The 70,511-nt window shown below is 52.7% G+C and overlaps 5 protein-coding genes across 9 annotated transcripts in view; 4 read left to right on the top strand and 1 right to left on the bottom strand.

Moving 5' to 3' along the window:
• Positions 1–2,121: 2,121 nt before the first annotated feature.
• LOC105945675 (uncharacterized PE-PGRS family protein PE_PGRS20-like) lies at positions 2,122–3,427 on the bottom strand. The gene is made up of 2 exons (XM_012954296.2): positions 2,929–3,427; positions 2,122–2,849 (listed from the first exon to the last, which is right to left on the bottom strand). Exons 1-2 carry the CDS (start codon positions 3,425–3,427, stop codon positions 2,122–2,124), a joined length of 1,227 nt encoding a protein of 408 aa, XP_012809750.2.
• A 6,632-nt stretch (positions 3,428–10,059) lies between these two features.
• Positions 10,060–17,833, top strand: s100a11 (S100 calcium binding protein A11). Its single transcript, NM_001016706.2, is given in 5 exon segments — positions 10,060–10,099; positions 15,362–15,520; positions 15,760–15,921; positions 16,618–16,776; positions 17,579–17,833. Coding segments are annotated over 5 exon segments (654 nt in total). The 5' UTR covers positions 10,060–10,096; the 3' UTR covers positions 17,750–17,833.
• A 4,737-nt stretch (positions 17,834–22,570) lies between these two features.
• On the top strand, positions 22,571–42,045 carry s100a10 (S100 calcium binding protein A10). Of its 3 annotated transcripts, none has more exons than XM_031890420.1 (3): positions 22,571–22,820; positions 31,350–31,510; positions 41,635–42,045. In XM_031890420.1, exons 1-3 carry the CDS (start codon positions 22,604–22,606, stop codon positions 41,785–41,787), a joined length of 531 nt encoding a protein of 176 aa, XP_031746280.1. In that variant the 5' UTR covers positions 22,571–22,603; the 3' UTR covers positions 41,788–42,045. The 3 variants fall into 3 exon arrangements, with proteins under 3 accessions (XP_031746280.1, XP_031746281.1, NP_001011436.1); XM_031890421.1 differs by lacking the exon at positions 41,635–42,045 and adding an exon at positions 32,061–32,301; NM_001011436.1 differs by lacking the exons at positions 22,571–22,820; positions 41,635–42,045 and adding an exon at positions 32,061–32,301 and having other exon boundaries at positions 31,353–31,510.
• A 7,235-nt stretch (positions 42,046–49,280) lies between these two features.
• LOC101735170 (acyl-coenzyme A thioesterase THEM4) lies at positions 49,281–58,898 on the top strand. Of its 3 annotated transcripts, none has more exons than XM_031891092.1 (7): positions 49,281–49,307; positions 55,452–55,549; positions 56,758–56,920; positions 57,028–57,181; positions 57,432–57,542; positions 57,674–57,798; positions 58,051–58,898. In XM_031891092.1, the coding sequence occupies exons 2-7, from the start codon at positions 55,460–55,462 to the stop codon at positions 58,074–58,076; spliced, it is 669 nt and encodes a 222-aa protein (XP_031746952.1). In that variant the 5' UTR covers positions 49,281–49,307; positions 55,452–55,459; the 3' UTR covers positions 58,077–58,898. The 3 variants fall into 3 exon arrangements, with proteins under 3 accessions (XP_031746952.1, XP_031746953.1, XP_031746951.1); XM_031891093.1 differs by lacking the exon at positions 49,281–49,307 and adding an exon at positions 52,784–52,918; XM_031891091.1 differs by lacking the exon at positions 49,281–49,307 and adding an exon at positions 53,218–53,353.
• Positions 58,899–64,054: 5,156 nt separating this feature from the next.
• Positions 64,055–70,511, top strand: part of LOC116406643 (C2 calcium-dependent domain-containing protein 4C-like) — a 7,344-nt gene continuing 887 nt past the window's right edge. Inside the window, exons 1-3 of the mRNA XM_031891090.1 lie at positions 64,055–64,531; positions 68,919–68,985; positions 70,218–70,511. The exon at positions 70,218–70,511 is cut by the window's right edge and continues 887 nt beyond it. Of these exons, the coding sequence (XP_031746950.1) occupies positions 70,270–70,511 (242 nt within the window). The 5' untranslated portion in view covers positions 64,055–64,531; positions 68,919–68,985; positions 70,218–70,269. The remainder of the gene's footprint in view (positions 64,532–68,918; positions 68,986–70,217) is intronic.

The following is a 70,511-nucleotide window of genomic DNA, read 5'->3' as shown; positions in this document are numbered from 1 at the left end:
GGGGAGGAGACGGAGGATGCTTGGGGGGTGGGAGCTGGAGGATGCTAGGAAGGACTCTGGGGGGGAGCTGAAGGTTTCTGGTGGGAGCTGGGGGGGGAGCCGGAGGATGCTTGGGGGGTGGGAGATGGAGTATGCTGGGAAGGACTCTGGGGGGGGAGCTGGAGGACCGGGGAGGGGGGTAACTGGAAAATGCTGGGGGGCCCTGACTACCAATGTCTGTGTGTCCTTTGTATTGATGAGAAGGGCCATTGGGGGGCAGGGCGTGGGAGGAGGGGGGCCCAGAAAATTTTGTTGTGAGGGGCCCCGTGATTTCTGATGGCGGCCCTGCACACAGATAACCTATGTGATTGGCTGGGGGATATGCATTGCTGTCAAGATAAACAGGCAAATGTATGTGAAGGAGAGGGAGCAACACAGGAGTGGGGGGGGGGGGGGCAGACAGGCCTACTCATCCCATAACTGGTTAAAAATCAACCAGATGATGATTGGGCAGGTTTTATAATCCATTCGGGTTGAGGGGTGCATTGGCTCGTTGATGGGCCCTTGTCCCAATAGCCTGTATTCAATTTGTTTGTCTCCCCCCCCCCGTGAGTAAAATGTACTGCGCTCAGTGGCCCCCTGTCCCCAGAGTGAGTGCAGAGCTACTTACTGTAGGGTATAGGGGTGTGTTGGTACCTACTGTCGTGCCAAATGCTACACAGTCCCTATTAGTTTCCAATAGGGATGCACCAAATCCACTATTTTGGGATTCAGACGAACCCCGAATCCTTTGTGAAAGATTGGGCTGTACAGTGTTGGGATTGGCCCCCAGGGGCCCGCCAGAAAGCCTTAGGGATCCCCAATAGTGATGGGCGAAATGTTTCGCCAGGCATGGATTCGCTGCGAATTTCCGTGTTTCGCCATTGGCGGATTGTTTTGCGAAACAGATGAAAAATTCACCGCACGTCCAAAATAATAGCCGTGCGACAAAATAATAGCCACGGGTGACAAAATAATAGCCACGGGTGACAAAATAATAGCCACGGGTGAACAAAGAATGGTCGTGTGCGACAAAATAATAGCCATGCGACGAAATAATAGCCACGGGCGACAAAATAATAGCCACGGGCGACAAAAGAATAGCCGTGTGACAAAAGAATAGCCGCGGGCGACAAAAGAATAGCCGTGCGACAAAATAATAGCCACGGGTGACAAAATAATAGCCACGGGTGACAAAATAATAGCCACGGGTGACAAAATAATAGCCACGGGTGACAAAATAATAGCCACGGGTGACAAAATAATAGCCACTGGCGACAAAATAATAGCCATGGGCGACAAAAGAATAGCCATGGGCGACAAAAGAATAGCCATGGCCTTTCCCTAACCCTTACTGCAAATGCACATCAGCTACAGGGAATAGAGCGGGGACTCCCCGTTACTGTACTACAACTCCCAGCACCCCCAGCCGGCCTTTCCCTAACCCTTACTGCAAATGCACATCAGCTACAGGGAATAGAGCGGGGACTCCCAGTTACTGTACTACAACTCCCAGCATCCCCAGCCGGCCTTTCCCTAACCCTTACTGCAAATGCACATCAACTACAGGGAATAGAGCGGGGACTCCTCGTTACTGTACTACAACTCCCAGCACCCCCAGCCGGCCTTTCCCCAACCCTTACTGCAAATGCACATCAGCTACAGGGAATAGAGCGGGGACTCCCCGTTACTGTACTACAACTCCCAGCACCCCCAGCCGGCCTTTCCCTAACCCTTACTGCAAATGGCTGGAACAGTAGTTGGAGTATATAATCAGATTGGAACGTTGGCCAGTCCTGTCTGTGACTTCTAGCCCCTCCCATATCCCCATTATCCTAATCGTTAATGCTATTTACGCTGCATCTACATTTAGTGCAGGCATTTGTGTATCTAAGATAAAGCCTACTGGCTACAGCACGCACCGCCCCCTACTGGCTACTCAGCATATTTCGGTTATGACTCTCAGCATTAGGAGCATCAGCGCCCTCTGCTGGTTATGGGGTGGAACTCAGCTCTGTATAGGGGAGAGGCAGCAGAGGGCTGAGCAGTCACACCCTGTGGGGGTTTTACGCCAATTAACACCCTTGGGTATAGCCCTTCCTATTACTGGTTCATATGATTGAAGTAATTTGCATTGTTTTCATGATTGGGTCTGCCTGGGGCCTCTCCATTACCCGGGATCTCTCCATTAACTGGGGCCTCTCCATTACCCGGGATCTCTCCATTACCCGGGATCACTCCATTACCCGGGATCACTCCATTACCCGGGATCTCTCCATTACCCGGGATCACTCCATTACCCGGGATCTCTCCATTACCCGGGATCACTCCATTACCCGGGATCTCTCCATTAACTGGGGCCTCTCCATTACCCGGGATCTCTCCATTACCCGGGATCTCTCCATTACCCAGGATCTCTCCATTACCCGGGGCCTCTCCATTACCCGGGGCCTCTCCATTACCCGGGATCACTCCATTACCCGGGATCACTCCATTACCCGGGATCTCTCCATTACCCGGGATCTCTCCATTACCCGGGATCTCTCCATTACCCAGGATCTCTCCATTACCCGGGGCCTCTCCATTACCCAGGATCACTCCATTACCCGGGATCTCTCCATTACCCGGGATCTCTCCATTACCCAGGATCACTCCATTACCCGGGATCTCTCCATTACCCGGGGCCTCTCCATTACCCAGGATCACTCCATTACCCGGGATCTCTCCATTACCCGGGATCTCTCCATTACCCAGGATCACTCCATTACCCGGGATCTCTCCATTACCCGGGATCTCTCCATTACCCAGGATCTCTCCATTACCCGGGGCCTCTCCATTACCCGGGATCACTCCATTACCCGGGATCTCTCCATTACCCGATCTCTCCATTACCCGGGATCACTCCATTACCCGGGATCTCTCCATTACCCGGGATCACTCCGTTACCCGGGATCTCTCCGTTACCCGGGATCACTCCGTTACCCGGGATCACTCCGTTACCCGGGATCTCTCCGTTACCCGGGATCTCTCCGTTACCCGGGATCTCTCCGTTACCCGGGATCTCTCCGTTACCCGGGATCACTCCGTTACCCGGGATCTCTCCGTTACCCGGGATCTCTCCGTTACCCGGGATCACTCCGTTACCCGGGATCTCTCCGTTACCCGGGATCACTCCATTACCCGGGATCACTCCATTACCCGGGATCTCTCCATTACCCGGGATCTCTCCATTACCCGGGATCACTCCATTACCCGGGACCCCTCCATTAACTGGGGCCTCTCCATTACCCGGGATCTCTCCATTACCCGGGACCCCTCCATTAACTGGGGCCTCTCCATTACCCGGGATCACTCCATTACCCGGGATCACTCCATTAACTGGGGCCAGTCCATTACCATAGTTACCCATACAGAGATATTGCCTGAATTGTGCAGAAGTCACAGTTGCCCCAGGGCATCAGGCGGCCGAGCTAGTTCTACAGCAGCCAAACCTGTCAGGGAAACATAAGCCTTTGTCTCGGGTGAAAGAGCCTGAATTATTCTATTTGCCCCGACAGCCTCCCCTCCCAGCGCCGGGCAACAGAACTGCCCCGACTCACCTGTAATTATGTAACATTCTGCCCCTGACATGGAATGCTGGGAGTTCCCCACCCATAGAAACAAAGTGACAATGAGGGCCACACCCTCCCCTCTGTAACAGCCAATAGAATTCAGTTTGAGCCCCTGGGCTTCAGCCTTAGTGACTCATGGGTAAGGTAGCAGGGGGGGCATTTAACAAAAGGCAAGTTCATTTTATGTTTATTTTGTATATTTATATACATGGGAAATATAGAGGGGAGAGAAGAGGGAGGATGGGGGGGTCACTCCATTACCTGGGCTAATCCATTAAGGCAAAACAGTTGGGGGGGGGTGAGAGAGAGAGAAGGGCGGGGGGAAGACACCCTCTCTGTACTTCCTGCTCCTGGGCTGCTCTCTTTCCCATGGTCAGGCAGGAACCTCCCCCTGGGTAAGTGAATCTAATCTCCCCCCAGTACTTACCCAGGTACAGAGCTCTGATTCTCTGTACTTCCTGCTCCTGGGCTGCTCTCTTTCCCATGGTCAGGCAGGAACCTCCCCCTGGGTAAGTGAATCCAATCTCCCCCCAGTACTTACCCAGGTACAGAGCTCTGATTCTCTGTACTTCCTGCTCCTGGGCTGCTCTCTTTCCCATGGTCAGGCAGGAACCCCCCCTGGGTAAGTGAATCCAATCTCCCCCCAGTACTTACCCAGGTACAGAGCTCTGATTCTCTGTACTTCCTGCTCCTGGGCTGCTCTCTTTCCCATGGTCAGGCAGGAACCCCCCCCTGGGTAAGTGAATCCAATCTCCCCCCAGTACTTACCCAGGTACAGAGCTCTGATTCTCTGTACTTCCTGCTCCTGGGCTGCTCTCTTTCCCATGGTCAGGCAGGAACCTCCCCCTGGGTAAGTGAATCCAATCTCCCCCCAGTACTTACCCAGGTACAGAGCTCTGATTCTCTGTACTTCCTGCTCCTGGGCTGCTCTCTTTCCCATGGTCAGGCAGGAACCCCCCCTGGGTAAGTGAATCCAATCTCCCCCCAGTACTTACCCAGGTACAGAGCTCTGATTCTCTGTACTTCCTGCTCCTGGGCTGCTCTCTTTCCCATGGTCAGGCAGGAACCTCCCCCTGGGTAAGTGAATCCAATCTCCCCCCAGTACTTACCCAGGTACAGAGCTCTGATTCTCTGTACTTCCTGCTCCTGGGCTGCTCTCTTTCCCATGGTCAGGCAGGAACCTCCCCCTGGGTAAGTGAATCCAATCTCCCCCCAGTACTTACCCAGGTACAGAGCTCTGATTCTCTGTACTTCCTGCTCCTGGGCTGCTCTCTTTCCCATGGTCAGGCAGGAACCTCCCCCTGGGTAAGTGAATCCAATCTCCCCCCAGTACTTACCCAGGTACAGAGCTCTGATTCTCTGTACTTCCTGCTCCTGGGCTGCTCTCTTTCCCATGGTCAGGCAGGAACCTCCCCCTGGGTAAGTGAATCCAATCTCCCCCCAGTACTTACCCAGGTACAGAGCTCTGATTCTCTGTACTTCCTGCTCCTGGGCTGCTCTCTTTCCCATGGTCAGGCAGGAACCTCCCCCTGGGTAAGTGAATCCAATCTCCCCCCAGTACTTACCCAGGTACAGAGCTCTGATTCTCTGTACTTCCTGCTCCTGGGCTGCTCTCTTTCCCATGGTCAGGCAGGAACCTCCCCCTGGGTAAGTGAATCCAATCTCCCCCCAGTACTTACCCAGGTACAGAGCTCTGATTCTCTGTACTTCCTGCTCCTGGGCTGCTCTCTTTCCCATGGTCAGGCAGGAACCTCCCCCTGGGTAAGTGAATCCAATCTCCCCCCAGTACTTACCCAGGTACAGAGCTCTGATTCTCTGTACTTCCTGCTCCTGGGCTGCTCTCTTTCCCATGGTCAGGCAGGAACCTCCCCCTGGGTAAGTGAATCCAATCTCCCCCCAGTACTTACCCAGGTACAGAGCTCTGATTCTCTGTACTTCCTGCTCCTGGGCTGCTCTCTTTCCCATGGTCAGGCAGGAACCTCCCCCTGGGTAAGTGAATCCAATCTCCCCCCAGTACTTACCCAGGTACAGAGCTCTGATTCTCTGTACTTCCTGCTCCTGGGCTGCTCTCTTTCCCATGGTCAGGCAGGAACCTCTCCCTGGGTAAGTGAATCCAATCTCCCCCCAGTACTTACCCAGGTACAGAGCTCTGATTCTCTGTACTTCCTGCTCCTGGGCTGCTCTCTTTCCCATGGTCAGGCAGGAACCCCCCCCTGGGTAAGTGAATCCAATCTCCCCCCAGTACTTACCCAGGTACGGAGCTCTGATTCTCTGTACTTCCTGCTCCTGGGCTGCTCTCTTTCCCATGGTCAGGCAGGAACCTCCCCCTGGGTAAGTGAATCCAATCTCCCCCCAGTACTTACCCAGGTACAGAGCTCTGATTCTCTGTACTTCCTGCTCCTGGGCTGCTCTCTTTCCCATGGTCAGGCAGGAACCCCCCCCCCTGGGTAAGTGAATCCAATCTCCCCCCAGTACTTACCCAGGTACAGAGCTCTGATTCTCTGTACTTCCTGCTCCTGGGCTGCTCTCTTTCCCATGGTCAGACAGGAACCTCCCCCTGGGTAAGTGAATCCAATCTCCCCCCAGTACTTACCCAGGTACAGAGCTCTGATTCTCTGTACTTCCTGCTCCTGGGCTGCTCTCTTTCCCATGGTCAGGCAGGAACCTCCCCCTGGGTAAATGAATCCAATCTCCCCCCAGTACTTACCCAGGTACAGAGCTCTGATTCTCTGTACTTCCTGCTCCTGGGCTGCTCCCTTTCCTGTGCACAGGAAGTAGAGACCGTCACATGGGTACCAGGAAATACACTTCACCGTGCACAGGAAGTAGTGACAGTCACATGAGTACCAGGAAATACACTGCCCCGTGCACAGGAAGTAGTGACAGTCACATGGGTACCAGGAAATACACTCCCCATACACAGGAAGTAGAGACACATGGGTACCAGGAAATACACTCCCCATGCACATGAAGTAGAGACAGATGGGTACCAGGAAATACACTCCCCCATACACAGGAAGTAGAGACAGATGGGTACCAGGAAATACACTCCCCCATACACAGGAAGTAGAAACACATGGGTACCAGGAAATACACTCCCCCATACACAGGAAGTAGAGACAGATGGGTACCAGGAAATACATTCCCCATGCACAGGAAGTAGAAACACATGGGTACCAGGAAATACACTCCCCCATACACAGGAAGTAGAGACACATGAGTACCAGGAAATACACTCCCCCATGTACAGGAAGTAAAGACACACGGGTACCAGGAAATACACTCCCCCATACACAGGAAATAGAGACACACGAGTACCAGGAAATACACTCCCCCATGTACAGGAAGTAGAGACACACGAGTACCAGGAAATACACTCCCCCATACACAGGAAGTAGAGACTCATGGGTACCAGGAAATACACTCCCCCATACACAGGAAGTAGAGACTCATGGGTACCTGGAAATACACTCCCCCATACACAGGAAGTAGAGACTCATGGGTACCAAGAAATACACTCCCCCATACACAGGAAGTAGAGACTCATGGGTACCAAGAAATACACTCCCCCATACACAGGAAGTAGAGACTCATGGGTACCAGGAAATACACTCCCCCATACACAGGAAGTAGAGACTCATGGGTACCTGGAAATACACTCCCCCATACACAGGAAGTAGAGACTCATGGGTACCAGGAAATACACTCCCCCATACACAGGAAGTAGAGACTCATGGGTACCTGGAAATACACTCCCCCATACACAGGAAGTAGAGACTCATGGGTACCAGGAAATACACTCCCCCATACACAGGAAGTAGAGACTCATGGGTACCAAGAAATACACTCCCCCATACACAGGAAGTAGAGACTCATGGGTACCAAGAAATACACTCCCCCATACACAGGAAGTAGAGTCACACGGGTACCAGGAAATACACTCCCCATGCACAGGAAGTAGAAACACTTGGGTACCAGGAAATACACTCCCCCATACACAGGAAGTAGAGTCACACGGGTACCAGGAAATACACTCCCCATACACAGGAAGTAGAGACACATGGGTACCAGGAAATACACTCCCCATGCACAGGAAGTAGAAACACATGGGTACCAGGAAATACACTCCCCCATGCACAGGAAGTAGAAACACATGGGTACCAGGAAATACACTCCCCCATACACAGGAAGTAGAGACACACGGGTACCAGGAAATACACTCCCCATGCACAGGAAGTAGAAACACATGGGTACCAGGAAATACACTCCCCCATACACAGGAAGTAGAGACACACGGGTACCAGGAAATACACTCCCCATGCACAGGAAGTAGAGACTCATGGGTACCAGGAAATACACTCCCCCATACACAGGAAGTAGAGACACACGGGTACCAGGAAATACACTCCCCATGCACAGGAAGTAGAAACACTTGGGTACCAGAAAACACAGAATATAAAAGCCCAGCTGACAGTCGCAGGACTCAGTGTGTAACTAACGGTTAATAACAAGGCAACGCCCCCCCCTCCCCGTGACTCATTCCCCCCCACTTCCCCTCACAGTTATGCCTCACTATCAGCCCACTCTGCTTCCCTTTTAGTGGTTAAAGGGAAACTACACCCAGGAAGTAGAGACTCATGGGTACCAAGAAATACACTCCCCCATACACAGGAAGTAGAGACTCATGGGTACCAAGAAATACACTCCCCCATACACAGGAAGTAGAGTCACACGGGTACCAGGAAATACACTCCCCATGCACAGGAAGTAGAAACACTTGGGTACCAGGAAATACACTCCCCCATACACAGGAAGTAGAGTCACACGGGTACCAGGAAATACACTCCCCATACACAGGAAGTAGAGACACATGGGTACCAGGAAATACACTCCCCATGCACAGGAAGTAGAAACACATGGGTACCAGGAAATACACTCCCCCATGCACAGGAAGTAGAAACACATGGGTACCAGGAAATACACTCCCCCATACACAGGAAGTAGAGACACACGGGTACCAGGAAATACACTCCCCATGCACAGGAAGTAGAGACTCATGGGTACCAGGAAATACACTCCCCCATACACAGGAAGTAGAGACACACGGGTACCAGGAAATACACTCCCCATGCACAGGAAGTAGAGACTCATGGGTACCAGGAAATACACTCCCCCATACACAGGAAGTAGAGACACACGGGTACCAGGAAATACACTCCCCATGCACAGGAAGTAGAAACACTTGGGTACCAGAAAACACAGAATATAAAAGCCCAGCTGACAGTCGCAGGACTCAGTGTGTAACTAACGGTTAATAACAAGGCAACGCCCCCCCCTCCCCGTGACTCATTTCCCCCCCCTTCCCCTCACAGTCATGCCTCACTATCAGCCCACTCTGCTTCCCTTTTAGTGGTTAAAGGGAAACTACACCCCAGGTGGCAGCTCTGCCCTATGTATCCCTGTTGGGTGGCGCTGCCATACTGCCCCTCTGCCCAGCAAACCCCAAAACACTGGCGGCAGCCATGGAGGTCTGGCACCCACTGTAATACCCACAGGCCTGATGAGCTGCTGAAGCCTGATTGGCTCATCCCCAGGGGGGCAAACTCACCTTAGCCTTTCAGTCACTTTCACCTGGGGGCAATTACCCTGGAATCTGTAGGTTTTACCTGGGGGGCAGTTTCTAAATATATGTAATGGAGCCACTCCCTGCTGTACATTATGGCTGAGCCCCCCCCCCAGGCACAGATTAACTCCATTGGCGCCACACCCAGGCAGGCTCAGCATCCCCAGAGTAACACGCTGCAGGCTGCACTGATTTCCCTATAGCCATGCATTAAGCTTTCATTTAAATACATTCATTATAAAGGGATGAGGTGGCAACAGGAGCTTGGGGGGGCCCCAGTTCTAAGGCTCCCCCCCCCTTAGGCTTTGTTTCTACCCCAGGGGCATATGCCATTGCAACATATGTGTAAATACAGTGGGCTGCATGGCTGTATAGAAAGCAGTGCTGCCTGCAGCGAGCACCTAATAGAACTATACGCTTTGTGTCCTTGATATATATATATGTTTATAAACAGGGGGGGCAAATCAGTTTAAAATTACCCCCCCCAGCAAAGGTGCAGTTGGTTGGGGCGCTGCAGACTGCAACGGTGACAGAACAGCCACGCTGAATGTACCAACCTGCACAGCCATTGGATTTGGATTTAATGTGTGTAGGGCTAGGTGTAATAGGGGGTCGGTTAAAGCCCCCCTGAGCCCAGTTGCCCCCAGGGGCCAGTAACAGAGTTGCAGTGAGTTTAGCAGAGAAGCGGTTACAGGGAGGAATGCAGCGTTAGGGAGGGGTGCTGGCTGCTCTCCTCCCCGGGTGCGGCTCTGCCCTCCTATAATTTCATCCCTTCCAGCTCTGCACAGAGTCGCCTGTCTCTCTGCTCCAGCACCCAGCACCCAGCCCTCCAGCACCCAGCACCATGGTGAGTCCCTCCTGCCCTCTCTAAAGGGTAACTAAGCATGGGGTACAAGCAGAATACCCCCCAACCCCACCTGTATAACCAGTGCAGCCCAGCAACCTGCATTTATTAGAAACTTCCAATCATTATATACGTATTAATCAGCCTGGGGGCCCCAAGCACTGCCGTGGGCTGGGTGGGAGTTGCAGTTCAGTAACATGGGGGTATAAGATATAGACTATAGATAGATATAGACTATAGGTTCCGGTGCAGGCTGCAACTCATTCCCCAGGGGCCACATCCCTCACAGACAGCCGGGGGGCAGCACTGAAACAGAATGGGAGCTGCCATGGTGCTTCCCTGACAGCTGTATATACAATACCAACTGTAACGGAACAGCGCCCTGGTACGGCAACGTCATTGGGTAAAATGCTCCCTACCACCTCTGCTGGGCGGCCGCTCCCCATACCCAGGGATGTTTATATAGCTTTCTGGATCTATTGTAACACCCTTATCGTTGGGGCCCTATCAGCCCCCGGGGAGATTGTGATTGCGAGGGTTAAAAAGAGGGTGGGGCTCTTGTTTGATTTGATTCAATACAAATAACTGTGGGGGCCATGTTGGAAATGAGCTGCTGTTCCTCTCTGGTGGTTCAGGGGTTAAAGGCTCACCTTGCCAGGCAGTGAAGGGGTTAAGCAGGTAGCTGGGGCTCATCCTACAAAGTTGCCCTTTTAGTGACTGCGTCACGGGGATTGGGCAGTGTCTCGGGGGGGGGCAATAATGTGTAAGGGGGGGACCCCAAAACTTTATATTAGGGCCCCTTAGCTCCTCCCCTTCTCATCATGTACTTGGCCAAAGAGCTTACAATCTAAGTGATCACTGGTGTTGCTTTTTCCCATATCTGTAGCCCCCAGATTGCCCCCCCCCACATACCCACCCCCTGGCACTGCCCACTCAGGGTGCAATAAGCGTAGGGAAGCACTGGGGCAGCCGGGCAAGTGTGTGCGTGTCTGGGCATGTGAGTGCCCGAGGCGGCCAACAGTGACTCACAGGCAGGAAGTGCGGGCAGGGGGGTGGGGGGGTTAAACAGGAACTGCCTGACACTGCTTGTAGGGAATGGTTAAACTACACCTCCCAGCATGCTCCGCTAACCCCATTACAGATGATGGAGGAGCAGCCGATAAGCAGAAGGCTCTCCCAGGGCAGTCATTAATGGCAGTACGGGGGCTGTCCCTCTCCAGCCTGGTATTTACAGTGCTGCCTGATTGCCGTGTACACTGACCCTAGCAACCAGAATAGGATGTGGGAATAGCTGGTGAGCCTGGCAAGGGCAGGAATGGAGACCAGAACAGAGAGGCACCAAGGAGCCCAAACCATGGGCTGTATTTACCCTTCTATTACCCCCCCCTGGGGCAACACCGTCGGCTTCTCCTCTCCCCAGTACTAGGCATTAAAGGGGTCAGACAGGGGGCTGTTATTGGCACAAAGTAGCGCAGAAAGGCAACGGGGCTGCCCTAAAGGCATTAGCCCTGCATTAGCCATATAGGCCAGTATTAGCCCTATAGGCCCTGCATTAGCCATATAGACCTGTTTTAGCCCTAAAGGCCCTGCATTAGCCATATAGGCCTGCATTAGCCATATAGGCCTGTATTAGCCCTAAAGGCCCTGCATTAGCCATATAGGCCAGCATTAGCCCTATAGGCCCTGCATTAGCCATATAGGCCGGTATTAGCCCTAATGGCCCTGCATTAGCCATATAGGCCGGTATTAGCCCTATAGGCCCTGCATTAGCCATATAGGCCGGTATTAGCCCTATAGGCCCTGCATTAGCCATATAGGCCTGTATTAGCCCTATAGGCCCTGTATTACCCTGCCCATTAGCCCTATAGGCCCTGTATTACCCTGCCCATTAGCCCTATAGGCCCTGTATTACCCTGCCCATTAGCCCTATAGGCCCTGCATTAGCCCCTATCCTGCTCAGTAAATCTGCCTGCCGTGTCACTGGCCCAGGGCAACCTGCCCCACATATGGGAATTATCTCTGATCCCGGGGAAGTCACTTCTGTATTGGCCCCTAAATCTTTCTAATCCGCTGGCTCAGTGTGAGACTGGGAGGGGCACATTCCCTGTTGCTAGCCAACATGGCAACTCCCGTGTCAGACCTTCCTACGTCCTGCCTGCAGGGGCATTTATACATATTCACTGTATTACCCACTGGCCCAACTCACCTGCCCACGTAAATATATTTCAGGCTCCCTACACCCTCACAAGCCTATGACATTTGGGAGAGCTCTGTATAAACAAGTCCCTCCCTCCCCCTAGTTGCTGCCTTTGCTTAACTGGACAGACTAGCCTATATAACTGCTCCCAAAGTTGCTCCAAATAAACGATGCCCCAAAGTCATTTGATGCTGCTCGGGTTTACTTTGCCTTTAATGCCCGTGATTCAGTAGAAGGAATGCTGGTGTTTGTTACAGTCACGCCGTGCACATGAGGTAGTGGGAACGGGTTCCGCCTGTCTGCTGAGGTGCCCATAGCATTCCTATTGTTTCTATAGCGTCAGAGTTTGGCCCAACCTGGCGCATTCCTGGGCCAATCAACTCCACCCCAAAGAGCAGGGCATTCTGGGAAAATGTCAAGATTCTCCCATACGTGCGTCACCTCCCCTCTTGTCTGATATATATGGGGGGGGGCCACTGGTTCCCATGGCTACCTTGCATTGCTGGGGTACTTGGGTACCATTCTGCCCGGGGCACTATCTGCATGGGGTCTGTATGTTACCCCTGTGTGTGTGTGTTGGGGGGGTACTTGGGTACCATTCTGCCCCGGGCACTATCTGCATGGGGTCTGTATGTTACCCCTGTGTGTGTGTGTTGGGGGGGTACTTGGGTACCATTCTGCCCCGGGCACTATCTGCATGGGGTCTGTATGTTACCCCTGTGTGTGTGTGTTGGGGGGGTACTTGGGTGCCATTCTGCCCCGGGCACTATCTGCATGGGGTCTGTATGTTACCCCTGTGTGTGTGTGGGGGGGGTACTTGGGTGCCATTCTGCCCGGGGCACTATCTGCATGGGGTCTGTATGCCCCCCCTGTGTGTGTGTGTGTGTGGGGGGGGTACTTAGGTGCCATTCTGCCCGGGGCACTATCTGCATGGGGTCTGTATGTTACCCCTGTGTGTGTGTGTGTGGGGGGGTACTTAGGTGCCATTCTGCCCGGGGCACTATCTGCATGGGGTCTGTATGTTACCCCTGTGTGTGTGTGTTGGGGGGGTACTTAGGTGCCATTCTGCCCCGGGCACTATCTGCATGGGGTCTGTATGTTACCCCTGTGTGTGTGTGTGGGGGGGGGTATTTGGGTGCCATTCTGCCCGGGGCACTATCTGCATGGGGTCTGTATGTTACCCCTGTGTGTGGGGGGGGGGTACTTGGGTGCCATTCTGCCCGGGGCACTATCTGCATGGGGTCTGTATGTTACCCCTGTGTGTGTGTGTTGGGGGGGTACTTGGGTGCCATTCTGCCCCGGGCACTATCTGCATGGGGTCTGTATGTTACCCCTGTGTGTGTGTGTGGGGGGGGGTATTTGGGTGCCATTCTGCCCGGGGCACTATCTGCATGGGGTCTGTATGTTACCCCTGTGTGTGTGTGTTGGGGGGGTACTTGGGTGCCATTCTGCCCCGGGCACTATCTGCATGGGGTCTGTATGTTACCCCTGTGTGTGTGTGTGTGGGGGGGGTACTTGGGTGCCATTCTGCCCGGGGCACTATCTGCATGGGGTCTGTATGTTACCCCTGTGTGTGGGGGGGGTACTTGGGTGCCATTCTGCCCGGGGCACTATCTGCATGGGGTCTGTATGTTACCCCTGTGTGTGTGTGTTGGGGGGGTACTTGGGTGCCATTCTGCCCCGGGCACTATCTGCATGGGGTCTGTATGTTACCCCTGTGTGTGTGTGTGTGGGGGGGGGTACTTGGGTGCCATTCTGCCCGGGGCACTATCTGCATGGGGTCTGTATGTTACCCCTGTGTGTGTGTGGGGGGGTATTTGGGTGCCATTCTGCCCCGGGCACTATCTGCATGGGGTCTGTATGTTACCCCTGTGTGTGTGTGTGTGTGTGTGGGGGGGGGTATTTGGGTGCCATTCTGCCCCGGGCACTATCTGCATGGGGTCTGTATGTTACCCCTGTGTGTGTGTGTGGGGTATTTGGGTGCCATTCTGCCCCGGGCACTATCTGCATGGGGTCTGTATGTTACCCCTGTGTGTGTGTGTGGGGGGGTATTTGGGTGCCATTCTGCCCCGGGCACTATCTGCATGGGGTCTGTATGTTACCCCTGTGTGTGTGTGGGGGGGGGTATTTGGGTGCCATTCTGCCCCGGGCACTATCTGCATGGGGTCTGTATGTTACCCCTGTGTGTGTGGGGGGGGTACTTGGGTACCATTCTGCCCGGGGCACTATCTGCATGGGGTCTGTATGTTACCCCTGTGTGTGTGGGGGGGGTACTTGGGTGCCATTCTGCCCGGGGCACTATCTGCATGGGGTCTGTATGTTACCCCTGTGTGTGTGGGGGGGGTACTTGGGTGCCATTCTGCCCGGGGCACTATCTGCATGGGGTCTGTATGTTACCCCTGTGTGTGTGTGGGGGGGTATTTGGGTGCCATTCTGCCCGGGCACTATCTGCATGGGGTCTGTATGTTACCCCTGTATGTGGGGGGGGGGGTACTTGGGTGCCATTCTGCCCCGGGCACTATCTGCATGGGGTCTGTATGTTACCCCTGTGTGTGTGTGTGTGTGTGGGGTATTTGGGTGCCATTCTGCCCCGGGCACTATCTGCATGGGGTCTGTATGTTACCCCTGTGTGTGTGTGTGGGGGGGTACTTGGGTGCCATTCTGCCCGGGGCACTATCTGCATGGGGTCTGTATGTTACCCCTGTGTGTGTGTGGGGGGGGTATTTGGGTGCCATTCTGCCCCGGGCACTATCTGCATGGGTCTGTATGTTACCCCTGTGTGTGGGGGGGGGGGGTACTTGGGTGCCATTCTGCCCCGGGCACTATCTGCATGGGGTCTGTATGTTACCCCTGTGTGTGTGTGTGTGGGGGGGGTATTTGGGTGCCATTCTGCCCCGGGCACTATCTGCATGGGGTCTGTATGTTACCCCTGTGTGTGGGGGGGGGTACTTGGGTGCCATTCTGCCCCGGGCACTATCTGCATGGGGTCTGTATGTTACCCCTGTGTGTGTGGGGGGTAATACCCCCATGGCCCCTGGGTGCTAATGCCCCTCTCCCCGCTGCTTTAGGCACAAATGAGCAGGGACCCCCCCACGGAGACGGAGCGCAGTATGGAGAAGATCATCGTGGTATTCGGTCGCTACGCGGGGAAGGACGGCTGCGCCGACACCATGACCTACAGGGAGTTTGAGGACTTCATGAAAACAGAACTGAGTTCCTTCAGCGGAGTGAGTCCAACCTCTGCCCCTGGGCGCCCCCGCCCTGCAGGGACTACTCCTTTAGCCTTTTCATTTTTATCTCTTCAGACTGAGATCTGTGCTTTGCTGAGGACTCGCTGGGGCTTCTCTTCTCTCCTGCTGCCTCCACAGCTTCTCTCCGGGTAACTCTTACCCTATTCTTGCCCCTTTCTGCCCCCATGGGGGCGGGCACTAGGACCCTGCGCTGACTCCTCCTCTTTTTCTTGCAGAACAAAGATCCGAATATCCTGAAGCTGATGATGAAGTCGGTTGATGGGTCGGTCGACACCAAAGCAGATGATAAGTTGGACTTCCAGGAATTCCTCAATCTGATTGGTGGGATGATGGTGGGGTGCCACGCCGCTCTCTGTAAGCTCCCCGAGGGCTACAAGGTACTTACCCCCCTTCCATCTCCAGCCAATGAGAAGCCACTAGGACTGGGACCAATGAGAAAGAGAGCCTGCCCAGCTGGCTAGGTAGCCCTGTTGGTATTGCCCCTCTATCTGCCCAGCTGGCTAGGTAGCCCTGTTAGTATTGTCCCAGCTATCTGCCCAGCTGGCTAGGTAGCCCTGTTAGTATTGCCCCTCTATCTGCCCAGCTGGCTAGGTAGCCCTGTTAGTATTGCCCCTCTATCTGCCCAGCTGGCTAGGTAGCCCTGTTAGTATTGCCCCTCTATCTGCCCAGCTGGCTAGGTAGCCCTGTTAGTATTGCCCCTCTATCTGCCCAGCTGGCTAGGTAGCCCTGTTAGTATTGTCCCTCTATCTGCCCAGCTGGCTAGGTAGCCCTGTTAGTATTGCCCCAGCTATCTGCCCAGCTGGCTAGGTAGCCCTGTTAGTATTGCCCCTCTATCTGCCCAGCTGGCTAGGTAGCCCTGTTAGTATTGCCCCTCTATCTGCCCAGCTGGCTAGGTAGCCCTGTTAGTATTGCCCCTCTATCTGCCCAGCTGGCTAGGTAGCCCTGTTAGTATTGCCCCTCTATCTGCCCAGCTGGCTAGGTAGCCCTGTTAGTATTGCCCCTCTATCTGCCCAGCTGGCTAGGTAGCCCTGTTAGTATTGCCCCTGTTTCTCACTATTTGCCCCCCGGTGCAGCCCAACCCCTCCAACAAGAAGCCCACTGAGATGGAGACGGCCATGGAGAGCATTGTGCGCAGTTTCCAGAAGTACGCGGGGAAGGGGGGCGACAAGTGCCAAATGGACTACAAGGAGTTCGAGGGCTTCATGAAGACGGAGCTGAAATCTTTCACAGAGGTAAGTGGGGGGCACAGGGGGCAGATTGGGGTGGGCTCAGGGGGAGGGGCAGGGGGTGGGGCAATGGGCCACATTATATTGTGAAACTAAAGGTTCTTTCATATGAAGAGGCAGTAAGAAGACCAGATAGTCTGAGAGAACTGCAGTGAGTCCCTACGGGCACTAGGTGGCGCCCCGGCATCACTTTATAACTTCCCTACAGGGCGGAGCTCCTCTCATATATTTCCTTAGGGAAAAGTAACTGGTTTCCCTTTAAAACTGAGTGAGAGCAGTATAAAGGGCTGGAGATGGAGCAGGTGGAGCTGCAGGGGTCAGTTTGGGAGTGCAGTATAAAGGACTGGAGGTGGGAGGTGGAGCTGCAGGGGTCAGTTTGGAAGTGCAGTATAAAGGACTGGAGGTGGGAGGTGGAGCTGCAGGGGTCAGTTTGGAAGTGCAGTATAAAGGACTGGAGGTGGGAGGTGGAGCTGCAGGGGTCAGTTTGGAAGTGCAGTATAAAGGGCTGGAGGTGGAGCTGCAGGGGTCAGTTTGGGAGTGCAGTATAAAGGACTGGAGGTGGGAGGTGGAGCTGCAGGGGTCAGTTTGGGAGTGCAGTATAAAGAGATGGAGGTGGAGCTGCAGGGGTCAGTTTGGGAGAGCAGTATAAAGAGATGGAGGTGGAGCTGCAGGGGTCAGTTTGGGATCCCCAGTTTGAGCACAGAGGGAAAAAGCCTCCTCCCCCTTTGGTGCCCCAATACCTGGGCAGCAGTGGCCCCTGAGCCTAGTGTCTGGCCACACCCACTAAATCTCCCAATCCCCCCCCCAGCACCAGAAAGACCCCAACGCGCTGCGCAGCCTGATGAAGACGGTGGACGGCTCGGTGGATGACAAGCAGGACGGGCAACTCAACTTCCAGGAGTTCATGAACCTGGTGGGGGGCATCATGGTGTCGTGCCAACATGCCATGCTCAGGAGCACCCAGCCCCGCCGGGTCTGAGCCCCGCCCATTAACCCCTCTATGCCCTCAGCATTGTCCTGTGAATACTTCCTGCTGTCTTGTAATAAAGTATCCAACCCACAACCCTGTGTGCTCCGCCTACTGGTGGGTCGGGGGGGGCGGGGTGTCTGGGCAGCTGCTTCAGCCCCAATAGGAAAGCTCAGATAATGTATCGCCGTGGTACCGACCCGTATCCAGCACTTCCTGCTTGTGGGCTGAAACCGGCCAGCTGCATTGTGTCTCAGTTGTGAGCTACCAAAGGGGACTAAAGCACAAAGTGAACCCCTTCCTATGCTGATGGTGATATCCCCTTTCCTCCCCACCCCCAATGTATCACTCATTCCCCCTCTCTGGGTAGGGAACCCCATAACCTGACTGCCCTTACAGTAAGGAACCCCTTCCTATGCTGATGGTGAGATCCCCTTTTCTCCCCACCCCCAATGTATCACTCATTCCCCCTCTCTTGGTAGGGAATCCCATAACCTGACTGCCCTTACAGTAAGGAACCCCTTCCTATGCTGATGGTGAGATCCCCTTTCCTCCCCACCCCCAATGTATCACTCATTCCCCCTCTCTTGGTAGGGAATCCCATAACCTGACTGCCCTTACAGTAAGGAACCCCTTCCTATGCTGATGGTGAGATCCCCCTTCCCCCCCACCCCCAATGTATCACTCATTCCCCCTCTCTTGGTAGGGAATCCCATAACCTGACTGCCCTTACAGTAAGGAACCCCTTCCTATGCTGATGGTGAGATCTCCTTTCCTCCCCACCCCCAATGTATCTCTCATTCCCCCTCTCTGGGTAGGGAACCCCATAACCTGACTGCCCTTACAGTAAGGAACCCCTTCCTATGCTGATGGTGAGATCCCCTTTCCTCCCCACCCCCAATGTATCACTCATTCCCCCTCTCTTGGTAGGGAACCCCATAACCTGACTGCCCTTACAGTAAGGAACCCCTTCCTATGCTGATGGTGAGATCCCCTTTCCTCCCCACCCCCAATGTATCACTCATTCCCCCTCTCTGGGTAGGGAACCCCATAACCTGACTGCCCTTACAGTAAGGAACCCCTTCCTATGCTGATGGTGAGATCCCCTTTCCTCCCCACCCCCAATGTATCACTCATTCCCCCTCTCTTGGTAGGGAATCCCATAACCTGACTGCCCTTACAGTAAGGAACCCCTTCCTATGCTGATGGTGAGATCTCCTTTCCTCCCCACCCCCAATGTATCACTCATTCCCCCTCTCTGGGTAGGGAACCCCATAACCTGACTGCCCTTACAGTAAGGAACCCCTTCCTATGCTGATGGTGAGATCCCCTTTCCTCCCCACCCCCAATGAATCACTCATTCCCCCTCTCTTGGTAGGGAATCCCATAACCTGACTGCCCTTACAGTAAGGAACCCCTTCCTATGCTGATGGTGAGATCCCCCTTCCTCCCCACCCCCAATGTATCACTCATTCCCCCTCTCTTGGTAGGGAACCCCATAACCTGACTGCCCTTACAGTAAGGAACCCCTTCCTATGCTGATGGTGAGATCCCCCTTCCTCCCCACCCCCAATGTATCACTCATTCCCGCTCTCTGGGTAGGGAATCCCATAACCTGACTGCCCTTACAGTAAGGAACCCCTTCCTATGCTGATGGTGAGATCTCCTTTCCTCCCCACCCCACAGTCTAGACATCTGTGTTTTACTTTGCCTTTAAATCTCTGCCTCATTATGGGCGGGGCCCAGGGCAGGGGGGGGTGGGATCACAGCGGAGCCTATAAAGCCCTTAATGCAGATCCCTGACCCCTTCCCTTCATTATGTTGCTGAGTTGTTGCCATGTGACTTGTCATGTGATCAAATCCTTCAGTTCCGTTGCGGGGGGTAGGTATCCGGGTAGGTGCCCCCCAGCTCTAAGTGGGAATTATAAGTGTTCGTTAAATAGAAGCTCAGGGATTGGTTATTCCGCATTTCCCGAAACGGCACGGAGATTGGTTCCAAATCAATATGTCTGGGCCGATAATGTCTCCTCCACTGAATTATACATGAGCCCCGCCCCCCCAGCCCAGAGCAGGGGCTTCTGGGATATCCTGACTCTCTGTGCTACTACCCCTGGGGCAATAGTGAGTCTGAAACTCCCTGCTAGTGGTTTCATAATGCTGTGCCAAGGAGCTTACACTCTAGTGGTATAATGGGAGGCCCTGTCCCAAGGAGCTTACACTCTAGTGGTATAATGGGAGGCCCTGTGCCAAGGAGCTTACACTCTAGTGGTATAATGGGAGGCCCTGTCCCAAGGAGCTTACACTCTAGTGATATAATGGGAGGCCCTGCCCCAAGGAGCTTACACTCTAGTGGTATAATGGGAGGCCCTGTGCCAAGGAGCTTACACTCTAGTGGTATAATGGGAGGCCCTGTCCCAAGGAGCTTACACTCTAGTGGTATAATGGGAGGCCCTGTCCCAAGGAGCTTACACTCTAGTGGTATAATGGGAGGCCCTGCCCCAAGGAGCTTACACTCTAGTGGTATAATGGGAGACCCTGCCCCAAGGAGCTTACACTCTAGCGGTATAATGGGAGGCCCTGTCCCAAGGAGCTTACACTCTAGTGGTATAATGGGAGGCCCTGCCCCAAGGAGCTTACACTCTAGTGGTATAATGGGAGGCCCTGTCCCAAGGAGCTTACACTCTAGTGGTATAATGGGAGGCCCTGCCCCAAGGAGCTTACACTCAGTATAATGGGAGGCCCTGTCCCAAGGAGCTTACACTCTAGTGGTATAATGGGAGACCCTGTCCCAAGGAGCTTACACTCTAGTGGTATAATGGGAGACCCTGCCCCAAGGAGCTTACACTCTAGTGGTATAATGGGAGGCCCTGCCCCAAGGAGCTTACACTCTAGTGGTATAATGGGAGGCCCTGTCCCAAGGAGCTTACACTCTAGTGGTATAATGGGAGGCCCTGCCCCAAGGAGCTTACACTCAGTATAATGGGAGGCCCTGTCCCAAGGAGCTTACACTCTAGTGGTATAATGGGAGGCCCTGCCCCAAGGAGCTTACACTCTAGTGGTATAATGGGAGGCCCTGTCCCAAGGAGCTTACACTCTAGTGGTATAATGGGAGGCCCTGCCCCAAGGAGCTTACACTCTAGTGGTATAATGGGAGACCCTGTCCCAAGGAGCTTACACTCTAGTGGTATAATGGGAGACCCTGCCCCAAGGAGCTTACACTCTAGTGGTATAATGGGAGGCCCTGCCCCAAGGAGCTTACACTCTAGTGGTATAATGGGAGGCCCTGCCCCAAGGAGCTTACACTCTAGTGGTATAATGGGAGGCCAGGGAACACAGAACATATACAGGTATGTTGATAACAGAAGTAGGTAAGTCAGCAGACACAGGGAGTTGGACCCAGTGCGGGGGTGGGGGCTCCATACAAACAATATCCCGTCCATCTCCCAGTCCTTCCTAGTGACAGGTATGTGTGATGGGGTGGGTGTGGGGGGGGGGCACAATGCCAAGCCGGATCCCTACTCCCTGCACCCCTGCTGGGCACTATACTACTCCCTGCACCCCAGTGGGCACTATACCACTCCCTGCACCCCGGTGGGCACTATACTACTCCCTGCACCCCGGTGGGCACTATACCACTCCCTGCACCCCGGTGGGCACTATACCACTCCCTGCACCCTGCTGGGCACTATACTACTCCCTGCACCCCGGTGGGCACTATACCGCTCCCTGCACCCTGCTGGGCACTATACCACTCCCTGCACCCTGCTGGGCACTATACCACTCCCTGCACCCTGCTGGGCACTATACCACTCCCTGCACCCCGCTGGGCACTATACTACTCCCTGCACCCCGCTGGGCACTATACTACTCCCTGCACCCCGCTGGGCACTATACTACTCCCTGCACCCCGCTGGGCACTATACTACTCCCTGCACCCTGCTGGGCACTATACTACTCCCTGCACCCCGCTGGGCACTATACTACTCCCTGCACCCTGCTGGGCACTATACCACTCCCTGCACCCTGCTGGGCACTATACTACTCCCTGCACCCCGCTGGGCACTATACTACTCCCTGCTGGGCACTATACCACTCCCTGCACCCCGCTGGGCACTATACTACTCCCTGCTGGGCACTATACTACTCCCTGCACCCCGCTGGGCACTATACTACTCCCTGCTGGGCACTATACTACTCCCTGCACCCTGCTGGGCACTATACTACTCCCTGCACCCCGCTGGGCACTATACTACTCCCTGCTGGGCACTATACCACTCCCTGCACCCTGCTGGGCACTATACTACTCCCTGCTGGGCACTATACCACTCCCTGCACCCTGCTGGGCACTATACTACTCCCTGCTGGGCACTATACCACTCCCTGCACCCTGCTGGGCACTATACTACTCCCTGCACCCTGCTGGGCACTATACCACTCCCTGCTGGGCACTATACTACTCCCTGCACCCTGCTGGGCACTATACTACTCCCTGCTGGGCACTATACCACTCCCTGCACCCTGCTGGGCACTATACTACTCCCTGCACCCTGCTGGGCACTATACTACTCCCTGCTGGGCACTATACCACTCCCTGCACCCTGCTGGGCACTATACCACTCCCTGCACCCTGCTGGGCACTATACCACTCCCTGCACCCTGCTGGGCACTATACTACTCCCTGCACCCTGCTGGGCACTATACTACTCCCTGCACCCTGCTGGGCACTATACTACTCCCTGCACCCTGCTGGGCACTATACTACTCCCTGCACCCTGCTGGGCACTATACTACTCCCTGCACCCCGGTGGGTGGGGCACATTCCCGGCTGGGGGGGGGAGGGAGAGGAATGGGGATAAAATTCTCCGAATGGGAAAAGCTTTTTCACCCAAAAGCCGGGAGGCTCCGGCCCCGCACTTGGCAGGGAGGGGGTTATTATGGGCTGGCGGGGCAGTGAGTCACACTCAGGGGCAGGTTGTGGGCAGGTCGTGGGCAGGTCCTGAGCTGGGAGTTTCCTTCCTCCCTGAGTGCAACTTGCGATTCTCTCGCCCAGAGCCCAGACAGGAGCCGCAGCCGAAGGCACAAGGTGAGTACCTGCCCGGGGCCCCACTGCATGCCGGGAAGCCTTGGCCTAAGAGCTTGCACTCACTTTTATTTAACAACTTCCCCGTTTGCATAATAATCGGAGGGTTTTATATTTGCACTGAATGGGGGGGGGGGTAATAATAAAGGGAAAGAGACCTGTGGCCCCAGGAATATAGAGGGGCCCCAGCATGACTATAAGCCAATCACTGAGCCCAATATCTGGGGGTGCGGGGCCCAATACCCTTCCCTCTTTATATTTACTGTATAATCTCTGCCCCACCCTGATGCCCCCCCCCCCCGAGCAAGTGGCTAATGGGAGCCTTACCCTAATTGCCCACCTCCCCTGCTCTGTGCCCACAATGGGACTGTTGTTATTTTGTAACTGACCAACTGCATAGATGTAGGTGTAATGGGGGGGCAGAAAGCAAAGCCTGGGGGGCTCTATTGGTCAGTCGGGTAAGGGGGGTGTTTGAGTTGCCCCACCCTGGCACAGGGAGCCCCGGGCTCAGGGAACGTCAGTACAAAGGGCACGGGCTGTTAGAGACATTAGCGCTGCGGTTGAACTGTAACTCCCAGTATCATGGGAGCCAAGCAGGGCAATGGCTGGGGGAACAGCAGGTTGGCTGCCGGCCCTGGGGCTATTCCCAGGCCCCCCCCCCCCCCCGGTATTCAGACTGATTGCATCAGAGGATTCAGGGTGCCAGTTGGTACCCACAGGGCGGGGCAGTAGGTTTGGGCCCAGTCTGGGTGTGTCCCTGGGATCAGCTCAGTTATTCTGCATTGGGGTAATAAGTACCAGCAATTGCCCCTCTGGGTAATTAGATACAGATTGGGGGGTACCATGTAGCCCAGGGATTGGGGGGGATACAGTGTAACCCGGGGATTGGGGGGGATACAGTGTAACCTGGGGATTGGGGGGGATACAGTGTAACCTGGGGATTGGGGGGTACCATGTAGCCCAGGGATTGGGGGGGATACAGTGTAACCCGGGGATTGGGGGGGATACAGTGTAACCCGGGGATTGGGGGGGATACAGTGTAACCTGGGGATTGGGGGGTACCATGTAGCCCAGGGATTGGGGGGGATACGGTGTAACCCGGGGATTGGGGGGATACGGTGTAACCCGGGGATTGGGGGGGATACGGTGTAACCCGGGGATTGGGGGGGATACGGTGTAACCCGGGGATTGGGGGGGATACGGTGTAGCCCGGGGATTGGGGGGGATACGGTGTAACCCGGGGATTGGGGGGGATACGGTGTAACCCGGGGATTGGGGGGGATACGGTGTAACCCGGGGATTGGGGGGGATACGGTGTAACCCGGGGATTGGGGGGGATACGGTGTAACCCGGGGATTGGGGGGGATACGGTGTAACCCGGGCATTGGGGGGGGTACGGTGTAACCCGGGGATTGGGGGGGGTACGGTGTAACCCGGGGATTGGGGGGGATACGGTGTAACCCGGGGATTGGGGGGGATACAGTGTAACCCGGGGGTTGGGGGGGTTGGGGGGGGCTGATACAATCCTTCCTAGTCAGGACGTTGCTCCTTAGATTGAAGCTTATTCTGCACCTGAGTATAAAGCAATTTACCTGCAGGCAAAGGTGGGGCCCCCCCTGTTTATTTCTTGTTTGTTTGTGAATGATTGTATGCAAATATGCAGCAGTGTTCCACCTATCAGCACACCCCGTGTATTCATTAATATTAATGAGAAACAGTGGCGCCTCCCTGGCGCGGAATGTGGGGGGGTCGGCGCAGTCACATGTTGTCTGAGATACAATGGGGCAACTCCTCCCCAGCCACATAGGGGCCCCCCAATACTGTAGGAAGAGTGGGAAATACCAAGTATGGCAAGTAGTGATGGAGACAGTAGGGCAAGATGGGGACAGTAGGGCAAGATGGGGACAGTAGGGCAAGATGGAGACAGTAGGGCAAGATGGAGACAGTAGGGCAAGATGGAGACAGTAGGGCAAGATGGAAACAGTAGGGCAAGATGGAGACAGTAGGACAAGATGGAGACAGTAGGGCAAGATGGAGACAGTAGGGCAAGATGGAGACAGTAGGGCAAGATGGAGACAGTAGGACAAGATGGGGACAGTAGGGCAAGATGGATAAAGTAGGGCAAGATGGAGACAGTAGGGCAAGATGGAGACAGTAGGACAAGATGGGGACAGTAGGGCAAGATGGAGACAGTAGGACAAGATGGGGACAGTAGGGCAAGATGGATAAAGTAGGGCAAGATGGGGACAGTAGGGCAAGTAGTGATGGAGACAGTAGGGCAAGATGGGGACAGTAGGGCAAGATGGAGACAGTAGGGCAAGATGGGGACAGTAGGGCAAGATGGGGACAGTAGGGCAAGATGGAGACAGTAGGACAAGATGGAGACAGTAGGACAAGATGGAGACAGTAGGACAAGATGGGGACAGATGGGGACAGTAGGGCAAGATGGAGACAGTAGGACAAGATGGAGACAGTAGGACAAGATGGAGACAGTAGGACAAGATGGAGACAGTAGGACAAGATGGAGACAGTAGGACAAGATGGAGACAGTAGGGCAAGATGGGGACAGTAGGGCAAGATGGGGACAGTAGGGCAAGATGGAGACAGTAGGACAAGATGGAGACAGTAGGACAAGATGGAGACAGTAGGACAAGATGGGGACAGATGGGGACAGTAGGGCAAGATGGAGACAGTAGGACAAGATGGAGACAGTAGGACAAGATGGAGACAGTAGGACAAGATGGAGACAGTAGGACAAGATGGAGACAGTAGGACAAGATGGAGACAGTAGGGCAAGATGGAGACAGTAGGACAAGATGGAGACAGTAGGACAAGATGGAGACAGTAGGGCAAGATGGGGACAGTAGGGCAAGATGGAAACAGTAGGGCAAGATGGAGACAGTAGGACAAGATGGAGACAGTAGGGCAAGATGGAGACAGTAGGGCAAGATGGGGACAGTAGGGCAGGATGGAGTCAGTTGGACAAGATGGAGACAGTAGGGCAAGATGGGGACAGTAGGGCAAGATGGGGACAGTAGGGCAAGATGGAGACAGTAGGGCAAGATGGAGACAGTAGGACAAGATGGGGACAGTAGGGCAAGATGGAGACAGTAGGGCAAGATGAAGACAGTAGGGCAAGATGGAGACAGTAGGGCAAGATGGGGACAGTAGGGCAAGATGGGGACAGTAGGACAAGATGGAGACAGTAGGACAAGATGGAGACAGTAGGGCAAGATGGAGACAGTAGGGCAAGATGGAGACAGTAGGGCAAGATGGAGTCAGTAGGGCAAGATGGAGACAGTAGGGCAGGATGGAGTCAGTTGGACAAGATGGAGACAGTAGGGCAGGATGGAGTCAGTTGGACAAGATGGAGACAGTAGGGCAAGATGGGACAGTAGGGCAAGATGGGGACAGTAGGGCAAGATGGAGACAGTAGGGCAAGATGGAGACAGTAGGGCAAGATGGGGACAGTAGGGCAAGATGGAGACAGTAGGGCAAGATGGGGACAGTAGGGCAAGATGGAGACAGTTGGGCAAGATGGGGACAGTAGGGCAAGATGGAGACAGTAGGGCAAGATGGGGACAGTAGGGCAAGATGGGGACAGTAGGGCAAGATGGAGACAGTAGGGCAAGATGGGGACAGTAGGACAAGATGGAGACAGTAGGACAAGATGGGGACAGTAGGTCAAGATGGGGACGGTAGGTCAAGATGGAGACGGTAGGGCAAGATGGGGACAGTAGGGCAAGATGGAGACAGTAGGACAAGATGGAGAGATGGGGACGGTAGGGCAAGATGGAGACAGTAGGACAAGATGGAGACAGTAGGACAAGATGGGGACAGTAGGTCAAGATGGAGACAGTAGGGCAAGATGGGGACAGTAGGGCAAGATGGAGACAGTAGGGCAAGATGGGGACAGTAGGGCAAGATGGGGACAGTAGGTCAAGATGGAGACAGTAGGACAAGATGGAGACAGTAGGGCAAGATGGAGACAGTAGGGCAAGATGGGGACAGTAGGGCAAGATGGGGACAGTAGGGCAAGATGGAGACAGTAGGGCAAGATGGGGACAGTAGGACAAGATGGAGACAGTAGGACAAGATGGGGACAGTAGGGCAAGATGGAGTGTTCCTAAGCCTTAAGGGTAAGACCCATTGAGGGGTTCAGTCCCACAGTAGATCTCTGCTGGACCTTTGTGCAACTCCATGGAAGGCCCCTCAGACAGCGACTCCTATTGTTTCCAGAGATCTATGGGGGGCGGCTGAACCTCCCTGTGGGTCCGTACCCTAAAGCTGTCTCTGGGTGGTGTTAGTTTAATGACACAGGGTGGTCTCCTGGTGTTTAGTCCGGCTGAGCTGTCTGTTTGGGCACAGGCAGGCTGAGCTGTCTCGGTTGGGCACGGGCAGGCTGAGCTGTCTCGGTTGGGCACGGGCAGGCTGAGCTGTCTCGGTTGGGCACGGGCAGGCTGAGCTGTCTCGGTTGGGCACGGGCAGGCTGAGCTGTCTCGGTTGGGCACGGGCAGGCTGAGCTGTCTCGGTTGGGCACGGGCAGGCTGAGCTGTCTCAGTTGGGCACGGGCAGGATGAGCTGTCTCGGTTGGGCACAGAGAGACAGACATTGGCAGGTCACTCCCGGATCTGCAGGGAATCCCGTAGCCCCGGGGGAGGGTGAGAGATCCTGTTTGGGAATCCGGCCCTAAGGGATTAAATAGATTAGGGATCAGGGAACATTCCAGGGATTCCGCATCTGATGTGGCCAAACGACTGATAACCCCGAGTCCATAGTAACTACTGCCCCGCCCTGAGGCACTAACAGCCCCCCCCCCCGAGGCACTCTCTTACCCCCCCTGAGGCACTAACAGCCCCCCCCCGTTACACTCTCTTACCCCCCCTGAGGCACTAACAGCCCCCCCCCGTTACACTCTCTTACCCCCCCTGAGGCACTAACAGCCCCCCCCGAGGCACTAACAGCCCCCCCCCCGTTACACTCTCTTACCCCCCCTGAGGCACTAACAGCCCCCCCCCGTTACACTCTTCTACCCCCCCTGAGGCACTAACAGCCCCCCCCCGTTACACTCTCTTACCCCCCCTGAGGCACTAACAGCCCCCCCCCGTTACACTCTCTTACCCCCCCTGAGGCACTAACAGCCCCCCCCGTTACACTCTCTTACCCCCCCGAGGCACTAACAGCCCCCCCGTTACACTCTCTTACCCCCCCTGAGGCACTAACAGCCCCCCCCGTTACACTCTCTTACCCCCCCTGAGGCACTAACAGCCTGACTTACCCTACAATTATACCCCCCCCGTTACACTCTCTTACCCCCCCGAGGCACTAACAGCCCCCCCCGTTACACTCTCTTACCCCCCCTGAGGCACTAACAGCCTGACTTACCCTACAATTATACCCCCCCCGTTACACTCTCTTACCCCCCCGAGGCACTAACAGCCCCCCCCGTTACACTCTCTTACCCCCCCTGAGGCACTAACAGCCTGACTTACCGTACAATTATACCCCCCCCCCGTTACACTCTCTTACCCCCCCCGAGGCACTAACAGCCCCCCCCGTTACACTCTCTTACCCCCCCCCGAGGCACTAACAGCCCCCCCCCCCGTTACACTCTCTTACGCCCCCTGAGGCACTAACAGCCTGACTTACCCTACAGTTATACCCCCCCCCGTTACACTCTCACACACCTATTACTATAGCGGGGCAATTCTATGGGGCATTTGGGGTGATGATGAAATTGGTGCTGATTGGAGCCGAGTGGGAGCGGCAGGGAAATTCCTGGGATTCCTGGTTCTGCTGAGTCTGTGGGATTGTGGGACAGGGAGACCCCCACCTGAGCCTGGGGGGGGGGCAGAGGGCAGTTACAGGGGCAGATAAACCCTGGGGGGGAGCACAGAGCGGCCTCCCCCTTATCTATCCTGGGGCTGCAGCCCTTACTGGCTGCTCATTTATATTCTCCTGTATGGTAAGGGGGTACAGTGGGAGAGTACAATGAGGGGTACAGTAAGGGGGTAAAGTAAGGGGGCACAGTGAGGGGGTACAGTAAGGGGGTACAGTAAGGGGGTACAGTGAGGGGGTACAGTGGGACAGTAAGGGGGTACAGTGGGAGAGTACAATGAGGGGTACAGTAAGGGGGTAAAGTAAGGGGGCACAGTGAGGGGGTACAGTAAGGGGGTACAGTAAGGGGGTACAGTGAGGGGGTACAGTGGGACAGTAAGGGGGTACAGTGGGAGAGTACAATGAGGGGTACAGTAAGGGGGTACAGTAAGGGGGCACAGTGAGGGGGTACAGTAAGGGGGTACAGTGAGGGGGTACAGTGGGACAGTAAGGGGGTACAGTGGGAGAGTACAATGAGGGGTACAGTAAGGGGGTAAAGTAAGGGGGCACAGTGAGGGGGTACAGTAAGGGGGTACAGTAAGGGGGTACAGTGAGGGGGTACAGTGGGACAGTAAGGGGGTACAGTGGGAGAGTACAATGAGGGGTACAGTAAGGGGGTACAGTAAGGGGGCACAGTGAGGGGGTACAGTAAGGGGGTACAGTGAGGGGGTACAGTGGGACAGTAAGGGGGTACAGTGGGAGAGTACAATGAGGGGTACAGTAAGGGGGTACAGTAAGGGGGCACAGTGAGGGGGTACAGTAAGGGGGCACAGTAAGGGGGTACAGTGAGAGGGTACAGTAAGGGGGCACAGTGAGGGGGTACAGTGGGACAGTAAGGGGGTACAGTGGGAGAGTACAGTAATGGGGTACAGGGGAGAGTACAGTGAGAGGGTACAGTGAGGGGGTACAGTGAGGGGGTACAGTGAGGGGGTACAGTAAGGGGGTACAGTAAGGGGGCACAGTAAGGGGGTACAGTGAGAGGGTACAGTAAGGGGGCACAGTGAGGGGTACAGTGGGACAGTAAGGGGGTACAGTGGGAGAGTACAGTAATGGGGTACAGGGGAGAGTACAGTGAGAGGGTACAGTGAGGGGGTACAGTGAGAGGGTACAGTGAGGGGGTACAGTGAGGGGGTACAGTAAGGGGGTACAGTGAGGGGGTACAGTGGGGGGTACAGTGAGGGGGTACAGTAAGGGGGTACAGTGGGGGGGTACAGTGAGGGGGTACAGTAAGAGGGTACAGTGGGGGGGTACAGTACATGTGGCTTTCTGTTATGGGGTTTGTAGTCAGTGAGGGAGGGAAGAGGTTAAGTCCGGGCAGGTAGGTTCCCACATCGCTATTTTACCTACGGAGAGATTAGTGGCCCATCACTGTGACCCCCCCATCTCAGCACCTTGGGGGCAGCAACAGAGACTCCCCATTAAGGGCTTTACTGGCCAATGACGTGCGTTTCCCCCCCCCCCGGATACTCGGGGTAATTACTCTCTAACGGCAATTTCCTAAATGCACAGAATTAGCCTCTAATTAGGGCTCTTAGTGTCTCACTGATTGGCAGGTAGCGGCTCATCCGGGGCAGGTAATTGGCCACTCGAACTGGGCACGGGGGGGGGGGAAGGGAGTGTATAATTGGCCCCTGACTCATCCCTTCCCATTGGGGGGGCACCGAGGCCTAAATATCTGATCATTTTGTCTTTGTACGAAACTCAGTTCCTCCCACGTACAGTGCCCCCCCCTTATATATTTATATATAGTGACCCCCCCTTAACTGCCCCTTCCCCAGTGTAACCAATCCCAACTGGGCCAGCCTTTCCCCATAACTGAGCCCATTCCCTTTATCAGCTTAGTCGCTCTTCCCTGTACTTTCTCTATTTCATTACTGCCCCCCCTTATATATTTATATATAGTGACCCCCCCTTAACTGCCCCCCCCCAGTGTAACCAATCCCAACTGGGCCAGCCTTTCCCCATAACTGAGCCCATTCCCTTTATCAGCTTAGTCGCTCTTCCCTGTACTTTCTCTATTTCATTACTGCCCCCCCTTATATATTTATATATAGTGACCCCCCCTTAACTGCCCCCCCCCCCAGTGTAACCAATCCCAACTGGGCCAGCCTTTCCCCATAACTGAGTCCATTCCCTTTATCAGCTTAGTCGCTCTTCCCTGTACTTTCTCTATTTCATTACTGCCCCCCCTTATATATTTATATATAGTGACCCCCCCTTAACTGCCCCTTCCCCAGTGTAACCAATCCCAACTGGGCCAGCCTTTCCCCATAACTGAGCCCATTCCCTTTATCAGCTTAGTCGCTCTTCCCTGTACTTTCTCTATTTCATTACTGCCCCCCCTTATATATTTATATATAGTGACCCCCCCCTTAACTGCCCCCCCCCCCAGTGTAACCAATCCCAACTGGGCCAGCCTTTCCCCATAACTGAGCCCATTCCCTTTATCAGCTTAGTCGCTCTTCCCTGTACTTTCTCTATTTCATTACTGCCCCCCCCCTTATATATTTATATATAGTGACCCCCCTTAACTGCCCCTTCCCCAGTGTAACCAATCCCAACTGGGCCAGCCTTTCCCCATAACTGAGTATGTGCCGATAGAGCAATGTGTAATACAAATAGAATGAATAACATGGGGGGGTCTCTACTTTACAGAACCCAACACAGAACCAGCCAAGATGGTGGCCCCCTCTGAGCTAGAACACTCCATGGAGAAACTCATGCTGACTTTCCACAAGTTTGCCGGAGAGAAGAACTACTTGAACCGGGACGACCTGCAGAAGCTCATGGAGTGCGAGTTCTCCGAGTTCCTGAAGGTGAGTAGGAGTTGCCCCTCGGCCTACATGGGCGGTGTGATGGTTCGGCCCAGTTGACTTGCTGACCCTACAGGAGATCTGATTGGCCTAGAACCAGCTTGTCAGATTCCTTCGTGATGACATCATTAGATGATGCAGTCTTACACTTATGATGTAATGATGCATCTCAAGAAAAAGTCCTGCTCCATGCCAACCTGGATCTGGAACCCATGCTGGGAAATGGATCTAGAAAAGAACTCATATCTAGATTTATATATATATCTGCCATATTCCATAACCACTGAATAGAGTTGGCCCCGCCCACACTGGGATGAACGTTATCCTGCCCCCGAGTCGCTCTTTGGGGTTATTGGCCACATGTCCGTAAGGAAACAATTGCCCTTCGGCAAGGCTGGGGGCAAGAGAGAAGAATGGGTAACACTGGCGGCTTAGGCGAGGCTGAAACTGCACTCACTACAATGGCGCTCTAGGGAGCAACGCGCTAGCGATGCTACGATTGTTTCCCATCAGCTTTTTAACCAATTACCCTGTGTCCTTTGCGCCTGTTTAGAACCAAAATGACCCAATGGCCGTGGACAAAATCATCAAGGACCTGGACGACTACCGCGACGGCAAAGTGACCTTCCACAGCTTCTTCTCCCTCATAGCCGGCCTCCTCTGCGCTTGCAACGAGTATTACGTCAAATACATGAAGCACTGAAGGTGCCGACAAACTCGCAATCTGATTCGCTCAGCAGCCACTCCCACGGTCACATGACCAATTCCCAAATAAACCCCAACCTTGTTTTTGATATTTTGCCTTCCAGTGTTGTTCTTTCCTCCGGGGTCCAAAAGATCCGATTCAATCATGATTAACTGGAAAATATACTGTGGTTATGGAATAGGGTATATACGCAGGGAACATTGAATCTAGAACAGTTATGGAGTCAGGGTTCCAGAGGGTGCCGGAGGGAGAGGGCAAGTCTTCATTTCCCAACATGAGTTCCTGATCGTTGGTGTGGGGCATAAATGGTACTGTGCCAATTCCATGTATAATACCCCAGAACCCACAGCAGGATAAATACAGTGCCAATTCCATGTATAATACCCCAGAACCCACAGCAGGATAAATACAGTGCCAATTCCATGTATAATACCCCAGAACCCACAGCAGGATAAATACAGTGCCAATTCCATGTATAATACCCCAGAACCCACAGCAGGATAAATACAGTGCCAATTCTATGTATAATACCCCAGAACCCACAGCAGATAAATACAGTGCCAATTCCATGTATAATACCCCAGAACCCACAGCAGGATAAATACAGTGCCAATTCCATGTATAATACCCCAGAACCCACAGCAGATAAATACAGTGCCAATTCCATGTATAATGCCCCAGAACCCACAGCGGGATAAATACAGTGCCAATTCCATGTATAATACCCCAGAACCCACAGCAGGATAAATACAGTGCCAATTCCATGTATAATACCCCAGAACCCACAGCAGGATAAATACAGTGCCAATTCCATGTATAATACCCCAGAACCCACAGCAGATAAATACAGTGCCAATTCCATGTATAATACCCCAGAACCCACAGCAGATAAATACAGTGCCAATTCCATGTATAATACCCCAGAACCCACAGCAGGATAAATACAGTACCAATTCCATGTATAATACCCCAGAACCCACAGCAGATAAATACAGTGCCAATTCCATGTATAATACCCCAGAACCCACAGCAGGATAAATACAGTGCCAATTCCATGTATAATACCCCAGAACCCACAGCAGGATAAATACAGTGCCAATTCCATGTATAATACCCCAGAACCCACAGCAGGATAAATACAGTGCCAATTCCATGTATAATACCCCAGAACCCACAGCAGATAAATACAGTGCCAATTCCATGTATAATACCCCAGAACCCACAGCAGATAAATACAGTGCCAATTCCATGTATAATACCCCAGAACCCACAGCAGGATAAATACAGTGCCAATTCCATGTATAATACCCCAGAACCCACAGCAGATAAATACAGCGCCAATTCCATGTATAATACCCCAGAACCCACAGCAGATAAATACATTGCCAATTCCATGTATAATACCCCAGAACCCACAGCGGGATAAATACAGTGCCAATTCCATGTATAATACCCCAGAACCCACAGCAGGATAAATACAGTGCCAATTCCATGTATAATACCCCAGAACCCACAGCAGATAAATACAGTGCCAATTCCATGTATAATACCCAGAACCCACAGCAGATAAATACAGTGCCAATTCCATGTATAATACCCCAGAACCCACAGCAGGATAAATACAGTGCCAATTCCATGTATAATACCCAGAACCCACAGCAGATAAATACAGCGCCAATTCCATGTATAATACCCCAGAACCCACAGCAGGATAAATACAGTGCCAATTCCATGTATAATATCCCCAGAACCCACAGCAGGATAAATACAGTGCCAATTCCATGTATAATACCCCAGAACCCACAGCAGGATAAATACAGTGCCAATTCCATGTATAATACCCCAGAACCCACAGCAGGATAAATACAGTGCCAATTCCATGTATAATATCCCCAGAACCCACAGCAGGATAAATACAATGCCAATTCCATGTATAATATCCCCAGAACCCACAGCAGGATAAATACAGTGCCAATTCCATGTATAATACCCCAGAACCCACAGCAGGATAAATACAGTGCCAATTCCATGTATAATACCCCAGAACCCACAGCAGATAAATACAGTGCCAATTCCATGTATAATACCCCAGAACCCACAGCAGATAAATACAGTGCCAATTCCATGTATAATACCCCAGAACCCACAGCAGATAAATACAGTGCCAATTCCATGTATAATACCCCAGAACCCACAGCAGATAAATAAAGTGCCAATTCCATGTATAATACCCCAGAACCCACAGCAGGATAAATACAGCGCCAATTCCATGTATAATACCCCAGAACCCACAGCAGATAAATACAGGGCCAATTCCATGTATAATACCCCAGAACCCACAGCAGATAAATACAGTGCCAATTCCATGTATAATACCCCAGAACCCACAGCGGGATAAATACAGTGCCAATTCCATGTATAATACCCCAGAACCCACAGCAGGATAAATACAGTGCCAATTCCATGTATAATACCCCAGAACCCACAGCAGATATATACAGGGCCAATTCCATGTATAATACCCCAGAACCCACAGCAGGATAAATACAGGGCCAATTCCATGTATAATACCCCAGAACCCACAGCAGATAAATACAGTGCCAATTCCATGTATAATACCCCAGAACCCACAGCAGGATAAATACAGTGCCAATTCCATGTATAATACCCCAGAACCCATAGCAGGATAAATACAGTGCCAAGTCCATGTATAATACCCCAGAACCCACAGCGGGATAAATACAGTGCCAATTCCATGTATAAAACCCCAGAACCCACAGCAGATAAATACAGTGCCAATTCCATGTATAATACCCCAGAACCCACAGCAGGATAAATACAGTGCCAATTCCATGTATAATACCCCAGAATCCACAGCAGGATAAATACAGTGCTAATTCCATGTATAATACCCCAGAACCCACAGCAGGATAAATACAGTGCCAATTCCATGTATAATACCCCAGAACACACAGCAGATAAATACAGTGCCAATTCCATGTATAATACCCCAGAACCCACAGCAGATAAATACAGTGCCAATTCCATGTATAATACCCCAGAACCCACAGCAGGATAAATACAGTGCCAATTCCATGTATAATACCCCAGAACACACAGCAGATAAATACAGTGCCAATTCCATGTATAATACCCCAGAACCCACAGCAGATAAATACAGTGCCAATTCCATGTATAATACCCCAGAACCCACAGCAGGATAAATACAGTGCCAATTCCATGTATAATACCCCAGAACCCACAGTGGGATAAATACAGTGCCAATTCCATGTATAATACCCCAGAACCCACAGCAGGATAAATACAGTGCCAATTCCATGTATAATACCCCAGAACCCACAGCGGGATAAATACAGTGCCAATTCCATGTATAATACCCCAGAACCCACAGCGGGATAAATACAGTGCCAATTCCCTGTATAATACCCCAGAACCCACAGCAGGATAAATACAGTTCCAATTCCATGTATAATACCCCAGAACCCACAGCAGATAAATACAGTGCCAATTCCATGTATAATACCCCAGAACCCACAGCAGATAAATACAGTGCCAATTCCATGTATAATACCCCAGAACCCACAGCAGATAAATACAGTGCCAATTCCATGTATAATACCCAGAACCCACAGCGGGATAAATACAGTGCCAATTCCATGTATAATACCCCAGAACCCACAGCGGGATAAATACAGTGCCAATTCCATGTATAATACCCCAGAACCCACAGTAGGATAAATACACTGCCAATTCCATGTATAATACCCCAGAACCCACAGCAGGATAAATACAGTGCCAATTCCATGTATAATACCCCAGAACCCACAGCAGATAAATACAGTGCCAATTCCATGTATAATACCCCAGAACCCACAGCGGGATAAATACAGTGCCAATTCCATGTATAATACCCCAGAACCCACAGCAGATAAATACAGTGCCAATTACATGTATAATACCCCAGAACACACAGCAGGATAAATACAGTGCCAATTCCATGTATAATACCCCAGAACCCACAGCAGATAAATACAGTGCCAATTCCATGTATAATACCCCAGAACCCACAGCAGGATAAATACAGTGCCAATTCCATGTATAATACCCCAGAACCCACAGCAGGATAAATACAGTGCCAATTCCATGTATAATACCCCAGAACCCACAGCAGATAAATACAGTGCCAATTCCATGTATAATACCCCAGAACACACAGCAGGATAAATACAGTGCCAATTCCATGTATAATACCCCAGAACCCACAGCAGATAAATACAGTGCCAATTCCATGTATAATACCCCAGAACACACAGCAGATAAATACAGTGCCAATTCCATGTATAATACCCCAGAACCCCCAGCGGGATAAATACAGTGCCAATTCCATGTATAATACCCCAGAACCCACAGCAGATAAATACAGTGCCAATTCCATGTATAATACCCCAGAACCCACAGCAGATAAATACAGTGCCAATTCCATGTATAATACCCCAGAACCCACAGCGGGATAAATACAGTGCCAATTCCATGTATAATACCCCAGAACCCACAGCGGGATAAATACAGTGCCAATTCCATGTATAATACCCCAGAACCCACAGCAGATAAATACAGTGCCAATTCCATGTATAATACCCCAGAACCCACAGCAGGATAAATACAGTGCCAATTCCATGTATAATACCCCAGAACCCACAGCAGGATAAATACAGTGCCAATTCCATGTATAATACCCCAGAACACACAGCAGGATAAATACAGTGCCAATTCCATGTATAATACCCCAGAACACACAGCAGATAAATACAGTGCCAATTCCATGTATAATACCCCAGAACCCACAGCAGATAAATACAGTGCCAATTCCATGTATAATACCCCAGAACACACAGCAGATAAATACAGTGCCAATTCCATGTATAATACCCCAGAACCCACAGCAGATAAATACAGTGGCCAATTCCATGTATAATACCCCAGAACCCACAGCAGATAAATACAGTGCCAATTCCATGTATAATACCCCAGAACCCACAGCGGGATAAATACAGTGCCAATTCCATGTATAATACCCCAGAACCCACAGCAGGATAAATACAGTGCCAATTCCATGTATAATACCCCAGAACCCACAGCAGGATAAATACAGTGCCAATTCCATGTATAATACCCCAGAACCCACAGCAGATAAATACAGTGCCAATTCCATGTATAATACCCCAGAACCCACAGCAGGATAAATACAGTGCCAATTCCATGTATAATGCCCCAGAACCCACAGCAGATAAATACAGTGCCAATTCCATGTATAATACCCCAGAACCCACAGCAGGATAAATACAGTGCCAATTCCATGTATAATACCCCAGAACCCACAGCAGGATAAATACAGTGCCAATTCCATGTATAATACCCAGAACCCACAGCAGATAAATACAGTGCCAATTCCATGTATAATACCCCAGAACCCACAGCGGGATAAATACAGTGCCAATTCCATGTATAATACCCCAGAACCCACAGCAGGATAAATACAGTGCCAATTCCATGTATAATACCCCAGAACCCACAGCGGGATAAATACAGTGCCAATTCCATGTATAATACCCCAGAACCCACAGCGGGATAAATACAGTGCCAATTCCATGTATAATACCCCAGAACCCACAGCGGGATAAATACAGTGCCAATTCCATGTATAATACCCCAGAACCCACAGCAGGATAAATACAGTGCCAATTCCATGTATAATACCCCAGAACCCACAGCAGGATAAATACAGTGCCAATTCCATGTATAATACCCCAGAACCCACAGCAGATACAGTGGTGTGAAAAACTATTTGCCCCCTTCCTGAATTCTTATTCTTTTGCATGTTTGTCACACTTAAATGTTTCTGCTCATCAAAAACCGTTAACTATTAGTCAAAGATAACATAATTGAACACAAAATGCAGTTTTTAAATGAAGGTTTACATTATTAAGGGTGAAAAAAAACTCCAAATCTACATGGCCCTGTGTGAAAAAGTGATTGCCCTCCTTGTTAAAAAATAACGTAACTGTGGTTTATCCCACCTGAGTTCAATTTGTGTAGTCACCCCCAGGCCTGATTACTGCCACACCTGTTTCAATCAAGAAATCAGTTAAATAGGAGCTACCTGACACAGAGAAGTAGCCCAAAAGCACCTCAAAAGCTACACATCATGCCAAGATCCAAAGAAATTCAGGAACAAATGAGAACAAAAGTAATTGAGATCTATCAGTCTGGTAAAGGTTATAAAGCCATTTCTAAAGCTTTGGGACTCCAGCGAACCGCAGTGAGAGCCATTATCCACAAATGGCAAAAACATGGAACAGTGGTGAACCTTCCCAGGAGTGGCCGGCCGACCAAAATTACCCCAAGAGCGCAGAGACAACTCATCCGAGAGGCCACAAAAGACCCCAGGACAACATCTAAAGAACTGCAGGCCTCACTTGCCTCAATTAAGGTCAGTGTTCACGACTCCACCATAAGAAAGAGACTGGGCAAAAACGGCCTGCATGGCAGATTTCCAAGGCGCAAACCACTTTTAAGCAAAAAGAACATTAAGGTTCGTCTCAATTTTGCTAAAAAACACCTCAATGATTGCCAAGACTTTTGGGAAAATATCTTGTGGACCGACGAGACAAAAGTTGAACTTTTTGGAAGGTGCGTGTCCCGTTACATCTGGCGTAAAAGTAACACAGCATTTCAGAAAAAGAACATCATACCAACAGTAAAATATGGTGGTGGTAGTGTGATGGTCTGGGGTTGTTTTGCTGCTTCAGGACCTGGAAGGCTTGCTGTGATAGATGGAACCATGAATTCTACCGTCTACCAAAAAATCCTGAAGGAGAATGTCCGGCCATCTGTTCGTCAACTCAAGCTGAAGCGATCTTGGGTGCTGCAGCAGAACAATGACCCAAAACACACCAGCAAATCCACCTCTGAATGGCTGAAGAAAAACAAAATGAAGACTTTGGAGTGGCCTAGTCAAAGTCCTGACCTGAATCCTATTGAGATGTTGTGGCATGACCTTAAAAAGGCGGTTCATGCTAGAAAACCCTCAAATAAAGCTGAATTACAACAATTCTGCAAAGATGAGTGGGCCAAAATTCCTCCAGAGCGCTGTAAAAGACTCGTTGCAAGTTATCGCAAACGCTTGATTGCAGTTATTGCTGCTAAGGGTGGCCCAACCAGTTATTAGGTTCAGGGGGCAATTACTTTTTCACATAGGTTTGGGTTTTTTTTCTCCCTAAATAATAAAAACCCTCATTTAAAAACTGCATTTTGTGTTTACTTGTGTTATCTTTGACTAATAGTTAAATGTGTTTCATGATCAGAAACATTTTGTGTGACAAACATGCAAAAGAATAAGAAATCAGGAAGGGGGCAAATAGTTTTTCACACCACTGTAAATACAGTGCCAATCCCATGTATAATACCCCAGAACCCACAGCGGGATAAATACAGTGCCAATTCCATGTATAATACCCCAGAACCCACAGCAGATAAATACAGTGCCAATTCCATGTATAATACCCCAGAACCCACAGCAGATAAATACAGTGCCAATTCCATGTATAATACCCCAGAACCCACAGCAGATAAATACAGGGCCAATTCCATGTATAATACCCCAGAACCCACAGCAGGATAAATACAGTGCCAATTCCATGTATAATACCCCAGAACCCACAGCAGGATAAATACAGTGCCAATTCCATGTATAATACCCCAGAACCCACAGCAGGATTAAATACAGTGCCAATTCCATGTATAATACCCCAGAACCCACAGCAGATAAATACAGTGCCAATTCCATGTATAATACCCCAGAACCCACAGCAGGATAAATACAGTGCCAATTCCATGTATAATACCCCAGAACCCACAGCAGATAAATACAGTGCCAATTCCATGTATAATACCCCAGAACCCACAGCAGATAAATACAGTGCCAATTCCATGTATAATACCCCAGAACCCACAGCGGGATAAATACAGTGCCAATTCCATGTATAATACCCCAGAACCCACAGCAGGATAAATACAGTGCCAATTCCATGTATAATACCCCAGAACCCACAGCGGGATAAATACAGCGCCAATTCCATGTATAATACCCCAGAACCCACAGCAGGATAAATACAGTGCCAATTCCATGTATAATACCCCAGAACCCACAGCGGGATAAATACAGTGCCAATTCCATGTATAATACCCCAGAACCCACAGCAGGATAAATACAGTGCCAATTCCATGTATAATACCCCAGAACCCACAGCGGGATAAATACAGTGCCAATTCCGTGTATAATACCCCAGAACCCACGGCAGGATAAATACAGTGCCAATTCCATGTATAATACCCCAAAACCCACAGCAGATAAATACAGTGCCAATTCCATGTATAATACCCCAGAACCCACAGCAGGATAAATACAGTGCCAATTCCATGTATAATACCACCACAGGGCAGAATAAAGTGCCAGTTCCGTGTATATGGGCGGGCTGAATCATTTCTTTTTCTAGACAATCTCAGACGGTGAGTCTGATCTTGATCTCTTTTTCTAGACCAGTTCCTTTGCCAGGTCTTTAAATGGAAACTCCGCCCAAAAATTGCTTGCTTGATAAAACAAAATGTCTTCATTAAACCACTTTCCAATCAGTTTTTGATGAGTACATATGGTCACTGTGTGGTCACATGATGTTCTAGACACTACCGGGGTGGTGTGTGTTCAAAAGAGCCGGATTTGATGCCGTATCTGTTCCCACTTTAACATGCTAATTGTATTATTGCCAGTAATTAGGCAATCAGCATTACTGACAGAGCTACATGCAGACGCCCCGCCCCTTTAACGAGCCCCGTCTTGTTCAGTATTTGTTATTCTGCACCTTCCAAGGGCGTAACCCGCACACACGGGGAGTGGGGTGGGAGTAGTTCCCGGCGGAATATCAGGGGAGAAGGAATGGAATTTATCTAAACAGAGGTGGGGGCATTTAGATCCCCGTGCTGCCTGCTTAATCAGCTGATAACATAGAAGCATGCTGCAGACTGCACTCATTTCAGATAAGTCATGCGGAATAACAGGAAGATGGAACTGAAGTCAGGTGGTACAATTGGCAGCTTGGGCCTGCAAAGTGAGTCAGGATGTAGTTGAACATTCACCTCATTCCATTTTGTTTGGTTAAAAACAATGAGAAAACAAAATATCAGTATATTGAGATTGTCGGTCTCTTTCAGGGGACACCATTCCAGTGAGTCTGACCTATGCATATAGGAGGCTATTGCAGGTCAATAACAATGTAACAATATTACTGGGGATGTTTTTGCTTTTTTTTAACCCAATTATCCTGTGTCCTTTGCGCCTGTTTAGAAACAAAACGACCCCATGACTGTGGACAAAATCATGAAGGATCTGGACGAGTGCCGCAATGGGAAAGTGATCTTCCGCAGCTACTGCTCCCTGATAGCCGGCCTCCTCATCGCCTGCAACGAGTATTACGTGAAAAACATGAAAAGGAGGTGAAAGAGGCCAGAGAGCACGACGCTTTGGTGCCACCAAACTTGCCATAGCACCACCCCCCGCGCAGCCAATATCCAATCAGCTCAGCAGCCACTCCCACCGTCATGTGACCAAATCCACCATAAACCCCCAACCTTGTGTTTCTTTTATTTACCTTCCAGTTTCCTCCTTATTTTCTCAATTCCAGATTCCCCCCCCCCCCATGGGGAATAAAAGTGTTCTGTCTCGTCATCATTAAAGGGATATGGTCCTATAACTCCGCCCACTTTGTGAATAGCCTCATTTATTCTTCTACATTATCTCTAAGGGGGTAGTTTTCCGCCTCAGTCGAGGCTGGGGGTTTCTTCTATTTGTTATTTTGCAATTGTTTTGGATTTTATTAAAACTCCGTAGGCTTAATCTGTCAAAGGCCTTTCTGGCCAGCAGTGCTGTAAAGGTTGTAATGTCTATATAGATGTTATTTAAGAGCCCCTGTGACCCTATAGACTTTCCTCTCTCAGGCTGTGGGCTCCATACCTCCCCCTGTTGTAGTTGGCGCGGGTGCAGCAGATACGGTGGCGCTGGTCCAGATGGCGCCGGTACAGGTGTGGGTGGGGCTTCCTTTGTAAGAGATCCAGGAATTGTCTGTTCATTAGAGTCCTGGGATTATCTGGGAGCCAAGGAATGAAGGGATGAGCTCTTTGTTCTGGGCCGGGGGGGGGGTACAAGAGTGCAACGAGGGGCAAAAGGGGCCCCACCAGGGGCAAGATTGAAACTGTATTGCTTATCCGTCTCCTATTCATATTCCAGCCTGACGCTTCCTGGTTGCCAGGTAAATAGGACCTAGCAACCATGCCACAGTACCATTATTCAAATAAATGAACCCATTGCCAATAGTCTCACGTAATAACTCAAGTTAAAGGGGAAGTTCACCTTAGCATTGAATGTGGATATTACTATTTAAAGAAAAACTGCAATTGGTCTTTATTTTTGAGATGAGACATTTTTTTTTTTTTTTCTTTTTTTTTAAATGATTGACAGTTTTTGAACCCTGGCGAGGACAGGGGTGAGTGATTAAATGGGGGCGGGGCCACAGCCGGCTCAGCAGGTTCCGCCGCAGTTTCAGAAGAATAAATTGAAATTCTGCATAAGAAATGGAAATGTCCCGATGGGAAAGTGCAAGAACGGCGCTGGGAACCGGCACAGCGAAACTGGGCGTCGCCTCGGGATTCCCGCCATTACTTTATTTATTAAATCAAATATTGGTCTCGGGGGGGGGGGGTCTTCCCAGGAGCAACAATCACACAGAGCTGTGTCCCTTATAGAACTCCTGCAGGTATAATATGCTTTATATTGCTCCCAGGCATCTGCACTTTGTGGTGTCATAAAAATTTCTGCCAAATAACCACAACGTGTCAGCAACATACACACAGGCTTAGTCACTCCCGGGGCCAAAGTGCCACATTTATGGGTTACCAGCCTCTCTAGTGGTGTAACGGGAGACCCTGCCCCAAGGAGCTTACACTCTAGTGGTATAATGGGAGGCCCTGTCCCAAGGAGCTTACACTCTAGTGGTATAACGGGAGACCCTGCCCCAAGGAGCTTACACTCTAGTGGTATAATGGGAGGCCCTGTCCCAAGGAGCTTACACTCTAGTGGTATAATGGGAGGCCCTGTCCCAAGGAGCTTACACTCTAGTGGTATAATGGGAGGCCCTGCCCCAAGGAGCTTACACTCTAGTGGTATAATGGGAGGCCCTGCCCCAAGGAGCTTACACTCTAGTGGTATAATGGGAGGCCCTGTCCCAAGGAGCTTACACTCTAGTGGTATAATGGGAGGCCCTGCCCCAAGGAGCTTACACTCTAGTGGTATAATGGGAGGCCCTGCCCCAAGGAGCTTACACTCTAGTGGTATAATGGGAGGCCCTGTCCCAAGGAGCTTACACTCTAGTGGTATAATGGGAGGCCCTGTCCCAAGGAGCTTACACTCTAGTGGTATAATGGGAGGCCCTGTCCCAAGGAGCTTACACTCTAGTGGTATAATGGGAGGCCCTGTCCCAAGGAGCTTACACTCTAGTGGTATAATGGGAGAGCCTGCCCCAAGGAGCTTACACTCTAGTGGTATAATGGGAGAGCCTGCCCCAAGGAGCTTACACTCTAGTGGTATAATGGGTGCCCTGCCCCAAGGAGCTTACACTCTAGTGGTATAACGGGAGAGCCTGCCCCAAGGAGCTTACACTCTAGTGGTATAACGGGAGAGCCTGCCCCAAGGAGCTTACACTCTAGTGGTATAATGGGAGACCCTGTCCCAAGGAGCTTACACTCTAGTGGTATAATGGGAGACCCTGCCCCAAGGAGCTTACACTCTAGTGGTATAATGGGAGACCCTGCCCCAAGGAGCTTACACTCTAGTGGTATAATGGGAGGCCCTGCCCCAAGGAGCTTACACTCTAGTGGTATAACGGGAGAGCCTGCCCCAAGGAGCTTACACTCTAGTGGTATAACGGGAGAGCCTGTCCCAAGGAGCTTACACTCTAGTGATATAATGGGAGACCCTGCCCCAAGGAGCTTACACTCTAGTGGTATAATGGGTGCCCTGCCCCAAGGAGCTTACACTCTAGTGGTATAATGGGAGGCCCTGCCCCAAGGAGCTTACAGCCTAGTGGTATAATGGGAGACTCTTGACAAGGAGCTTACACTCTAGTGGTATAATGGGAGGCCCTGCCCCAAGGAGCTTACACTCTAGTGGTATAATGGGAGACCCTGCCCCAAGGAGCTTACACTCTAGTGGTATAATGGGGGCCCTGCCCCAAGGAGCTTACACTCTAGTGGTATAATGGGAGGCCCTGTCCCAAGGAGCTTACACTCTAGTGGCATAATGGGAGGCCCTGCCCCAAGGAGCTTACACTCTAGTGGTATAATGGGAGACCCTGCCCCAAGGAGCTTACACTCTAGTGGTATAATGGGGGCCCTGTCCCAAGGAGCTTACACTCTAGTGGTATAATGGGAGGCCCTGTCCCAAGGAGCTTACACTCTAGTGGTATAATGGGAGGCCCTGTCCCAAGGAGCTTACACTCTAGTGGTATAATGGGAGGCCCTGCCCCAAGGAGCTTACACTCTAGTGGTATAATGGGAGACCCTGCCCCAAGGAGCTTACACTCTAGTGGTATAATGGGGGCCCTGCCCCAAGGAGCTTACACTCTAGTGGTATAATGGGGGCCCTGCCCCAAGGAGCTTACACTCTAGTGGTATAATGGGAGGCCCTGTCCCAAGGAGCTTACACTCTAGTGGTATAATGGGAGGCCCTGCCCCAAGGAGCTTACACTCTAGTGGTATAATGGGAGGCCCTGCCCCAAGGAGCTTACACTCTAGTGGTATAATGGGAGGCCCTGCCCCAAGGAGCTTACACTCTAGTGGTATAATGGGAGGCCCTGCCCCAAGGAGCTTACACTCTAGTGGTATAATGGGAGGCCCTGCCCCAAGGAGCTTACACTCTAGTGGTATAATGGGAGGCCCTGCCCCAAGGAGCTTACACTCTAGTGGTATAATGGGAGGCCCTGTCCCAAGGAGCTTACACTCTAGTGGTATAATGGGAGGCCCTGCCCCAAGGAGCTTACACTCTAGTGGTATAATGGGAGGCCCTGCCCCAAGGAGCTTACACTCTAGTGGTATAATGGGAGACCCTGCCCCAAGGAGCTTACACTCTAGTGGTATAATGGGAGGCCCTGCCCCAAGGAGCTTACAGCCTAGTGGTATAATGGGAGACTCTTGACAAGGAGCTTACATGTTAAGCCGGCCATATATGCATCAATATTATCGTACGAAACCTCATTTCATATGATCAATGGTCATAGGAAAGATTGTTATTGCTACGTGTATGGCCACCTTAGGTTGTAGAATGAGACTGATGAGCCCAAGAGCTTACAATCTAATACATTATAATGGGTAGAATGAGGAGGGTTGGGAGGCAGAAGGGAACTGGGAGGGTAAATATTTACCTAGAGCAGAAGGAACAATGAGGCTCAGACTGGGGCCCTTGTTCTTATCAGGGACACTGGGAAGGGCAAATATTTACCCAGAATTCCTGAGTACAAAGAACAATCCTTTTCTCCTGGTTTATGGCCATGCCGGGGGTGGCAGGGAGGATTCTGGGCCGTTGGGCCCTAAAACAATGTGGGACTGTTTCTCAGAGAGAGATCATAAAGGCGTGAATAGGGGAACCTGGCAAAGGATGTTGGGAATTGTAGTTCAACATCAACTGAAACTTGTTGTTTTCTTGCTCAGGAGCTGAATGTCAGGGCTCAGGGGGCTCTAAGGGAGGGGCTTCTGTGGGGAGGCTTCGGCCAATCCCCAGCCCCCTAGCTACTCACCCTATTTACTTTGGATTGGGACTCTCTCCCCCCTCCCTGGTGGGGATGCTCTGACCTCACTGCCTGTGTTTGTGCAAAACAGTCCCAGTTACCGTGGCGATGAGGCTGAGCTCCCCGAGTGAGTGTGCGGGGCGTGGGGTGAGAGCGCCACGGAGAAGTGAATCACACCGGCATTTAGGGATTTCCTCTCTAACTGCGGTTACAGGGGCAAACGTGTGACTAAATGCACCCTTTCTGCCCCAACAATGTACTGGCATGCTCTGGGCACTCACACACTGTACTGGCATGCTCTGGGCACATGCACACTATACTGGCATTCCCTGGGCACACACACACTGTACTGGCATTCCCTGGGCACACACACACTGTACTGGCATTCCCTGGGCACAAACACACACTGTACTGGCATTCCCTGGGCACAAACACACACTGTACTGGCATGCTCTGGGCACACACACTGTACTGGCATTCCCTGGGCACACACACACACTATACTGGCATGCTCTGGGGACACACACACTGTACTGGCATTCCCTGGGCACACACACACTGTACTGGCATTCCCTGGGCACACACACACACTGTACTGGCATTCCCTGGGCACACACACACACACACTGTACTGGCATACTCTGGGCACACACACTGTACTGGCATTCCCTGGGCACACACACACACTATACTGGCATGCTCTGGGGACACACACACTGTACTGGCATTCCCTGGGCACACACGCACACTATACTGGCATTCCATGGGCACACACACACTGTACTGGCATTCCCTGGGCACACACACACTGTACTGGCATGCTCTGGGCACACACACTGTACTGGCATTCCCTGGGCACACACACTGTACTGGCATTCCCTGGGCACACACACTGTACTGGCATTCCCTAGGTACACACACACACACTGTACTGGCATGCTCTGGGAACACACACACTGTACTGGCATTCCCTGGGCACACACTGTACTGGCATGCTCTGGGCACACACACTGTACTGGCATTCCCTGGGCACACACTGTACTGGCATGCTCTGGGCACACACACTGTACTGGCATTCCCTGGGCACACACACTGTACTGGCATTCCCTAGGTACACACACACACACACTGTACTGGCATGCTCTGGGCACACACACTGTACTGGCATTCCCTGGGCACACACTGTACTGGCATGCTCTGGGCACACACACACACTGTACTGGCATACTCTGGGCACACACACACTGTACTGGCATGCTCTGGGCACACACACACACACACTGTACTGGCATGCTCTGGGCACACACACACTGTACTGGCATTCCCTGGGCACACACACACTGTACTGGCATTCCCTGGGCACACACACTATACTGGCATGCTCTGGGCACACACACACACTGTACTGGCATGCTCTGGGCACACACACTGTACTGGCATTCCCTGGGCACACACTGTACTGGCATGCTCTGGGCACACACACTGTACTGGCATTCCCTGGGCACACACACTGTACTGGCATGCCCTGGGCACACACACACACTGTACTGGCATGCTCTGGGCACACACACTGTACTGGCATGCCCTGGGCACACACACACTGTACTGGCATGCTCTGGGCACACACACTGTACTGGCATTCCCTGGGCACACACTGTACTGGCATGCTCTGGGCACACACACTGTACTGGCATTCCCTGGGCACACACTGTACTGGCATGCTCTGGGCACACACACTGTACTGGCATGCCCTGGGCACACACACACTGTACTGGCATGCTCTGGGCACACACACTGTACTGGCATGCCCTGGGCACACACACACACTGTACTGGCATGCTCTGGGCACACACACTGTACTGGCATTCCCTGGGCACACACTGTACTGGCATGCTCTGGGCACACACTGTACTGGCATTCCCTGGGCACACACTGTACTGGCATGCTCTGGGCACACACACTGTACTGGCATGCTCTGGGCACACACACACTGTACTGGCATTCCCTGGGCACACACACTGTACTGGCATGCTCTGGGCACACACACTGTACTGGCATTCCCTGGGCACACACACACACACTGTACTGGCATGCTCTGGGCACACACACTGTACTGGCATTCCCTGGGCACACACACACTGTACTGGCATGCTCTGGGCACACACACACTGTACTGGCATGCTCTGGGCACACATTACTGGCATGCCCTGGGCAAACACACACTGTACTGGCATGCTCTGGGCACACACACACTGTACTGGCATGCCCTGGGCACACACACTGTACTGGCATGCCCTGGGCAAACACACACTGTACTGGCATGCTCTGTGCACACACACTGTACTGGCATGCCCTAGGCACACACACTGTACTGGCATGCCCTGGGCACACACACACTGTACTGGCATGCCCTGGGCACACACACACTGTACTGGCATGCCCTGGGCAAACACACACTGTACTGGCATTCCCTGGGCACACACACACACTGTACTGGCATGCCCTGGGCACACACACACTGTACTGGCATGCCCTGGGCAAACACACACTGTACTGGCATTCCCTGGGCACACACACACAATGTACTGGTATGCCCTGGGCACACACACACTGTACTGGCATTCCCTGGGCACACACACACAATGTACTGGCATGCTCTGGGAACATTATGGCAGCTCAAGCCCTTTCTTCAGCCTCAATTTCTTGTGCCCCAGGCCTATAACAGCCCCACCCAAATTGGTGCCCCCTGTGGGACCTTGTGCCTTTATAGTGTCCTGAGAAAGGAGTTTCTCTTCTGCCCTGTGTCACCCCTGTAAAACACAACAAAGGGATTGGCCAGTGTTGTGGGCAGCCGGCCAGTGAGGGAGAGGGGAAATCAAGGCCTGGGGTGGGGCAGGAGGGCAGGATACGCCACAGAAAATTCATGTGTCACTGGGAAGAACAAGGGGTACATCTCTATATACTGGCTGGCCTGGGGCAGGGATATACCTTCTATTATTTACTGCCCCCTGCTGTCTGTGCTGCAGTACTGCACTGTGTTCTTTCTAATTGGCGTTTCTGTAATTAATTCTGTAATTATGTTCTACTGCGGCATGTCTCCTTATATATTGTGACTGCTCTGGGACCATGGGAAAGAGAGCAGCCCGGGAGCAGGAAGTACAGAGAATCAGAGCTCTGTACCTGGGTAAGTACTGGGGGGAGATTGGATTCACTTACCCAGGGGGGGGTTCCTGCCTGACCATGGGAAAGAGAGCAGCCCAGGAGCAGGAAGTACAGAGAATCAGAGCTCTGTACCTGGGTAAGTACTGGGGGGAGATTGGATTCACTTACCCAGGGGGAGGTTCCTGCCTGACCATGGGAAAGAGAGCAGCCCAGGAGCAGGAAGTACAGAGAATCAGAGCTTTGTACCTGGGTAAGTACTGGGGGGAGATTGGATTCACTTACCCAGGGGGAGGTTCCTGTCTGACCATGGGAAAGAGAGCAGCCCAGGAGCAGGAAGTACAGAGAATCAGAGCTTTGTACCTGGGTAAGTACTGGGGGGAGATTGGATTCACTTACCCAGGGGGAGGTTCCTGCCTGACCATGGGAAAGAGAGCAGCCCAGGAGCAGGAAGTACAGAGAATCAGAGCTCTGTACCTGGGTAAGTACTGGGGGGAGATTGGATTCACTTACCCAGGGGGAGGTTCCTGCCTGACCATGGGAAAGAGAGCAGCCCAGGAGCAGGAAGTACAGAGAATCAGAGCTCTGTACCTGGGTAAGTACTGGGGGGAGATTGGATTCACTTACCCAGGGGGAGGTTCCTGCCTGACCATGGGAAAGAGAGCAGCCCAGGAGCAGGAAGTACAGAGAATCAGAGCTCTGTACCTGGGTAAGTACTGGGGGGAGATTGGATTCACTTACCCAGGGGGGGGTTCCTGCCTGACCATGGGAAAGAGAGCAGCCCAGGAGCAGGAAGTACAGAGAATCAGAGCTCTGTACCTGGGTAAGTACTGGGGGGAGATTGGATTCACTTACCCAGGGGGAGGTTCCTGCCTGACCATGGGAAAGAGAGCAGCCCAGGAGCAGGAAGTACAGAGAATCAGAGCTCTGTACCTGGGTAAGTACTGGGGGGAGATTGGATTCACTTACCCAGGGGGAGGTTCCTGTCTGACCATGGGAAAGAGAGCAGCCCAGGAGCAGGAAGTACAGAGAATCAGAGCTTTGTACCTGGGTAAGTACTGGGGGGAGATTGGATTCACTTACCCAGGGGGAGGTTCCTGCCTGACCATGGGAAAGAGAGCAGCCCAGGAGCAGGAAGTACAGAGAATCAGAGCTCTGTACCTGGGTAAGTACTGGGGGGAGATTGGATTCACTTTCCCAGGGGGAGGTTCCTGTCTGACCATGGGAAAGAGAGCAGCCCAGGAGCAGGAAGTACAGAGAATCAGAGCTCTGTACCTGGGTAAGTACTGGGGGGAGATTGGATTCACTTACCCAGGGGGAGGTTCCTGCCTGACCATGGGAAAGAGAGCAGCCCAGGAGCAGGAAGTACAGAGAATCAGAGCTCTGTACCTGGGTAAGTACTGGGGGGAGATTGGATTCACTTACCCAGGGGGAGGTTCCTGTCTGACCATGGGAAAGAGAGCAGCCCAGGAGCAGGAAGTACAGAGAATCAGAGCTCTGTACCTGGGTAAGTACTGGGGGGAGATTGGATTCACTTACCCAGGGGGAGGTTCCTGCCTGACCATGGGAAAGAGAGCAGCCCAGGAGCAGGAAGTACAGAGAATCAGAGCTCTGTACCTGGGTAAGTACTGGGGGGAGATTGGATTCACTTACCCAGGGGGAGGTTCCTGCCTGACCATGGGAAAGAGAGCAGCCCAGGAGCAGGAAGTACAGAGAATCAGAGCTCTGTACCTGGGTAAGTACTGGGGGGAGATTGGATTCACTTACCCAGGGGGAGGTTCCTGCCTGACCATGGGAAAGAGAGCAGCCCAGGAGCAGGAAGTACAGAGAATCAGAGCTCTGTACCTGGGTAAGTACTGGGGGGAGATTGGATTCACTTACCCAGGGGGGGGTTCCTGCCTGACCATGGGAAAGAGAGCAGCCCAGGAGCAGGAAGTACAGAGAATCAGAGCTCTGTACCTGGGTAAGTACTGGGGGGAGATTGGATTCACTTACCCAGGGGGAGGTTCCTGCCTGACCATGGGAAAGAGAGCAGCCCAGGAGCAGGAAGTACAGAGAATCAGAGCTCTGTACCTGGGTAAGTACTGGGGGGAGATTGGATTCACTTACCCAGGGGGAGGTTCCTGTCTGACCATGGGAAAGAGAGCAGCCCAGGAGCAGGAAGTACAGAGAATCAGAGCTTTGTACCTGGGTAAGTACTGGGGGGAGATTGGATTCACTTACCCAGGGGGAGGTTCCTGCCTGACCATGGGAAAGAGAGCAGCCCAGGAGCAGGAAGTACAGAGAATCAGAGCTCTGTACCTGGGTAAGTACTGGGGGGAGATTGGATTCACTTTCCCAGGGGGAGGTTCCTGTCTGACCATGGGAAAGAGAGCAGCCCAGGAGCAGGAAGTACAGAGAATCAGAGCTCTGTACCTGGGTAAGTACTGGGGGGAGATTGGATTCACTTACCCAGGGGGAGGTTCCTGCCTGACCATGGGAAAGAGAGCAGCCCAGGAGCAGGAAGTACAGAGAATCAGAGCTCTGTACCTGGGTAAGTACTGGGGGGAGATTGGATTCACTTACCCAGGGGGAGGTTCCTGTCTGACCATGGGAAAGAGAGCAGCCCAGGAGCAGGAAGTACAGAGAATCAGAGCTCTGTACCTGGGTAAGTACTGGGGGGAGATTGGATTCACTTACCCAGGGGGAGGTTCCTGCCTGACCATGGGAAAGAGAGCAGCCCAGGAGCAGGAAGTACAGAGAATCAGAGCTCTGTACCTGGGTAAGTACTGGGGGGAGATTGGATTCACTTACCCAGGGGGAGGTTCCTGCCTGACCATGGGAAAGAGAGCAGCCCAGGAGCAGGAAGTACAGAGAATCAGAGCTCTGTACCTGGGTAAGTACTGGGGGGAGATTGGATTCACTTACCCAGGGGGAGGTTCCTGCCTGACCATGGGAAAGAGAGCAGCCCAGGAGCAGGAAGTACAGAGAATCAGAGCTCTGTACCTGGGTAAGTACTGGGGGGAGATTGGATTCACTTACCCAGGGGGGGTTCCTGCCTGACCATGGGAAAGAGAGCAGCCCAGGAGCAGGAAGTACAGAGAATCAGAGCTCTGTACCTGGGTAAGTACTGGGGGGAGATTGGATTCACTTACCCAGGGGGAGGTTCCTGCCTGACCATGGGAAAGAGAGCAGCCCAGGAGCAGGAAGTACAGAGAATGAGAAATGAGTGTTTGCCCTGTACTTGCTGTAGGCAGGTAAGGTTTAATTGGCCAAAGCAGGAAGGGTCTGGCCCATCTTATAGTGCATAGTTGGTTCTGGCAGCGGGAAGGTGTATTACCCCATTAGAAGGCACCCCACCCCAAGTTGTGCCTGGCGGGAAAGAACTCTCTGTGCTGTGAGTGCCACAAGCAAGATGGCGACTGCAAGGCGGCAGAACAGTCTTTATCTCCCACAATGCATTGCTCAGCACACAGGACGCCGGGCTCAGCAGGAACCGACGCAGCGGGGACGCGTTGCCCGGGGTTACCAGAGGCGCCCTGTCATGTGATGTAGGAAGTTGCCGGCTCCGGGGGGTGGAGCTATGGTGGGCGGGGCTGCAGGGCACATGGAGTGATGTGGTGACGTCACTTAGCTACTCGGCGGGTACAGGAGCCGGTAAGTTACCGAGAGCTGAGGGGCTTGGGAATGAACCCGGGGGCCGGGCAGTGAGGGGAGGGGCAGGGGGGCTCGGTAGGGGGAGTGTCGGGTAGGGGGCGGGGCCGGGTGTAACCTCGGCAGGGGCGGAGCGGGATTTGCTGGGAGCTGTGTCAGTACCGGCGGGTGTGGGAGGGATTAAAGGACAAGTAAAGCCTAGCGGGTACTAGTCAGGCATTTAATGCTGGGGCGGCCTATTGGGGTGAAGCTTAGCCCCATTTCATACCGTGGGGCCCCCACTGGGGTAACTGGGCGGGGCTTGGCATGAATATGAGTATAATAAGCTTGGGGAGCTCATTAACCAATAGGATTAGGGGGGGCGGTCTGTGAGTGCAACCGGACAGCACTTTATACACAGCCGGGAATGGCTCTACCGCGTTATACAGGGGCTTATGGGTAGTGGCCCCTCCCATTGTGATCAAGGTCAGATCCATGGCCACGCCCCCTTGTGGCCCCTCCTATTGTGATCAAGGTCAGATCCATGGGCCTCTCACCTGATCTTAATCCCGGGATCTCCCACTGTGACTATTGTGTCAGTATTACCCATCAGCCCCTGCCCCAGTGAGCTTACAATCTAAGGTCCCTATCCCATTCCCATCAGTCCCTGCCCCAGTGAGCTTACAATCTAAGGTCCCTATCCCATTCCCATCAGTCCCTGCCCCAGTGAGCTTACAATCTAAGGTCCCTATCCCATTCCCATCAGTCCCTGCCCCAGTGAGTTTACAATCTAAGGTCCCTATCCCATTCCCATCAGCCCCTGCCCCAGTGAGCTTACAATCTAAGGTCCCTATCCCATTCCCATCAGTCCCTGCCCCAGTGAGCTTACACTCTAAGGTTCCTATCCCATTCCCATCAGTCCCTGCCCCAGTGAGCTTACAATCTAAGGTCCCTATCCCATTCCCATCAGTCCCTGCCCCAGTGAGCTTACACTCTAAGGTCCCTATCACATTCCCATCAGTCCCTGCCCCAGTGAGCTTACAATCTAAGGCCCATATCCCATTCCCATCAGCCCCTGCCCCAGTGAGCTTACAGTCTAAGGTCCCTATCCCATTCCCATCAGCCCCTGCCCCAGTGAGCTTACACTCTAAGGTCCCTATCACATTCCCATCAGTCCCTGCCCCAGTGAGCTTACAATCTAAGGCCCCTATCCCATTCCCATCAGTCCCTGCCCCAGTGAGCTTACAATCTAAGGTCCCTATCCCATTCCCATCAGTCCCTGCCCCAGTGAGCTTACAATCTAAGGCCCCTATCCCATTCCCATCAGTCCCTGCCCCAGTGAGCTTACAATCTAAGGTCCCTATCACATTCCCATTAGTCCCTGCCCCAGTGAGCTTACAATCTAAGGCCCCTATCCCATTCCCATCAGTCCCTGCCCCAGTGAGCTTACAATCTAAGGCCCCTATCCCATTCCCATCAGTCCCTGCCCCAGTGAGCTTACAATCTAAGGTCCCTATCACATTCCCATCAGTCCCTGCCCAGTGAGCTTACACTCTAAGGCCCCTATCCCATTCCCATCAGTCCCTGCCCCAGTGAGCTTACAATCTAAGGTCCCTATCCCATTCCCATCAGTCCCTGCCCCAGTGAGCTTACAATCTAAGGTCCCTATCACATTCCCATCAGTCCCTGCCCCAGTGAGCTTACAATCTAAGGTCCCTATCCCATTCCCATCAGTCCCTGCCCCAGTGAGCTTACAATCTAAGGTCCCTATCCCATTCCCATCAGCCCCTGCCCCAGTGAGCTTACAATCTAAGGTCCCTATCACATTCCCATCAGTCCCTGCCCCAGTGAGCTTACAATCTAAGGTCCCTATCACATTCCCATCAGTCCCTGCCCCAGTGAGCTTACAATCTAAGGCCCCTATCACATTCCCATCAGTCCCTGCCCCAGTGAGCTTACAATCTAAGGTCCCTATCACATTCCCATCAGTCCCTGCCCCAGTGAGCTTACAATCTAAGGTCCCTATCACATTCCCATCAGTCCCTGCCCCAGTGAGCTTACAATCTAAGGTCCCTATCCCATTCCCATCAGTCCCTGCCCCAGTGAGCTTACAATCTAAGGTACCTATCCCATTCCCATCAGTCCCTGCCCCAGTGAGCTTACAATCTAAGGTCCATCACATTTGTATCTCTGTCAGGGCCTATTTGAGTCCCAGCCCAGACCTGGTGGGACGGGGCCCATACTCCGCCTGGGTATTTGGGGGGAGCGGGTACCCCACAGGTACAGGGGAAATACACCCCCCTGGGGCTGGAATTGAACTCAGGACCCCGGGGATCTCAGGACCGTGTCCCTCTCTATTTATACACATGGAATCCTCCCGATGAACTCAGTGCCCTGCCCGTTCCCTTTCACCCAGAGCCACTAGCTGTCACCTTTCCCTCAGTGCCGGCTCTGTATCTGCCAATCAGCACATAGCGTTCCTGCTGTACAATACCCAGTCATTAGCGACTGCTGATCCGTGTCGTTCCAGATCTCTCACCGGCTCTTTCACTTACAGGCGCCACCATGCTGCGCAGCTGTGCCAGGCTCATCCGTAGGGGCATTGCCCTCCCCGGGCAGCCGCAGAGCCCCCGCCCACTGCCCTGCTGTTATACAGTAAGTACCCTCTGCCCCTATCCCATATTCCTATACTTATTACAAGAATCGGCCGTTCCTGCTGGATTACACTCTAGTGGTATAATGGGAGAGACTGCCCCAAGGAGCTTACACTCTAGCGGTATAATGGGAGACCCTGCCCCAAGGAGCTTACACTCTAGTGGTATAATGGGAGGCCCTGTCCCAAGGAGCTTACACTCTAGTGGTATAATGGGAGGCCCTGTCCCAAGGAGCTTACACTCTAGTGGTATAATGGGAGAGACTGCCCCAAGGAGCTTACACTCTAGTGGTATAATGGAAGGCCCTGCCCCAAGGAGCTTACACTCTAGTGGTATAATGGGAGAGACTGCCCCAAGGAGCTTACACTCTAGTGGTATAATGGGAGGCCCTGCCCCAAGGAGCTTACACTCTAGTGGTATAATGGGAGGCCCTGCCCCAAGGAGCTTACACTCTAGTGGTATAATGGGAGAGACTGCCCCAAGGAGCTTACACTCTAGCGGTATAATGGGAGGCCCTGCCCCAAGGAGCTTACACTCTAGTGGTATAATGGGAGGCCCTGTCCCAAGGAGCTTACACTCTAGTGGTATAATGGGAGACCCTGCCCCAAGGAGCTTACACTCTAGTGGTATAATGGGGGCCCTGTCCCAAGGAGCTTACACTCTAGTGGTATAATGGGAGGCCCTGCCCCAAGGAGCTTACACTCTAGTGGTATAATGGGAGGCCCTGTCCGAAGGAGCTTACACTCTAGTGGTATAATGGGAGGCCCTGCCCCAAGGAGCTTACACTCTAGTGGTATAATGGGAGGCCCTGTCCGAAGGAGCTTACACACTAGTGGTATAATGGGAGACCCTGCCCCAAGGAGCTTACACTCTAGTGGTATAATGGGAGGCCCTGCCCCAAGGAGCTTACACTCTAGTGGTATAATGGGAGGCCCTGTCCGAAGGAGCTTACACTCTAGTGGTATAATGGGAGGCCCTGCCCCAAGGAGCTTACACTCTAGTGGTATAATGGGAGGCCCTGTCCGAAGGAGCTTACACTCTAGTGGTATAATGGGAGGCCCTGCCCCAAGGAGCTTACACTCTAGTGGTCAAATGTAGGTGAGAGTTCTATAAGACCTGTGTATCCTTTTATAGAGGGTTTATTTCCCCTTTATGGGGAAGGGATTGGGCACTGAGTTTGTTACTGAATTGGGGTTCCCCCCCCCCCAGACCCCGAGGTTCTACTCCCCGGAGGTGATTAGAGACTACGCGATGCCCAACGCCACGTGGAGCAAGAACCTGCAGGATCTGTACAACAGGTACATGGAGGGGAGCCAATCAGGAGCCTGGGAGCGGATCCCCTCCTACAACGCTACCGTGCATCACATAAAAGGCAAGTTGGGTCTCTGGGCGCCATGGAAACGCATATAGCAAAGGGGGTGCAGGGAGTTACAGTTCCGTTGTGCGTTTATAATGACGCCGCCTCCCGTTCTGGTTAAGGGGTCCCCCCGTCCCGCACGAGAGAAAATCGTCTCTTTACGCGGAACCTGGACCAGGACGGAGTGGGCTTCGAGTACTCCATGTTCTACAACAAGGCGGAGCGGAGGATGGTGTGTCTGTTCCAGCCGGGGCCCTACCTAGAGGGACCCCCGGGGTAAGTGCAGTGGGTACCCCAATAGGGGTGTAATGGGGAGCCCCAGTAACCTTATCACTAATCAGCGTTTGTGGGATTTGCTGCGGCCCCCAGCTGGCAGAGAGTGGTACTGCGGGATCTACAGATGTTGCTAGGAAACAGGCACCGTGGGTTCCGACTCATGAGCACTAAATAAACACGAGTCCCAGTTACACCCAGACGAGGTCACATGACTCCCCGTGTCCCTAATCTCCCTCTCGTCTCTCTCCAGTTTCACCCACGGAGGCTGCATAGCAACCATCATCGACAGCACGACCGGCGCCGGGGCCGTTTACCTGTGTGGCAGCGTCATGACCGCCAACTTAACCATCAACTACAAGAAGTGAGTGTCGGGCGCCCGAGGGCGTTATTCCGGCCATAGTGACCCTCCTTTCCTGGTGATTGTACCCCCACTGACCCCCCTATTGGTGATTGTACCCCCACTGACCCCCCATTTCTCGCTCCCCCCTACAGCCCGATCCCGTTGGGGCATGTGGTGATCATCGACAGCAAGGTGGAGCGAGTGGAGGGCAGGAAGGTGTATACCAGCTGCCAGATCCGTAGCCACGACGACGCCGTGCTGCACACCGAGGCCTCAGGTAGGTGCCCCCCCCCCCATAAGTAGGTTCAGTATGGCAGCTCCCACCCTGTGTGTGAGTGCTGAGAAGGAATGTTCCATGTGCACAGGGGAGTTACATAATCCCAGCATGGCCTGGGGCTACACATGCAGCTGCCACACGTGCCCCCCCTTCCTGCCCCGGGGCTGTTAGCGTGTCCCTGCTCTTCCTGGTCCCCCTGGGCCGGTGCCACACTCCCTCCCTCACCCCCCCTTTTGTTTTGTTCTATTCCAGCTCTGTTTATCAAGTTGGGCCCCTGAGGTGCCGTACGCACGTGCGTTGTACACCAGCCAATGGGAAAAGCCGATCCGTAGAACAGAAGGAGGGGGATTAAAGAGACCAAGCGCATGTCCGTGCCTCCTGCTTCATTGGTATCAACCTCCCCGGGCTGTACCATTCTAGAAGTGTAGCCCCCCCCCATAGATACTCTATAGGCCATAACTGGGCAACTGGGCCCCCCTGGGCATTAGATTTGTACTGTGGGTTTATTGCTGAGCTGTTACATTCCTGTATGGGAGGGGGTACCCCGGGAGTGAGTGCATGTAGTTTGGGGGGGTACCCCGGGGTGAGTGCATGTAGTTTGGGGGGGTACCCCGGGAGTGAGTGCATGTAGTTTGGGGGGGTACCCCGGGAGTGAGTTCATGTAGTTTGGGGGGGTACCCCGGGAGTGAGTGCATGTAGTTTGGGGGGGTACCCCGGGAGTGAGTGCATGTAGTTTGGGGGGGTACCCCGGGAGTGAGTGCATGTAGTTTGGGGGGGTACCCCGGGAGTGAGTGCATGTAGTTTGGGGGGGTACCCCGGGAGTGAGTTCATGTAGTTTGGGGGGGTACCCCGGGAGTGAGTGCATGTAGTTTGGGGGGGTACCCCGGGAGTGAGTGCATGTAGTTTGGGGGGGTACCCGGGAGTGAGTGCATGTAGTTTGGGGGGGTACCCCGGGAATGAGTGCATGTAGTTTGGGGGGGTACCCCGGGAGTGAGTGCATGTAGTTTGGGGGGGTACCCCGGGAGTGAGTGCATGTAGTTTGGGGGGTACCCCGGGAGTGAGTGCATGTAGTTTGGGGGGGTACCCCGGGAGTGAGTGCATGTAGTTTGGGGGGTACCCCGGGAGTGAGTGCATATAGTTTGGGGGGGTACCCCGGGAGTGAGTGCATGTAGTTTGGGGGGGTACCCCGGGAGTTAGTGCATGTAGTTTGGGGGGGTACCCCGGGAGTGAGTGCATGTAGTTTGGGGGGGTACCCCGGGAGTGAGTGCATGTAGTTTGGGGGGGTACCCCGGGAGTGAGTGCATGTAGTTTGGGGGGGTACCCCGGGAGTGAGTGCATGTAGTTTGGGGGGGTACCCCGGGAGTGAGTGCATGTAGTTTGGGGGGGTACCCCGGGAGTGAGTGCATGTAGTTTGGGGGGGTACCCCGGGAGTGAGTGCATGTAGTTTGGGGGGTACCTCGGAAGTGAGTGCATGTAGTTTGGGGGGGTACCCCGGGAGTGAGTGCATGTAGTTTGGGGGGGTACCCCGGGAGTTAGTGCATGTAGTTTGGGGGGGTACCCCGGGAGTGAGTGCATGTAGTTTGGGGGGGTACCCCGGGAGTGAGTGCATGTAGTTTGGGGGGGTACCCCGGGAGTGAGTGCATGTAGTTTGGGGGGGTACCCCGGGAGTTAGTGCATGTAGTTTCGGGGGGTACCCCGGGAGTGAGTGCATGTAGTTTGGGGGGGTATCCCCAATATGAAGCAACCGGGTATCCAATTTGGACTCAGTACCATTTACAGAACTCTGTTCGCCCCGGGAGTAATGGTGCCGTAACAGAACCCCCCCTCTCTGCTCCAGAACCTGGATCCTGCCGGGGGTCCGTCTACCTCACCCCCCCCCCCCCCCCCCCCCCCATGGACACTTTTATAGACTGTATTTATATATTTATTGTCAGGAGTCGCACTGCCTATCGGGCCGCACTCAGTATTCCCGCCGCTGACAGAACAATGTACTGCAATAAACCCAATTACTGACGCTCTGTATTCCGGGTTCTGTGCTGGGGGCACAGTGAGGGTTAAACCTTGTTGGGGGGGTATTAGAGTTGCCCTTTGAGCCCAATCACTGACTGGGTTCGGGCGGTACTGATGGAACGGCAGCACGTGTCTGGGTCCCTCGGTACCGCACTCTCCGGCGCCGCTGCCAACCCCGTGCCCAGGAATGTGCAGCAAACTTGGCAAAGTGGATCGGCCGAGGCCCCTCCTACTGGGTAGAATTGCCAGCCTGGGCGGGGCTACGGCCCAAACCCGAATGACAGCCCGGTACCAAGGTTCTGCCCGCACTAATGGGGCAAATTCACAAAATGTCAGAGGGGAATCACCCGAGCACCTTCTGCCTCCATGTGACGTGGGATCTGGTTGCTAGGGTCGTTACTCTGGTTCCTAGGGTGCACGCACGGAGAATACTACTTGTTTACATACCAGGTCCAATAGCAAAGCTGCTGCCCTTGATGTCTGGGACATGGAACGGGCTAAGTTTGCCTTTATTCATACATTGGGGCAATTGGCAATTTCCGGGGTTTTGTTTGCTCTTCCCCAGCCTCTTCCTTATCTCACTCCCAGCTGATAAAGGGTAACTAACCCTGCCCTGGGATCCTCAGTGTAACATCCCTGCCATAAAGCAAAGTGTATGAGCCGTCACTGCGCAGGCACCGTAGGTACTGACTGCCCATAAATATACTTTGGGAGACCCTGTCCCAAGGAGCTTACACTCTAGCGGTATAATGGGAGACCCTGCCCCAAGGAGCTTACACTCTAGTGGTATAATGGGAGGCCCTGCCCCAAGGAGCTTACACTCTAGTGGTATAATGGGAGGTCCTGCCCCAAGGAGCTTACACTCTAGTGGTATAATGGGAGACCCTGCCCCAAGGAGCTTACACTCTAGTGGTATAATGGGAGGCCCTGCCCCAAGGAGCTTACACTCTAGTGGCATAATGGGAGACCCTGCCCCAAGGAGCTTACACTCTAGTGGCATAATGGGAGACCCTCCCCCAAGGAGCTTACACTCTAGTGGTATAATGGGAGGCCCTGTCCCAAGGAGCTTACACTCTAGTGGTATAATGGGAGGCCCTGCCCCAAGGAGCTTACACTCTAGTGGTATAATGGGAGACCCTGCCCCAAGGAGCTTACACTCTAGTGGTATAATGGGAGGCCCTGCCCCAAGGAGCTTACACTCTAGTGGCATAATGGGAGACCCTGCCCCAAGGAGCTTACACTCTAGTGGTATAATGGGAGGCCCTGCCCCAAGGAGCTTACACTCTAGTGGTATAATGGGAGGCCCTGTCCCAAGGAGCTTACACTCTAGTGGTATAATGGGAGGCCCTGCCCCAAGGAGCTTACACTCTAGTGGTATAATGGGAGGCCCTGCCCCAAGGAGCTTACACTCTAGTGGTATAATGGGAGGCCCTCTCCCAAGGAGCTTACACTCTAGTGGTATAATGCAGTGCTGTCCAACTGGCGGCCCGCGGGCCGCATGCGGCCCGCGACCCCCCTCTGTGTGGCCCCCCACCTGTCTGGCTGCTTTGATGGCTTACCTTAAAGTAAGCATTAAATGGTATCAGTACTGAGATTAACTGGCCCCCTGCATGGTTCTCACCTCAGATTCAGGCTGTAATCCCCCTGTATTGTTTAAAAATGTAATCCCCTGTGTTTTTCACACCTTTTAATCTCTGCATTGTTCACCCCCTGCAGTGTTCATACCTCAGGCTCAGGCTGTAATCACTCCCATTGTTCACTTCTTCACACCTCAGACATAGGTACTGTAGGCAGAGTATGGCACATACAGGCAGCATAGGTCAGGGAGGGTATGGCACACACAGGAAGGGTAGGGCAGGCAGAGTATGGCAAACACAGGAAGGGTAGGGCAGGCAGAGTATGGCACACACAGGCAGGGTAGGGCAGGCAGAGTATGGCACACAGAGGCAGCATAGGGAAGGCAGAGTATGGCACACACAGGCAGGGTAGGACAGGCAGAGTATGGCACACACAGACAGCATAGGACAGGCAGAGTGCTGCCTGTGTGTGCCATACTCTGCTTGCCCTATGCTGCTTGTGGGAGGTGAACCTGGCAGGGGTTTGTTGTGGGAGTTTGTTAGCAGTTGGAAATAGCCATTAAATGGACCCTAAGGTGTGTAATTATGTGCTGGGGGTTGCTGTGCTATCCACAGGGGAGGAGGAGGCATATGGAATTTAAGGGTATATCTTAATATGACATAATTCTTTCACAAATGAATGATGGTTGATATCCCCACAGTAAGGACCAAGCATTTGGGATTTTGCTGTGCTACCACCATTGTGATAAAATAGGTGTGGTTTGAAGTGGGTGTGGTTTCAAAAAGGGGAGTGGTCAAAACTGGCTTCCATTAGCGGCCCTCCACCATGTATGCTAGAGAAATTCCGGCCCTCGGCACCGTAGAAGTTGGACAGCACTGGTATAATGGGAGGCCCTGCCCCAAGGAGCTTAGACTCTAGTGGTATAATGGGAGGCCCTGTCCCAAGGAGGTTACACTCTAGTGATATAATGGGAGGCCCTGTCCCAAGAAGCTTACACTCTAGTGGTATAATGGGAGGCCCTGTCCCAAGGAGGTTACACTCTAGTGATATAATGGGAGGCCCTGCCCCAAGGAGCTTACACTCTAGTGGTATAATGGGAGGCCCTGCCCCAAGGAGCTTACACTCTAGTGGTATAATGGGAGGCCCTGCCCCAAGGAGCTTACACTCTAGTGGTATAATGGGAGGCCCTGCCCCAAGGAGCTTACACTCTAGTGGTATAATGGGAGGCCCTGTCCCAAGGAGCTTACACTCTAGTGGTATAATGGGAGGCCCTGCCCCAAGGAGTTTACACTCTAGTGGTATAATGGGAGGCCCTGTCCCAAGGAGCTTACACTCTAGTGGTATAATGGGAGACCCTGTCCCAAGGAGCTTACACTCTAGCGGTATAATGGGAGACCCTGTCCCAAGGAGCTTACACTCTAGTGGTATAATGGGAGACCCTGCCCCAAGGAGCTTACACTCTAGCGGTATAATGGGAGACCCTGTCCCAAGGAGCTTACACTCTAGCGGTATAATGGGAGGCCCTGTCCCAAGGAGCTTACACTCTAGTGGTATAATGGGAGGCCCTGCCCCAAGGAGCTTACACTCTAGTGGTATAATGGGAGACCCTGCCCCAAGGAGCTTACACTCTAGTGGTATAATGGGAGGCCCTGCCCCAAGGAGCTTACACTCTAGTGGCATAATGGGAGACCCTGCCCCAAGGAGCTTACACTCTAGTGGTATAATGGGAGGCCCTGCCCCAAGGAGCTTACACTCTAGTGGTATAATGGGAGGCCCTGTCCCAAGGAGCTTACACTCTAGTGGTATAATGGGAGGCCCTGCCCCAAGGAGCTTACACTCTAGTGGTATAATGGGAGGCCCTGCCCCAAGGAGCTTACACTCTAGTGGTATAATGGGAGGCCCTCTCCCAAGGAGCTTACACTCTAGTGGTATAATGGGAGGCCCTGCCCCAAGGAGCTTAGACTCTAGTGGTATAATGGGAGGCCCTGTCCCAAGGAGGTTACACTCTAGTGATATAATGGGAGGCCCTGTCCCAAGAAGCTTACACTCTAGTGGTATAATGGGAGGCCCTGTCCCAAGGAGGTTACACTCTAGTGATATAATGGGAGGCCCTGTCCCAAGGAGCTTACACTCTAGTGGTATAATGGGAGGCCCTGCCCCAAGGAGTTTACACTCTAGTGGTATAATGGGAGACCCTGCCCCAAGGAGCTTACACTCTAGCGGTATAATGGGAGACCCTGTCCCAAGGAGCTTACACTCTAGCGGTATAATGGGAGACCCTGTCCCAAGGAGCTTACACTCTAGTGGTATAATGGGAGACCCTGCCCCAAGGAGCTTACACTCTAGTGGTATAATGGGAGACCCTGCCCCAAGGAGCTTACACTCTAGTGGTATAACGAGAGACGCTATACTGAGGTGCTTACATGTTGTCTGGACAAAGGAGCTTGCAATCTGCCCTACAGTACATTTCCCTGTATGCGGGGGCCTATTCAGAGGCAGATGAATGGGATGAAAGGAGTTGAAGTGCAGTCTCATTAGCAGAGCGCCCGGACGTTACCAGGAGAGACCGAGAGCGCCACTGACTGTCTCATTCATTCGGGGGGGATTATTCCAGCAGCCAGGGGGGCTCTCTCATTATGTGCAGCAGGGGGGAGCGCGGGGTATAAATAGAGACCGCTGGGATAATGGGGAGTGGGAGAGACAGGCGAGAGGGGAGGCAGAGCTGAAGAGACAGACAAACAAGTGAGCGCAGGCAGTGATGGATCGGGGAGACTGACATGTCTCTGGGGCCCCACAGCAAGTACATTGAGGGGCCCCCCAACTTCCATAACTTGACCTGGAGGAAGATTAGGGGTTCCTACTCACAAGAGCTTACAATCTAAAGCTGCCCGGGAGCCACTGAAGGGTTAAATCCGCAGGCTCCGCAGCAGGAAATGATACAGAGAAGCCAATTAGTTGCGCCGAAGCCAACGAGCCGGGAGTAACGCTCTTTCCTAGAAGGAACCGACCAACCGTGCCAGGCTGGGCACCCACGGGCATCTGTGCCAAGCAGGGGGCATGGGCCAATGAGGGCTGACGTAGCACCCAAGGTGCCTATATAGGTGCCCAGGCTCATACAGACACTCACTGCTGACTGATGTGCCAGGTAAGTGCCCCTTGGCATTCTAATAGTGTCCCCTAGGGCAGGGAGTCGGGGGGGGGGTTGTTTTAATGGAGGATTCTGGGAGTTGTAGTACAACAACAGCTGGGAGCCCCTGCTTAGAGAATGGGCTTTCATACACCTGCATATATTATTATTTCTATTACAGAGGGAGCAGTGCCCATATATATATATATATACAGTATATACCTGGCCTATTGAGTGCAGCAAATGCAGCAAAATGTGGCCTTTGGTGTATGGGCTGACAGTTAGATACGGAATATGTTATTGTACAATCACATTGTAGGTGGGTTTCACCATATATATATATATGAGTATATTTGCCCCCCCCCAAGTAAATCCTGCACTGGGAACCAAAGGGTTGGACTGGGCCATTGGGACACCAGAACCCCCCACCCCGGACTTAGTGTGCCCCCCCGACCCAAGCCCAGGTCCCAGACACCCCAGTCTAATGTTGGGGCCCCACAGAGAGATCATTTCCCCGTATTGCAGGAGGGCTTCCTTCCATTAAGCCACGGTTGGCCTATGGGACTGGGCCTGAGTCACTTACCGGACTGGGCAGTATATACAGGGAATGGGCTCCCAGCAACTCGAGGAAACGGGAAGCGGATGGGAGGGAATTAACTCCGAGCGGGAATAGAGAGTCATATTCTGGGGTAAAGGGAGGGGCAATTGTCTCTCAGTCCCCAAGGTTCCACAGGGGCCACATTACAGGGATTTCCTTAATCAGCGCTGGGAGGCAGTTCCCTGTACCTACCCCCCTTTCTGTAAAGTAGCACTTCCCTATGTTCCCTTTCAGCCCCCCCCCCCATTCCTTTACTGTATCAGTCCCACCAGCCCTGCTGGGAGGCAGTTCCTTGTATCTATGCCCCTTACTGTATCAGTCCCACCGGCCCTGCTGGGAGGCAGTTCCCTGTATCTATGCCCCTTACTGTATCAGTCCCACCAGCCCTGCTGGGAGGCAGTTCCCTGTATCTATGCCCCTTACTGTATTAGTCCCACCGGCCCTGCTGGGAGGCAGTTCCCTGTATCTATGCCCCTTACTGTATTAGTCCCACTGGCCCTGCTGGGAGGCAGTTCCCTGTACCTACCCCCCTTTCTGTAAAGTAGCACTTCCTTATGTTCCCTTTCAGCCCCCCCCCCCATTCCTTTACTGTATCAGTCCCACCGGCCCTGCTGGGAGGCAGTTCCCTGTACCTACCCCCCTTTCTGTAAAGTAGCACTTCCTTATGTTCCCTTTCAGCCCCCCCCCCCCTATTCCTTTACTGTATCAGTCCCACCGGCCCTGCTGGGAGGCAGTTCCCTGTATCTATACCCCTTACTGTATCAGTCCCACCGGCCCTGCTGGGAGGCAGTTCCCTGTATCTATGCCCCTTACTGTATCAGTCCCACCAGCCCTGCTGGGAGGCAGTTCCCTGTATCTATGCCCCTTACTGTATTAGTCCCACCGGCCCTGCTGGGAGGCAGTTCCCTGTATCTATGCCCCTTACTGTATTAGTCCCACTGGCCCTGCTGGGAGGCAGTTCCCTGTACCTACCCCCCTTTCTGTAAAGTAGCACTTCCTTATGTTCCCTTTCAGCCCCCCCCCCCCATTCCTTTACTGTATCAGTCCCACCGGCCCTGCTGGGAGGCAGTTCCCTGTACCTACCCCCCTTTCTGTAAAGTAGCACTTCCTTATGTTCCCTTTCAGGCCCCCCCCCCCCCTATTCCTTTACTGTATCAGTCCCACCGGCCCTGCTGGGAGGCAGTTCCCTGTATCTATACCCCTTACTGTATCAGTCCCACCGGCCCTGCTGGGAGGCAGTTCCCTGTATCTATGCCCCTTACTGTATTAGTCCCACCGGCCCTGCTGGGAGGCTGTTCCCTGTATCTATGCCCCTTACTGTATCAGTCCCACCGGCCCTGCTGGGAGGCAGTTCCCTGTAACTACCCCCCTTTCTGTAAAGTAGCACTTCCCTATGTTCCCTTTCAGCCCCCCCCCCCATTCCTTTACTGTATCAGTCCCACCAGCCCTGCTGGGAGGCAGTTCCTTGTATCTATGCCCCTTACTGTATTAGTCCCACCGGCCCTGCTGGGAGGCAGTTCCCTGTATCTATGCCCCTTACTGTATCAGTCCCACCAGCCCTGCTGGGAGGCAGTTCCCTGTATCTATGCCCCTTACTGTATTAGTCCCACCGGCCCTGCTGGGAGGCAGTTCCCTGTATCTATGCCCCTTACTGTATTAGTCCCACTGGCCCTGCTGGGAGGCAGTTCCCTGTACCTACCCCCCTTTCTGTAAAGTAGCACTTCCTTATGTTCCCTTTCAGCCCCCCCCCCCATTCCTTTACTGTATCAGTCCCACCGGCCCTGCTGGGAGGCAGTTCCCTGTACCTACCCCCCTTTCTGTAAAGTAGCACTTCCTTATGTTCCCTTTCAGCCCCCCCCCCCTATTCCTTTACTGTATCAGTCCCACCGGCCCTGCTGGGAGGCAGTTCCCTGTACCTACCCCCCTTTCTGTAAAGTAGCACTTCCTTATGTTCCCTTTCAGCCCCCCCCCCCCCCTATTCCTTTACTGTATTAGTCCCACCGGCCCTGCTGGGAGGCTGTTCCCTGTATCTATACCCCTTACTGTATCAGTCCCACCGGCCCTGCTGGGAGGCAGTTCCCTGTATCTATGCCCCTTACTGTATTAGTCCCACCGGCCCTGCTGGGAGGCTGTTCCCTGTATCTATGCCCCTTACTGTATCAGTCCCACCGGCCCTGCTGGGAGGCAGTTCCCTGTATCTATGCCCCTTACTGTATCAGTCCCACCGGCCCTGCTGGGAGGCAGTTCCCTGTATCTATGCCCCTTACTGTATCAGTCCCACCGGCCCTGCTGGGAGGCAGTTCCCTGTATCTATGCCCCTTACTGTATCAGTCCCACCGGCCCTGCTGGGAGGCAGTTCCCTGTATCTATGCCCCTTACTGTATCAGTCCCACCGGCCCTGCTGGGAGGCAGTTCCCTGTATCTATGCCCCTTACTGTATTAGTCCCACCGGCCCTGCTGGGAGGCTGTTCCCTGTATCTATGCCCCTTACTGTATTAGTCCCACCGGCTCTGCTGGGAGGCTGTTCCCTGTACCTACCCCCCTTTCTGTAAAGTAGCACTTCCTTATGTTCCCTTTCAGCCCCCCCCCCTATTCCTTTACTCTATCAGTCCCACCGGCCCTGCTGGGAGGCAGTTCCCTGTATCTATGCCCCTTACTCTATCAGTCCCACCGGCCCTGCTGGGAGGCAGTTCCCTGTATCTAAAGCCAGTGGGCAGAGCAGCCAGATATACAGTAAAATGGCAGGGTATTGGTGCCCAGAATCCCTGCAGGGCACAAAGCGTTATGGGCGGGGCTTTCAGGCAAAGGGCTGAACTGACAGCCGAGGGTCTTTTTTCAGTCTGAGCTGCTGCGTTTCCTTCTCCAGGTGACATTTGTCTCCCGCCGGATGTTTCTCACTGACAGTTAATTGCTCTGCGCCAAACGCCCCCGGAATGTCCAACCCTGGAGATTTGTATTGTGTCGCCCACCCACGCTCCTCCGCTAATGTACTGTGTGCCCTTCTGTGCCCGTCTGTGCCCCCTCTACCCCTCTCTGTGCCCCCTCTACCCCTGTCTGTGCCCTGGCACCGTCTGTGCCCCCTCTACCCCTCTCTGTGCCCCCTCTACCCCTGTCTGTGCCCTGGCACCGTCTGTGCCCCCTCTACCCCTCTCTGTGCCCCCTCTACCCCTCTCTGTGCCCCCTCTACCCCTCTCTGTGCCCATATCCCTGTCTGTGCCAACCTGTGCCCCCACATCTCTGCAAACAGGCCTTTGTATCTGTATATTAGTGAATATGTGCCCCCCCGTAATTACCTATAAACTTATATATAATGTCAATAATAATATCCTTATCATTTACAGTAGGGGGTACATTATCCCTTATAATACATGAGTGATACTCAGAGTTCCCTGTATAACTCAGCCTGCAGCCTTGTGCCTTTATATGGGGGGCACAGAACCCCTCAGTGACTGCTAATATCCTTATCATTTACAGTAGGGGGTACATTATCCCTTATAATACATGATTGATACTCAGAGTTCCCTGTATAACTCAGCCTGCAGCCTTGTGCCTTTATATGGGCACAGAACCCCTCAGTGACTGCTAATATCCTTATCATTTACAGTAGGGGGTACAGTATCCCTTATAATACATGAGTGATACTCAGAGTTCCCTGTATAACTCAGCCTGCAGCCTTGTGCCTTTATATGGGGGGCACAGAACCCCTCAGTGACTGCTAATATCCTTATCATTTACAGTGGGGGGTACATATGTAGATAGAGGTATTGCTGCTCAGTACATATAATAAGCTGATTCTCTGTATATTAGGGAAGCCATGGAAACAGATCCAGTTACTCACACAGATACAGTAAGGATTCCTGAATGATAATTACAGGTAAGAACCCATGTTGAATGGGGTATCACATATGGGGGTGGGGTGTCACATAAGGGGGTATCACATAAGGGGGTGGGGTATCACATTTGGGGGTATCACATAAGGGGGTGGGGTATCATATAAGGGGGTATCACATAAGGGGGTGGGGTATTATATATGGGGGTGGGGTATCACATATGGGGGTGGGGTATCATATGGGGGGTATCACATATGGGGGGTATTACATATAGGGGTATCACATATGGGGGGGTATTACATATAGGGGTATCACATATGGGGGGTATTACATATAGGGGTATCACATATGGGGGGGTATTACATATAGGGGTATCACATATGGGGGTATTACATATAGGGGTATCACATATGGGGGGGTATTACATATAGGGGTATCACATATGGGGGGTATTACATATAGGGGTATCACATATGGGGGGTATTACATATAGGGGTATCACATATGGGGGGGGTATTACATATAGGGGTATCACATATGGGGGGTATTACATATAGGGGTATCACATATGGGGGGTATTACATATAGGAGTATCACATATGGGGGGTATTACATATAGGGGTATCACATATGGGGGGTATTACATATAGGGGTATCACATATGGGGGGGTATTACATATAGGGGTATCACATATGGGGGGTATTACATATAGGGGTATCACATATGGGGGGGTATTACATATAGGGGTATCACATATGGGGGGTATTACATATAGGGGTATCACATATGGGGGGTATTACATATAGGGGTATCACATATGGGGGGTATTACATATAGGGGTATCACATATGGGGGGTATTACATATAGGGGTATCACATATGGGGGGTATTACATATAGGAGTATCACATATGGGGGGTATTACATATAGGGGTATCACATATGGGGGGTATTACATATAGGAGTATCACATATGGGGGGTATTACATATAGGGGTATCACATATGGGGGTATTACATATGGGGGGTATTACATATAGGGGTATTACATATAGGGGTATCACATATGGGGGGTATCACATATAGGGGTATCACATATGAGGGGTATTACATATGGGGGGTATTACATATAGGGGTATCACATATGGGGGGTATTACATATAGGAGTATTACATATAGGGGTATTACATATGGGGGGTATCACAAATGGGGGGTATTACATATAGGGGTGCATGGGCTCACCTTGTGCTAAATCTCCCCCTTTGGTGCCATTACAGACCCTGTGCCCCCCGACATCTCGTTTCCCCCCAACCCCAAGGGGCCGCTGCCATGTTCCGCTCCAAGAAGAAGGTGGTGCACTCCTACCCCAACATTCTCACCCCCGAACAGATCCCCAAGTTCTTCATCCCCCCCAAACTCTCCCCGGCCCCGGCCAGGGCAGGACATGGCAGAGCAGGGCCGGAAGGGTTCAAGCCCAGCCCCAAGGCCCTGCTGAAGTCGGCCCACCGCCATGTTATTCAGGTGGAAGATGTAGAGAGTGAGGCCTCGGAGCCAGCAACCCCTGTGCCCCT

This window comes from Xenopus tropicalis, chromosome 8, assembly GCF_000004195.4.
Source record: "Xenopus tropicalis strain Nigerian chromosome 8, UCB_Xtro_10.0, whole genome shotgun sequence".
NCBI lineage: Eukaryota > Metazoa > Chordata > Amphibia > Anura > Pipidae > Xenopus > Xenopus tropicalis.
Note: the sequence above shows the minus strand (reverse complement) of the source record. Positions and strands in the feature narration are given on the sequence as shown.

Excerpts from the sequence above, each read along its gene's own strand:
- LOC105945675 (XM_012954296.2), bottom strand. The coding sequence starts at position 3,427 with ATGGGTAACTATGGTAATGGACTGGCCCCAGTTAATGGAGTGATCCCG. Across the intron at positions 2,850-2,928 it reads GGGTAATGGAGAGATCCCGG|AGGCCCCGGGTAATGGAGAG; the intron begins GTAATGGAGTGA and ends CGGGTAATGGAG.
- LOC101735170 (XM_031891091.1), top strand. Across the intron at positions 57,182-57,431 it reads TACCTAGAGGGACCCCCGGG|TTTCACCCACGGAGGCTGCA; the intron begins GTAAGTGCAGTG and ends GTCTCTCTCCAG. Across the intron at positions 57,543-57,673 it reads TTAACCATCAACTACAAGAA|CCCGATCCCGTTGGGGCATG; the intron begins GTGAGTGTCGGG and ends TCCCCCCTACAG.
- s100a10 (XM_031890420.1), top strand. The coding sequence starts at position 22,604 with ATGGGAAAAGCTTTTTCACCCAAAAGCCGGGAGGCTCCGGCCCCGCAC. Across the intron at positions 22,821-31,349 it reads GCCGCAGCCGAAGGCACAAG|AACCCAACACAGAACCAGCC; the intron begins GTGAGTACCTGC and ends TCTACTTTACAG. Across the intron at positions 31,511-41,634 it reads AGTTCTCCGAGTTCCTGAAG|AAACAAAACGACCCCATGAC; the intron begins GTGAGTAGGAGT and ends GCGCCTGTTTAG.